This window comes from Lytechinus pictus, unplaced genomic scaffold, assembly GCF_037042905.1.
Source record: "Lytechinus pictus isolate F3 Inbred unplaced genomic scaffold, Lp3.0 scaffold_20, whole genome shotgun sequence".
NCBI lineage: Eukaryota > Metazoa > Echinodermata > Echinoidea > Temnopleuroida > Toxopneustidae > Lytechinus > Lytechinus pictus.
The window spans coordinates 1,776,382-1,848,470 of record NW_026974141.1 but is presented as its reverse complement, the minus strand read 5'-3'; the positions used below and the strand labels follow the sequence as shown (position 1 = coordinate 1,848,470).

The 72,089-nt window shown below is 36.4% G+C and overlaps 4 protein-coding genes across 4 annotated transcripts; 2 read left to right on the top strand and 2 right to left on the bottom strand.

Moving 5' to 3' along the window:
- Positions 1-2,012: 2,012 nt before the first annotated feature.
- LOC129283094 (slit homolog 2 protein-like) lies at positions 2,013-4,685 on the bottom strand. Its single transcript, XM_054918929.2, has one exon. The coding sequence runs from the start codon at positions 4,683-4,685 to the stop codon at positions 2,013-2,015; it is 2,673 nt and encodes an 890-aa protein (XP_054774904.2).
- Positions 4,686-26,656: 21,971 nt separating this feature from the next.
- On the top strand, positions 26,657-33,779 carry LOC135157825 (uncharacterized). Its single transcript, XM_064114787.1, has 5 exons — positions 26,657-26,947; positions 27,224-28,068; positions 29,015-29,240; positions 29,687-29,827; positions 30,425-33,779. The coding sequence occupies exons 1-5, from the start codon at positions 26,686-26,688 to the stop codon at positions 30,682-30,684; spliced, it is 1,734 nt and encodes a 577-aa protein (XP_063970857.1). The 5' UTR covers positions 26,657-26,685; the 3' UTR covers positions 30,685-33,779.
- A 2,722-nt stretch (positions 33,780-36,501) lies between these two features.
- Positions 36,502-38,355, top strand: LOC129274252 (SCAN domain-containing protein 3-like). The gene has a single exon (XM_054911089.2). The coding sequence runs from the start codon at positions 36,502-36,504 to the stop codon at positions 38,353-38,355; it is 1,854 nt and encodes a 617-aa protein (XP_054767064.2).
- An 8,931-nt stretch (positions 38,356-47,286) lies between these two features.
- Positions 47,287-65,535, bottom strand: LOC129283277 (uncharacterized). The gene is made up of 5 exons (XM_054919113.2): positions 65,140-65,535; positions 57,114-57,265; positions 52,641-53,371; positions 51,340-51,579; positions 47,287-51,086 (listed from the first exon to the last, which is right to left on the bottom strand). Exons 1-5 carry the CDS (start codon positions 65,209-65,211, stop codon positions 50,314-50,316), a joined length of 1,968 nt encoding a protein of 655 aa, XP_054775088.2. The 5' UTR covers positions 65,212-65,535; the 3' UTR covers positions 47,287-50,313.
- Positions 65,536-72,089: the final 6,554 nt, after the last annotated feature.

The following is a 72,089-nucleotide window of genomic DNA, read 5'->3' as shown; positions in this document are numbered from 1 at the left end:
GGTCATTTTCAGGTCAACGTTAAAGTCTACATGCAAGATTCTCTTATGACACATAACTCTGCAACCGTAAGTCACTTTTCGACCAAACTTGGGTTGCAGGTGTACCTAGGAGACCTGTATGTTATTGTGTTCAGAGGTCACATGGTATGGTCAAAGTTCATTTTGAGGTCAACATTAAAGTTCATGGGCAAGACTCTTATGACAAGTGTTATTCCATCCCAGTCATTTCACAATGAAGTTTTGATACAATTCTGTTGCGTGCCCTCGCAAATCACAATATTTGTGGTTATTTTCATAAGTGGGCGAGACACAAATTCGCTTATGCCTTGTTTAAAGATAATTGTAACCTAATTCTCTATTCCTTGAAACTTGGATAATTCATATATTTAACTTCAACTCCATTTATTTGTGTATTTCAATCAACTTTCAGTAAAAAAAAAGATACATACAAAGTAAAGTAATAAAAAGATAAAGGAGACAGCAAGAAAATCAAAAGTGCTTTATACACCTTGCAACAATCAAAAGGCTGTATAATGAATAGAATGAATGAGATGTCAATCCAGAACAGTATAATTACAATGTTATAATAGCAGTATGTTCACAGTATTAATAACAATTATGTCATATGATCTGGGGGGGGTGTTTCACAAAGATTTAAGTATGACTTAGAGTCGCACTTAAATACCGAGTTGCGTACGGTATGAAAGGCTTGACCGCATTGGTCAGATCGTGTCATGAGGACGCGCATGCACTAATGCGCGTCTATCAATAAGATCGCGCGTTGCATATCATGTACGCGTCGGCATTTAAGTGCGACTTCAGTCATACTTTAATCTTTGTGAAACACACCCCAGGTATAGTTTAATCCTATCAGTCTTTGGGGTACAATCTGTAATATGAAAAGCTAATTCTGTGACGTTTTATGACTTTTTAAAGGCCACCGCACACCTTACGACTGGTCTGCGACCCGATTTCAGAATAAAATGTAATAGAATTTGATGCTAATATTGAGACTTGGAATATCTTACTGTGTAATGTTCGAAATCATCGTACGAATACCTATGATCAAATTTGTGACTATGCTATCATCCTTCTTAGAATAAAAAAGAATTAAAAAAGAATTAATTCCTTGAATGCTTGAGCGCCTAGGCAGCCCAGCTAAAGCCGGGGTAATAATAGCAGGGCCCGCTGGGAGAACAGTTTTCGGAACTGAAGCGGCTACCCTGGGTAAATATACCGCTATTATTATTATTATTATTATTATTATCATCTAGTCGTAATGACGTCATAGCAGTCTTACGATTGGCTACGATTTGAAACTAATTTGGACTTTACTCCAAAATAAGGGCTTGAAATCATTCAAAATTGTTATAATATTATTATTTCAATTAATTTTAACCTCAAATAAAATGATATGTTCCATTCACATCTGCAGAAAATGAGCAAAATGCGATTTGTTCCAAAATCGGGTCGCAGACCAGTCGTAAGGTGTGCGGTCGCCTTAAGTCTTTCGCTAATTTTGAGACCTTATTCACCACATATATGTATAGCAAGCATCACAACAAGCATTTCAGGATACAATACAGTGCCAAACATGGCTCACTTTGTATGGGGTCAAATTAAAATTAGATTCATAATATGAAGATCAAGTTTATTCTAATGGGACTGACTAAGGTATTTAGGGTAAAGTTTTGTTCTTGAATCGTTTGTAATGATTTTCATTGAAAAGCAATACAAAGAAAAAAAAATTGACATATTTAGAATAAGATATATACAGAGATAAATGTTGATGTCGACTAAGCTCTGTAGGGGGGACTGGGTCATGATGGCCCCCTCCCCATATCCTCTATACTTTGAAAATAGCCGTATAGAGTTAAGAAAAGCAGGTCTTCAGCATCAGCAAGCAACATTTAAGATTCATTTCGAAATAATGGAATGGTGTACATGTTTTAAGATGAATGGGTAAATTATTGCACCTGCTGTTGTTCCTCACCTACAGACTTTCAAATGGATTAAACAGGTATAACACTATTGATAGCCTTGTTGGATCTTATGCTCTTCTCAAATTGAGCCCAGAAAAGTTCCTGACCATCCTCATCATCTGTCCAGAGCATGTAAGGTTTGTTCTTACTAAGGAACAACCTGACTAGGTATGGAAGGTCATCATCCCGGATATCCTCAAGGAAAATTAGAATGACCATATCCAGTTTGGTATCATTGATTTGCTCCAGGGCGATACGCACCTTGGTCAAGAACCAAGCATCATTTATACAATTATAACTAATCAAAAAGACTGTCTTGAAGCTGTTATCAACAACATAGTGAAGTGCGTTGAGGTAGAACATACTAATGTTAAGGTCATTGTCACCGAAGGCCACTTTCTGAAGATGTGGAAACCTTTCCTGCAGAACTGGCTTCATGATGCGGTCAACCCATTCCTGGTCTTCTTCGTTATACATAATGTTTAGCTGGTATTCATATTCCTGTTCATCAAATTCATGGTTGATTTCCTCGTAGCCAAAGATAGCCAGCTTTAAGAGGAATAACTTGTAGTTTAGCCACCATCGTTGCTTGTAAGCCACCCAGCCAATCACCAATACCAGAAGACCAGAAAGAGTTACACTTGTGATCATCACAATGTCAATTCCACAATATTTGTCTGGGTTAAACATTAGTAATGGGGAATTAACCTCTGCTTCCAGGGATGTCAGTGAGCAGAGAGTTTGCTTTGGACGCCAGAGTTCAGCATTGTCTGAATGTAGCCATTTTACAAACCAACTCAGGCGGCATGTACAGGAGAATGGGTTCCCGGCAGCATGTATTCTTAGTGTCGTATTCGTTGGAAACGACGTCATTGGCTCTATTATGGCAATTCTGTTTTGTTGAATGAACAGACTGTGCAAAGATGTGGTTTCCTTGAACAGTATTCTTGGAATAGACTCAAGTTTATTATTACCTAAGAACAGAACAGCAAGATGGTGTTGCCTTTGAAGCAGGGACTCAGGTACCTTCATGATAGCATTGTCACGGAGGTCCAATGTTCTAAGGGCAGTGAGGTTATCAAAGATACCACAGCTCAGAACCGTTATAGTACACTGTGACAGGTAAAGAATCTTGAGATTTGTCAAAGGGTTGAATGTACCTGGTGCTAACATATCAAGCTTATTTTTTCTTAGATCCAGGGTCTCCAATGAGGATAGTCCCCAAAAGAGTGTTCTGTTTGTTTCAGCATGGTATATATCTGCACTTCTAAGGCTGTTGTCACGCATGGTCAACCTTTTGAGCGATGAAGTATTTGTAAATTGACTCAGGTTAAACAACCTTAATGGAGCAGATGATAAGTCTAAAACTAGTAGATGCGCCAGGTAGCGGAAAGCGTAATTGATATCTTGGTGATTCTCATTGGTAAGATAGAGTTCTTGGAGGTGTCTCAAGTTGAAAAAGGAATATGGCGAGTACTGGTGAGTGAAGCCATTGTTAGACATGTTCAGAATCTTAAGATTTGTGAAACTCCACATTAAGAACCTCCTTATCCCTGTGAATTTGTTAGAAGACAGGTCTATATATTCTACTGAAGGAATTGTCACATTGCTCCTTTCAATATCTTTTATACTATTATGTGCCAAATTGAGGTGAGACAGTGAGGATAGGCCTGATACCAAATCGATGGATACACTTGTGATCTGATTATTATTGAGCTTAAGTTTTGATAACATTTCCATGCAAGAGAATGTATTCCAGCTTAGAGTTGTCAGGTGATTGTAAGACAAATCCAGATCAATTAACTTATCTAATCCGCAGAATGATTTATTTGATAATTTAGTAACTTGGCTATAGTGGAGCAAAACAGTCTCTGTCTGATTAAAACCCCAAAATGCAAAGTCTGGTATGTGTCTTATTTTGTTTTGATTTAAAATAAGTTCAGATATTTTACCATAATTTTCCAGAGAGACATTTGATTTATTCCATGGAATTATATGCTCTATCTTGCAATTACTTACATCTAGAGTTGTGATATTAGTTCTCCCTAACACCATGGAGGGGGTAAAGTTTTTAAAATTGTTTGCTGACAGCGGCAACCACCTCACTGAATGCAAATAGGAGAAAATGTTGAATTGAAGACTATGTAAGGCATTACCCCTTAGATTTAGGATGTCCAGTGAGCAGTTCTGTAGTGGTTCAAAGTAACCTGAATCAATCAAAGAGATTTTATTCCCATCTAACAAAAGTTTTGTTATGCTTTTAGACTCAGGCAGTGCATTATGAGGAAAATAAATCAATCTGTTTCTGCTAAGAATGAGTCTAGAGAGGAAATGATTTGCTTTGAACAACCCTGATGGAAGAGAAACCAGTCTGTTGCCTGTTAGACTTAAGTTCCTGAGGTGGCTCAGGGGCTCAAAGGCACCATGCTCTATCTTTGAGAGAACATTGCGTTCAAGTCCCAAGGAAGCAATGCTAGGAAGATATAAAAAAGAACTGTTGAATAAGGTTGATATCATATTGAAGGAGAGATCGAATATTACTGTGTTGCTTGGAAGTTTCTGAGGAACAGATTTGAGATGTAGGTGAGTGCAGATTGCTTTTGTTCCAAGGCTTGTGTTCTTGAGGATGCATCCTCTGGTTGACTCAATGCTGGCACTTCCTGATGCATTCTTGACAGGCCACACAGCCAGAAGCATGTACATGGCGAAGAGCAGTATCCACAGACAGGCGGAAACCCTTTTGGTAATATCAACAGCCCTCATTATTGTGATCTTAAAGATGTCACAACTAAACAAAACTGCCTGTTTTCAAAGGATGACAAAATCTGTTGGATAAGGAATAGTGGCCTTCAGATAGTTGAGTAGGAAGGTTGTAAAATGTCAGGATTTCCTATTTGTTTCAGAATGGCCAAATCTATTTCTGCAATGACCACCTGCAGTTAGTTTGTTGAGAATTTTCTTTCAAAATTGTGTAATTACTGCACAAGCAAAAAGTTTTTGTTCTTTTTTATATTGAGGGTTATTTGTAAGAACAAGGGTTCACCTCATCGCTTTCCAATGGTTAAAGATGAATCCAATGACATGTCAGTACTGTAGTTTTAACGAAATTTATGCCAGTACTTAACTGCAGAAGCAATGTGCCCTTTTCATTCTAAAATGGCTGCAAGATTACCATAAATCTTGTCTCATCCATCAGCTTTCTCAGGTTGAAGGTTGTCAAAATTGATGTTTTGTTGAACACTGAATAATCCGAATCATCATCATTGTCAGAAAATGCAGCTACAGAAGTAATACATTGTGATTTTGTGTAGGTCCAACTTAAAATCTTTATTTCAAGCAGCGTCCTATGCATCCAAGCATATTAGCAGTAAAGTGGCCAAAGTCATACGTGTACATGTATTATTCTGCAAATGAAGTTATTGATTTCAATATAATGATAGCAGACTAAATGAAAAAGTCCAGACTAATGAAAAAAGTCAAAGTTTGTGGAGCTTTTATGCATGCAAATTTACTATGGCATGTTTAGATACCAGAGTGTCCAAAATAAGAATAGTGCCTGAAGTAAGGATTAATTGCTCTCATATACAGTATATTCAAAGATGTAACCTTATCATGCCATATATAAACATCAAAGAATTTTCAATGACTCTTTAAAACTTTTCTTCTTTCGAATTAAGATACTTTTGATTAGTCATTAAAGAACTGGAGGTCGAGTGATTCTAAACCCATAATGATTTGCTGGTGTTAAGAAAAACAGTGTTTTTCCTTCTTTTCAGTCAACATTCTAGCCTGATCATAAACTTGTAATTGTCAGGCTCTTTGTTTCACTTCCTTAATACAGCAATATCTTGTGTAAATGACTCAGTAAAGGTTGAATGGACTTTTATTTCTTTAGGGTTTTCCTACTTTCCCATTTGTATCAATAAAAACTCAACCAGATTTAATTTTCAGATATTTTTAAGATGAGGATATGATGAGCTGATGAAAAGATCAATTATTTTTACCCCCGTTGAACTCTATCAGAAGAAAGGAAATTTTCTAATTATTTCATTGGACTTAAACTCTTGTGTTTGATATATCAAATTCATGTTATAGAAATTAGTAATTGGTCATTGGATTATTACATGATGTATTCAAAGGAAACATTAAGAAACTCAAATTTGATATTTCACTGTCACAAAACAACACCGCTGTTTGAATTGAGTAATACAGGCAAAATTGCCAGGGGTATTCTGATTGTCCATAACACTTCCTTCTTTCTCTCAAATAAAATCTTTTTGATATCTTTGTTGTTTGTTTGATTTTTTTGTTTCTCTTTTATATATATATTTCTTTCATTCTTGCTTTTCTTCTGTTTTTGTCTCATGACAGATACCAGATTCTCCATCAATCAGTCATAAATCAGATGGAAGTATCTCAGGAGAAGAGATGGAAGGAGAGGTAGAAGACCCAGCAAGGTAAGAAATAATCATCAAAATAACCTAGGTTTATCGTTGGTACATACAATTTATAAAAAATAAGATTAAATATGTGCATATGTACAGTGTATATCAACTATTTGAATATGATTAATGTATTCCACAAAATACCCCCAAATTATGAAAGCATGGATTTGAAGGACATCTTTGCTTATTTACTCAGTCATTGTCTGTGTAATAAATTATACATCTTTAATCAATAACAGTGAAATAATGAACTGCATTAATGATGTATAGTTTTATAATAAATTTTGGGCCAAATTCAGGTTACACTACGTAATACCGAAGGTTCGTAATTCCGAAGGTTCTTTATTCCGAAGGTTCGTAATTCCGAAACACGTAAATTGCCTATATCCCGATGTTCGTTAATCCGAAAACGTAAAAGGGTTCGTTAATCCGAACATTTGTGGCGTTGTTCCAAAGGTTCGTTATTCCGAAGGTTTGATAATCCGAAAACGAAATAAGGTTCGATGTTCCGAAGGCTCGTTAGTTCGAAAACGAAATAAGGTTCGTTGTTCCGAAGGTTCGTTAGTCCGAAAACGTATAGCTTTTTTACGTATAGCTTTTTTACGTATTCATATTATGAACGTAAAAATCATTACGTTTTCGGACTAACGAACCTTCGGAGTAACGAACCTTCGGAATAACGAAGCTTCGGAATTACGAATGTATGCGCAAATGGTTATCATTTGTCTCTGCTGCTAAAGTTCTTGTTTGTTAGGAGGGAAGGGCTACTTTCCACTGCTTTTGCTCTCTAAATGTCTTTTAAATAAAAAAAAAAGTTCAATTGTGATTATATCTTTGTTTCCCTCTTGCACAGTGTTGGCAAAGCTTCTGATAATGATGATGATAAGGGAGTTATAAATGTAGCCTTGCAAATTGTTTTATTGAGAATGGTATACATTTTGTTCTATTTCCATTGCATATATTGTTATTGGTTAATATGATTATAACGTTATTTAGTGTTTTCCATAAACATTTTACTTTTCTTGTATAGTCATATTGCTTGCAATGTATATTCATTTGTATTGATTTGTATGGTTATCATTTTATATCTGTGTAATTATTTCTTATGTTGTATTGAGTTGAGAAATGAAATAAACTTGAAACTTGAAATGATCCTTTTGGAGACTGGTAACTATCACCTCTTCCCTTCACCCAATGTGACATCTAGTTAAACATCCTGTAGAGTTGTTTCATGTTTTGTTGTGTATTTTAGAACTTTCTTTTTAATTTACTGGATCCGTACTTGTGTTGAGATAAGCGGTAGCTTGAATCGGTGTGATATATGGATAGCCAAATTTGACACAAATTGCTTAAGACTTTTATGTGTTTGGCCGTGGACCTTAACCATTATGTTTGTTATCTTCCTTCCAAGAAATTCAAGAAATAATTCCCAGAGGCACATATTAATTCATGTTTGCCTACAAAGTATTAAGAAACTGTCTTTAAAAGGCCATTAAGCATGAGAGCAAAGTGAGTCTAATGAATTTAGTCAATACACTTGAGTAGATAGATTTCTTGCATTGAGAAATCCTACACATGAAACAAAGATTGAATCCCTCTTTGTGACTATGGCCCGTATTCTGAAGTCGGGTTTAACTTAAACTCAGGTTTAAAGTTGTGGTTTAAGTATGGATAGCCAATTGTTACATAAATCACTAACAGTAAAAGATATCATATTTCTGCTCATTTGGCTCTCAAATCATTCATAATGGTCTAAAAAGTATAAATAGATGAATGTCTTAACCATTGAAGAATCAGGATAGAGCACAGTAAATATAAGAAACATACAACTTAATGAAATTTTGACACTTATGGCTCCCCATAACTTTAGCACAGAGTTAGACCATGGTCTAAGTTAAACCTGACTTCAGAATACAGGCCTATGGATTTATATTTAAAGTAAAAATCCATCCTTATGTCAGGTTTTAAGAGAAGCAGAAAAATTGTATAAATGAGCTCCAATTACGAAGAGGTATATTAATGGGTATGTTTGTATTTCTTGCCAGTAAAAACATGCTCCTGTTTGTTAGTGATTCTGCCCAGTCCTTTGTGAGAAAAGAAAACAATTTTTTTTTATCTGACTGACATATTCTAAATTGTGATTTTGTGTAATGACAAACTACGTAATAGGTAAATTTCTTCTATGATTGCAATTTTTATGCATTATATTAGTCCTGGTTGGTGTTCATAAAATCGTTTTATAAAGTTACGTACAGATTTACGAATGACAGGGAACATGCCCTTCGGGGCTAAGTCAGCTACAAAGGGATCTTCCAGTCATGTGAAAAGTTGTGCGTAACTTACAAACAGCTTTATGAAACACCCGCCAGGTACACATTGATCACAAACACAAAGTTTTATCGGTTACACTTCGTAATTCCGAAGGTTCGTAATTCCGAAGGTTCTTTACTCCGAAGGTTCGTAATTCCGAAACACGTAAAATGCCTATACCTCGATGTTCGTTAATCCGAAAACGTAAAAGGGTTCGTTAATCCGAACATTTGTGGCGTTATTCCGAAGGTTCGTTATTCCGAAGGTTCGATAATACGAAAACAAAATAAGGTTCGATGTTCCGAAGGTTCGTTAATCCGAAAACAAAATAAGGTTCGTTGTTCCGAAGGTTCGTTAATCCGAAAACGAATTAAGGTTCGTTGTTCCGAAGGTTCGTTAATCCGAAAACGAATTAAGGTTCGTTGTTCCGAAGGTTCGTTAGTCCGAAAACGAAATAAGGTTAGTTATTCCTTTAGTTTTCGGACTATCGAACCTTCGGAATTACGAACCTCATTTCTTTTTCGGATTAACGAACCTTCGGAATTACGAACCTCACTTCGTTTTCGGACTAACGAACCTTCGGAATTACGAACCTCATTTCGTTTTCGGACTAACAAACCTTCGGAATTACGAACCTTCGAAAATACGAACCTTCGGAATAACGAACCTTCGGAATATCCGAACCTTCGGAATAACGAAGCTTCGGAATTACGGTTGTATGCGAGTTTTATCATAGGTACACATTGATCACAGAGTTTTATGCAACAGGCTCTTGATATCAGGGCCCGTCTTACAAATGAGTTGCGATTGATCCAATCAATGGTAACTCTATGGAAATCCATCAGTGTCATAATTTTTTCAACAGGAAATTTGCACAATGTCCTTTGTAAACAAAGAGAAGCACAGTGAATATTCAAGAAAACAATGAATGCATGAATATACATCATAGTTATTAAATATTTTGAACAAACATGCATAATAGACGTTGACGTTGCTGGCCGTCCATAGTTGTGATTGATCGGATCAATCGCAACTCTTTGTAAGACGGGGCCCAGTTTCTATCTTTTGTTCATGTAAATGAACCCTGATCATCTTCAACATAGAGATCCTGTTGAATAAAAATTATACAACCAGTTGTATAATCAATACTATTGTATCTTCTTAACGATATGGTCTTGGTGCAACTTAGCAATTAATTTTCTCTTTATGAAATGACTAAAACAATGTGAGGAAAAATGTGGTGTACGCAAGAAAGACAATTTCAGAACTGGTGCAAAGAATTACCTAGATAAGCAGTCCAGATATCCATCAGTATGCCATTCAATCCCTTTATGATTAAAATAGAGTCAACTAAATCACATAATAGTATTCAATATTTTTACTGGGGGCACCATTTCTTATGCATTCAACATGCTTATACAGGCTATGATTATTTGATTAGAGTGAATATTTTTGTGACGGGATATCTATTGAATTTTGTTTAAAGATTATTACTACAAAATGGAAGAATTGCAATGAAGAGATGAACAATTAAATATTTTCAATCAGCAGAGTAAAATATGCAATTAAACAAAAAGCTAGATTTGGACAATATAAAATAATTATATTAGCAAGCAAACAATTATATAAAAGACTGTGAATGGCTTCTGTGAAGTAGTTATAATCAGTTTATTGCCAGTGGTTGTAGCCAAGCTACCTAAATTAACGTGAGAGTTTCCATTGCAGAAATCATGATACTAGTAACAGTAATAAAAATGATAATGGTGTTTGTATAACTGATATCATTGCCCATTGACGTCTCTATGCGCTGAGGAAAAATATTAGACGAAGAAAGAAGAAGACGAAGACTGTCTCAATGAAAAAAAAAACCTTGAACAAACAAGTTTGTAGGCGACTTTTGAGTGAAGAGCATGTGTTTGATTCTTAAATGGAGATGAGACAAGTTCTTTCATGAAGCGCTCCCCAGGGCGGTTCAAATCAACTTCAACTCAAAACAACAAAAAAGCAAGAAGCCAGTTTATTTTAGTGAACCGAGCAATCAAACTAACGTATAACACTGTCACTTTCATTAAACATTCATTTGTTTTGACATTAGTTAATTTTTTACCGTAATTAGGGCGAGTCACAGTGAGTAAGCCTTTTGGTGATACAGTAGTTTCAGAGTTCAATCTCGCGCCAGACTTTTTAAGATACAGCCCCCTCTATCGAGCAACTGAGACATATTCTTTTTTTTTTCTTCACTGATCTGTCAACATGACGTCCCGCATGACGTACTTGATCGAGATAAATTATAATCTAAATGGGTAAATATTATTGCGTAAACTTTGAAAAAAAAACCGGGAACGGTCAAAATCAATCCGTCCATGTTTATTGAAGTTTATTAACATTATTGGCTGAATATGTCTTTGTGTATATATCACCTTCTGTAGGCCTTTATAACTCTATGAAGATAACACCACAGTTTTTTTTTCGATTGGTTAATTATACCGGCTTGGGATTCAATCACTGGCGGACCCAGATGGGGGGGGGGGGGGGGGGCACTTCCGGCGCGTGCCCCCCCCCCCCATTTGAGAGTCATACTCAAAACTTTAATGTAAATATGCCATTTGTACCCAAGTGTGCCCCCCCCCCTTTGGGACTTTTTCCCTTTTTTTGGGGGGGGGGGGGGGGGGCTTGTCAATTTTTTTGCGAACGGAATGACTTTATATTTTACGTAAAAACCTTTGTTTTTTTTTGCTTGTCAAATTTTTCGTCAGAAAAGGTGTCCCCCCCCCCATACTTGGAAAATCCTGGATTCAATTATTAGGTTTCTTGAAATGAATAACTAGTCTTCGTCACTGAAAGTTCTCTTTTGTTCTCTTATTCATCTATTTTGTTTTGTATATTATTATCATGTATTGTGTAAGGTTTTACTTTGTAATTTATTGTGTACATTTTCAATGTTTTTATCTGTATAGAGGGCGCCTTGGCAGAACAATACTCGATATTGAAAGGGCTACCCTGTATAAAGAAGACCAAATGAAATAAACAGCGCTGAGGGTCTTGCTTGTTCAGCATATTTCTATTAATATTCATAAATAGCACATTTTTTCATAGCGAATAAGGGACTGATTCCAACCATGAGTACACATTCCGGTTAATAGATTTTTTTTCAAATCTAGGTCAAAATTTGCATTATGCATTGGTATGTTTTTGTTTTATTGTGTACAGCAGCAATCAATACATAATTAGTGTTCGACATGAAAAAGGGAGGAGAATATTCATGTGATGCAGAACCGGCAGTGGGGGTGGGGGAGGGGGCGGGGCACGATACCAACAAAATGTGATTGTTTTTTTTTTTTTTTTTTTTTTTTGGGGGGGGGCTTGTTCATCCCCGGCACCACATTTTGAAAATTAAATATTAAGCTTGATCGAGAGAGGCGTTGGAATGACGGAAAAGAAAATTATTGGGTGCGATTATGTCGAGCATGGATGTATAGGCCTACTCATCATCAGGCCACATAGGGTTTGATACTGCGGCGGATGATTATTACCGATGGACGGCGTTGTTCAGTGCCTCAACATGCTAACGACTCCCGATATATAGGCCTACTTATAATGTATATTATCAAGGAGATTAAAGGAGATAAAACTACAGCAAAGTCCAGTGGCGGCCGCACAGCGGCGTTGTTAGGCCAGTCACATCTTTCACGGGCGACCAACGCGGGACCAACGCCTAGCATTAACAGGAGGCCTATCGGTATATCGATAAACTCACAGAAGCTTAGCCGAATTCCCAATAATCTAACAATGTAAGGCCCAGCAGAAGCTAACAGTGGCGCTAATGTTAATACAAATCGCAAACAGTGCCAAGGGCACCAATAGTGACGATGTTAGTGAATAATTTATCCCTTTTAAACTTGTCTCCCTTTCTTATACTAAGTAATTTAAAATAGACCTCGACCGAATTAAAGGGGTTTTCCGGGGCAATCCGGGCCCACACAACAATATTTAAATAAATGGAGTAAAATTAGATGAGCAAATTGCTGAAAATTTCATCAAAATCTGATGAAAATAAATACCAAAATTCTTGAATATTAAAAATTTAACACTGTATTTTGCAATTGATATTACTGAGCAGGAATATGCAATAAATGGAACGATGATGCCATATCCTCTATCTCTTTCCCCATTTTCTGATTTTATTGTCTCAAATGTGTGTGTGTCACCCGAGTAACATGTTATGATGATCTTTGAAGCAATATTTTGGGTGGACAAAATTTAAATAAACCTAATTTTGTATGATACAACAGACCCTCATTGCATATTCCTGAAGACATGAATATGAATTTCACCGAAATGGGGCCTAATGCAAAATTTTAAGATAGCATAATTTGTTGTACGTATTCATTTTCAATTTTTATCAATTTGTCAGTGTTTTGTTTGTCTCACTTTACTCTTCAAACCGTATTATTTTCTTCAGCCTGGAGTACCCCTTTAAGAATGGGTATATAGCGGGGGATGTTGATTAGTGCCAAGATATGATCCTTTTCATCAAAAAATTTTTCTTCCAAGATATATCATTTTTTTAAGTGTTTGAAGACATTTTTAAGAATAGACCCTACATTAGAAAGAAGAACAATAGCTTATGAAATTCATCGCATGATAATCATTGGCAAATACTTTATCATGAGCATGATGAGTGAAGTCTGTGAAGAGCATTTTCAAACAAAAGAAACTGATGAAAAGTGGGATTACATTTTCTTTTGGTACATAATCTCCATCGTAATATCATGATAGGCTAATTTTCTTGATCTTTTTAAAGCTTATTTGATATTTTTTTAAATTAAATTATTAAATATATATTACATCTTGCTGTCATTTCATGTTTAAAATGTAATAATAAGGACATTTTTGTAAGCCTATATAATAATAAATTACATTCCTAGACAAGATTTTAAACTTGTAGGATGTGCAAATAATCATAACTAAATCTTAAGTTAAATCTAGATCACTACGCATAAATTATAGATTTTGCCTAACTCAATTCGCCTTACAACACTCGTGCCTAACGGCGCCGCGCCCTAACAGTGCTTTCTGCGCCTTCTGTGCGATCATTCTACCCATGTTGTTAGAGCAGCTGATTTGTTAAATACAGATTATGATGTCAAGCGTTGATCCCAGATGCATAGAGCTATTACAATAGCTCTATGCCAGATGTAAATAATGCATTACTTTGACATTAGCCATCGCGGCGAGATTGTTTACCGGTTGTAAAAAAGCCCTTTGTTAGCGCAGTGTTAGTGCAATGTTAAAGGACAAGTCCACCCCAACAAAAAGTTGATTTGAATAAAAAGAGAAAAATCCAACAAGCAATACACTGAAAATTTCATCAAAATCGGATGTAAAATAAGAAAGTTATGACATTTTAAAGTTTCGCTTAATTTCACAAAACAGTTATATGCACATCCTGGCTGGTATGCAAATGAGGAGACTATGACGTCATCCACTCACTATTTCTTTTATATTCTATTATATGAAATATGAAATATTCTAATTTTCTCCTCATTGTCAAGTGATACAACGATTAATTCCTCCCTGAACATGTGGAATTAGCATTGTTTAATACTATATGTTTCAGTCAAGTTGGTCCTTATTTTCAAATCTGTAAAAACTGAAATATTGTATAATTCAAACAATAAAAAAACAAAAGAAATAGTGAGTGATGGACATCCTCGACTGACTCAGCGAGTTGTGCATATCACTATTTTGTGAAAAATAAGCGAAACTTTAAAATGTCATAACTTTCTTATTTTACATCCGATTTTGATGAAATTTCAGCACTATGCCAGATTTATTTTTCTTTATTTATTCAAATCAACTTTTAGTTGGAGTGGACTTGTCCTTTAAGCTAACAGCGTTTCTGTGCGGCCGATACAGATCGTTGTTGTCCGTGACATACTCGGCACAGCACACCCTATGCCACGGCTCACTCACACGTATTGCGAGGTTAGTATTAGCATGGACCTATTACAAAATAGGTCCATGGTATTACTAACATCGCACCATGATCGAACCGCGTTTGGCAGTGGATTTCTAACTAGTGGGTCGCGCGTGCTGGGATCTCACTTCTGGTTTCCACAACACACGACTTCAATGGCTTGATTTTTCTGTGCGCGGCGGCATGTAATGAACCCTTGGGTGCCACGGCTAAGCGATTAACTCTCGGCCTGAAAATATTTGGCCATGGATGACAGCTTGCAGCACGTTCATGACGTTTGTCTATTTGGCGACTCTCATATACCTCTGGCTCCTTCATGATAAACGATGACATCGTCACCATCCTACCACAGAGATTCGCCGATGTCGTCATCAACGACGCGCTCGCCATCGCTACGACAACGGGTGAGGCGGCGATGGGGACTGGTGGTGGTCGGAGCGACGTTCGCCCTCTATTTCGTGTTGTATGGGATCCTGTTCAGCTACAATGTTCTCTTCGTCGCCTTTCAGCAAGAATTCAATAGCAGTGCAACTATGACAGGTGGGCCTATATGCAGTTATTTCTATCAACAAATTGATATTGTGCTGAATATATTTATAGTATCATCCATTTTTTTCTATTCTAAAGGCATGCTTGAATGCCTAAGTAGTATACTTACCTCGCAATGCCTAAGTTAGTATACTAGTACTATACTAACCTCGCAATCTGCAATTTATTGTTTACTAGTGGGTCTTTCTTTTTTTTCCTCCATTCCCTTTTCCCCTCTTTCCTTTATGTTTTGCTACACCCCCTCTATTCTCACCTTTTCACATGCTTACTCTTGCCGTTCTTGCTCCCCTTTCTTGCTCCTCACCTGCTTTTATATATATATATATATATGAATTTAATCTGTCTTATTACATGCATCTGCTCATTCTATTTCTTTTTATACTATTATTGCATTTTAAACATATGTATTTTTTTCTTCTTTAATGGTCACTGCATGTTATGTATTTATTTATTTATTTGTTATGTATTTAAAAAAAATGTAAACTCACATTGTTTGTCTTCGGACTTTTTGATGAGTATTGTTTGATAAAACCGAATTGAATTTGAATTTGAATACGTGTGAGTGGCTTGAATGAAGAAACGAGCGAGAGAATAATATGGGTTTTATATATATATTTTTAAGTGATATCTTTCAATCTTTTCAAGGAGCCTTGAGATAATATACCGTGTGAGTTAAAATATCCTGACACCTCATAAATCCCAAATTTCAGGACAAGAATATGTAATGAACACATTATTATTGTAATATTATGTGTTCATTATTATATTTAGCCCCTTTTGGAATCAGGAATCAAGCTCTTCATATTGCCTAATTTAAGAGTAGGCCTATGCGGGGGCCTATATGTTCTGCTAAATAATTTGATACCAATATTTATGTGGTATGTGTTAACGCTTGGATGCTCAAATGGTATTCTTTGCAGAGAGAGACAGGTGGAAAGAGTGGAATAGAATAGGTCAGAGGGCTAGCATCGCTTTTCACCTTAAAAAAAAAACAAAAAAAAAAACATGTCACTCCTGATTCTTCTAACGGGGTGCATAATTATGATTTTTCAAATTTTACGTCTAGTAAATAGGTTTGTCTTTGAAAGATAAATGTCTTTATAATCATGATTTGCCTTCTACATTATTTGTCAACTATTTTGATACCAGACCAATATTATGTGCCTAGATAACGAGTTTTAAAGAATGAAAAATGAATAATGAAGAAAATATGAAGAATATACAGTCCGTCCCACAAAAAACGAAACCGAGATTTATCGATGATTTATCATAACTTAATCACACATATAATAGACAAATGACCTACCATTGTAAAGCTTAGAATCTCTTCTTTCATCTGAAATTACTTAAATTATTCCTCATTCACGCATGAGTGAGCAAAAACAATTTGAAGAAAGGATACCAAAAACTCATTGGGCGGGGGGTATCTGAATTCAAAAAGAAAATCACATTCCTAAAAAGTTCAATATCTGCTCTTTTGATACCTTAATCCAGGGCTCGACACTAGCGCCGGTCCGACGGTCCCAGACCGGTAAAAATCACTGTCGGGCCAGTAGATTTTCAGAAATAGCAAGATTTACTGGTCCGACATGACCAGTAAAAAATATCATTGTCGGGCCAGTAATTTTTCCAAAAATAGCAAGATTTATGGGTCCGACATAAACAGTAATAAAAACTATTGTTGGGCCAGTAACTTTTTCAGAAATGGTCAAATTCGCTAGTCCAACATAAACATGAAAAATATTCCATGACTCAAATTGCGAACCATTTTCCTCCCGTTAAATTATGGCATTCACACACAGAACACACACAGAATGAATCGCATGCAATTTTTAATAGGGTAACATACAGTGTACACATGGCTAGCCAGCCACACAGCCCACATGGTAAATTTCCTACTGGCTGCACGAACGAAGCTTGGCTAACCTCTGGCAGAAATCTCTCACAGAACTGTCAAAATTCACATTTCACACTAATGAAAAGCTCTTATAATGTCCATATTTCCTAAAAATTTGCCAAAATTGGGGTAACTCTGTCATTTGTAAGCAGTAAAAGGAGAAATTTTCACTTCTGTTTTAGTTCAAAGAGATCGGGTTTCGAGTGACATCGTCTGAATACATGATAGCCCCACATATGCATTTGTGTGTGTGTTGATACACTTGGTTTCTTTCGTAGCTAGTACTAGTATATTTTAATTGAGCCAAAAAGAAACTGATAATTTATTTATGATGATAGTTTTAGCTTTCTTCCTTTGTTTTCTTTCAATCTTTCTTTCCTTCTTTCTTTTTAATCTTTCTTTGTTTCTTCCCTCTCTTCTTTTACTGTCTTTCTTTTTTAATTTTCCCTTTTTCTTTGTCTTTCGTTCTGTCATTCTTTCTGTCCTGTTAATATTTTTCTCTATTTCTAATGCTCTTTCTTTTTCTTTCTTTTTTGATTTCCTTCTTTCTTTCATTCTTGAGTCCATCCATCCTATATTTATCTCTTCTTTCTTTCTTCATTTCCTTCCTTCTTTTCCCCTTTCTTTCCTTCATTCTTTGTTACTTTCTTTCTTTCCTCATTCCATCCATCCTTTCTTTACCCTTTCTTGTTTTTATTCCTTCTTTCAGCCCTTTCTCTCTTTCATTCCTTCCTTTCTTCTTTGTCTTTTGTTCTTTCTTTTTCCCCTTTGTTCCATCTATCCTTTTACCTTTTCTTTCTTCCTTTTATTTACTGCTTGCTTCCTTTCCTTTCTTTCTTTGAAGTTTGGTCTTTCTTTTTTGTTCTTCCTTTCATTTATTCTTTTACATTTTCTTTCTTTTTTTTATATTGCTTGCTTGCTTCCTTCCTTCTTTATTCCTTCCCAACATTCTTTTTTCCTTCTATCATTTTCCCTTTTCTTGATTTCTTCCTTCTTTCAATCCTTTCTGTTTTCCTTCTTTCCATCTCTCCTTTTATCCTTTCTTTCTTTTTTTATTCCTTCTTTCCTTCTTTCTTTCATTACTTTGTCTTTTGTTCTTTCTTTCTATATTGCTTGCTTCATTTCTTTCCTTCTTTCTTTCATTCTTTTTTTCTTTTGTTCTTTCTTTCCTTCCTTTCCTTCTTTGGTTTTTTTTTTCCTTCCTTCACATTTTTTCTTTACTTTTTTCTTCCTTCGTTTCTTTTATTCTTTCTTTTTTCCTTCTTTCCATCTCTCCTTTCACCCTTTCTTTCTTGTTTTATTGCTTCTTTCCTTCTTTCTTTTTCTTTTTTCATTACTTTCTGTCTTTTTTCTTTCTTTATTGCTTGCATCATTTCTTTCCTTCTTTTTTTTTCTTTCTTTCTTTCCTTCCTTTTTTTCTTTAGTTCTTTCTTTCTTATTTTTGTTCTTTCTTTCCTTCCTTTCCTTCTTTCTTTCTTTAGTTCTTTCTTTTTTTCCTTCCTTCACATCTATCCTTTCTTTACCTTTGCTTTTTTCTTCCTTCCTTCCTTTCTTTTATTCTTTCTTCCTTTCTTTCTTTTTGTCTTTCATTCATTCATTCCTTCATTTTTTTTTTGGGGGGGGGGGGGTAACAAGAAAGGACAGCAAAATAAACTCACGCCTTTTTTTAATGTTTTCTTTATTTTTTGGGACCAGTAGATTTTAGGTTCGGACCAGTAAAAAATTGAAAAACTGGGTATCTACTGGTCCGACATGAATAGGTTGGACCAGTAGAAAAAAAGGGTTAGTGTGGAGCCCTGCTTAATCACAGAAAATGGTCAAGAAGTAAAAAAGTTCTGTTCCCTCGAAACAATTCTTGTATTTCCATAATTTCTTTAAATAAACGTGTTTTCATCGGTTTCCCACAGAAGCTATCGCACGGTTAACAAAAGACTTAAAGGGGAATCCAGCCTTGGTCATAATATGTTGTGGTTGAAAGGAGACAAATGATTAAAATATAATTGTGAAAGTTTGAAAGAAATCGGACAAGCAATAAGAAAGTTATGGCTGTTTTAAAATTTAGATCCCTAAAGACTATGTAGATTTCAAATTGGCAACTGGGTGAGTAAATTATGACAAGGGGCGAGGACAACTTTCCCATAGGCCATCACGATACTTTATTATCAGTGATTTGTGAGTTTCTCCTATGTATTGGAGTACATGGAAGAGTAGTCCTTGCCTTACATCATGACATCACATTTGTGGCCGATTTGAAGTCTCCATGGGTATAGTGATTAACAATATTCACAACTTAAAAAAAAATCATAACTTTCTTATTGTTTGTCTAGTATTTTTCAAACTCTCACCTATCAACTTGTCCGATTTTCCTTTTTCCTTTAAAAACAAGTTATTATTTGGGTAGGATTCCCCTTTAATGCATGGCTGATCGTCAACAAAACGGAGTGTCGAGTGACTCGGAACGCTAGCCTGTAAAACCTCTTCATTTTATGAAATTATTGATATTCAAGCTTTATTTCAAATAAGCAGAACTTTGTTATTTCTTGACCATTTTCTGTAATTGAGGTATCAAATTAAACCCAGATAGAGCCCGCCAAGTGACTTTTTGGTTTCCCCTCTTCAAATTGTTTTGCTCACTCATGCGTGAATGAGAAATAATCTTAGTAATTTCAGATGAAAGAGGAGATTCTAAGTTTTACAATGGTACGTCACTTGTCTATTGTATTTGTGATTAAGTTATGATAAATCATCGATAAATCTCGGTTTCGTTTTTTCTTGGAGCACTGTATAATATTTTTCTAAAGGACAAGTCCACCGTAACAAAAAGTTTATTTGAATAAAAAGAGAAAAATCCAACAAGCATAACACTGAAAATTTTATCAAAATCGGATGTAAAATAAGAAAGTTATGACATTTCAAAGTTTCGCTTAATTTCACAAACAGTTATATGCACATCCTGGCTTGTATGCAAATGAGGAGACTATGACGTCATCCACTCACTATTTCTTTTGTATTTTATTATATGAAATATGAAATATTCTAATTATCTCCTCATTGTCAAGTGAAAAACGATTAATTCCTCCCTGATCATGTGGAATTAGCATTGTTTAAGACTATATGGTTCAGTCAAGTTGGTACTTATTGTCAAATCTATAAAAAATGAAATATTGTATAATTCAAACAATAAAAAACAAAAGAAATAGTGAGTGATGGACATCATCAACTGACTCACCTAGTTGTGCATATCACTGTTTTGTGAAAAATCAGCGAAACTTTAAAATGTCATAACTTTCTTATTTTACATCCAATTTTGATGAATTTTTCAGCACTATGCTAGTTTGATTTTTCTCTATTTATTCAGGTCAGCATTTTCCTGGGGTGGACTAGACCTTTAAGTATAAGAAAATTGTGTATCCGGGATATACTCATAGTTTTTCAATGAGGTTTTTTGTGTGATAGATCGCTTTCTAAATTCACCCTTGCAGTTTCACTAAATTGATAAGTTTATAATTATAAAAACGTAGTAACCTATAATGAAAATACCTACCTACCAAATTTTTCCCTTGTTTTCCTGCCGATTTTCAACACTGCTTCCTTTTTCAAGAGCTCAAATCATTTCTCTCTAATCGTATTGCAGTGTAATAATGTCGACTTCATATTGTGTTGTATATAATGTGTTCTTTTGAATATATGTATTGTGCAGGGCCCTGGTTGACAACAGTGTCTAAACCACTGAAGAGGCTACCCTGGGTAAAGAAGACAAAGAGATTGAAATAAAATGAACCTGTGAACTACACACATTATAACCCTCAACCGTGGATTATAATTGCATGACCCATTTTCCCCGACCTTTCTCTATTTGATCTGAGCCATGATAACAGGAGACATAAAATATCTACCCCTTCAAAATCGGGATTAGACTAAAAAAAATTATAAAAGAAGCGTTTCACACTTTGGATAAAGAGACTCATATATTTTGCCAGAAGTTCAGTTGAAAAAATAAACAATGTATCCATTTTAAAAGGGAAATATATAGGCCTAATATTCCAATTGTAATTTGCTTAATGATGTTGTTATTTCAGAAATGGGAAAATCATAAAAAGTCATTGTTCTGGGTTAATGTGTTGGAGGTGACCCGGAAGCTATTCGAGTCAAGAACAATATGTCGTAAAAGGTCTTCAAGATATTTCAAGATAAGCGATATTACCCCCCCCCCCTGCTGAAAGAAAGATTAAGGGGTTGCAATTGGGAAAAGACCTAGTAGTATATACACGGGTGGCGCAAGGGATTTTCGATAGATGGAGGGGGGGGGGGGGAGGTGACCTAAATGTGACGTCATTTTCTCAGTTGAGTAATCATGGAAATATGTTCACAGTAGAAACGCTGTTTAAGATTTGTTTCAGCACAAAAAACAATATTTAGAGCCAGAAGTGTGAGACTATAGACATGGAGATAATACATTGCATTTTGACTTTTGCATTACCATGATTACGCTACTATAAAGTTCAGAACCCTTAGGATTTATATATTCCTTTGTTGCATGCGTCTGGCGGCTACTCCCCACACCAAAAATGTCTGGCATTATTTTTTGAATGACCCTGATAATAAGCAAGACAATATTTCATGAGGTTTCTTTTTTCAGCTAGTTAGCCTAATTTTGGGGATCCTCTTCAAGGCCCTCCTGACCACACCCACCACTAACGACCAGTCAGACGCGCATTTCTTTACTAGGGGGCATCCATACTATATTGATATGAAGATGAAAATTGGTAACCTTTTCAGCTAGGCAGATGCAGCTGGTTCCCGGACTAGTAGTTGCAGTGAAGTAGTAGTAGGAGTAGAGGTATTAGTAGTAGTATAATAGTAGTAGTAGTAGTCATAGGCGGATCCAGGGGGGGCCCCCCCCCCCTATTGGCGGAGCAAAAAAAAGGAAAGAAAAAAAAAAAAAAGGAAAAGAGAGGAGAAAAAAGGAGAGGAGGAAGACGAGTGAAAAAATTGAAATGAGGGGAAGACTTGGAAAAAAAAAATTTTTCATGTCACTATATAAAATTTTCGCTCGCGCTTCGCGCTCGCAATGCTTGCTAGGTGATTTACATAAATTGTTCGATATGGAGCTTAAATATCAAGTTTGGAAATCAATATACAAAACATAATTATTTCACCTCGGAAATCGAACTTTCATTATTTTGTGTGATTTACAAATTGAATTTTAAAAAGTGCTCTGTAAAAATGTCAGTTTTATGGTCTGAATGCTAATATTTTCTGCTCGCGCTGCGCGCTCGCAAATTTTGATTTATCAGGTACTTTTTCAAAATATCCCTTTTCAGGTCTGATAGTCTAAAAGGTATCAGCTAGCGCTGCACGCTCGCATTTTAATTTGTGAGTATGTGTCAATATTGATTACACAACAAACTAATTAAAATCCCCTTTTCATGAAAGTTTATCAAAAATTACGGCTCGCGATTTGCACTCGCATTAATTCCGCGCCATCATTATGCATTAATAAATGAGATATAAATTTAATAATTAAATTGCCCTTTTGTTTCATCTCGCGCTTAGCAAGAGGAATCGAAAGATAGTCATCATTTTCATATGATGACATGTCCTAAGGATGTCCCGGTCCTATGTCAAAACTCAAAATAATTATAATGAAAATTAACAGCTCTTTATTAAGTGCGATCCATATTCACCTCACAATTTGCCTACAAAGTGCTTAAAATATAGAGCTGAAATTTACCCTTTTTAGATCGGAATATCAAATATCTTATGAATATTCAAAACATGAATAGAGTGTCCCGTTTGAGGTCTAAATCTCGAATTTTTTCGCTCGCATCAATTGTTTAGTTATATAGCTATCCTATTTACGATTACAAATATTGATCAAAATTTTCCATTCCTTATGTAGAAATGTCAAAAATTTTCAGCTCGTGCTTCGCGCTCGCATTATTTGATTTTTGAAATATTTAACTTCTTCGTGGCTAAGTGCAAGCAGTCCTTAACAGGTAGGGCCTACCTTTTCGATCAGTTCAAAACGTATATAAAAATGTTCTGCTCGCATCATTAATGTTAGGAAGTTTCCAAACACTCATCCTTTTCATTATTTACAAAACATGAATAGAGTGTCTCGTTTTTAGGTCCAAATCTCGAAATTTTCTGCTCGCGCTTCGCGCTCGCATCAATTGATAAGGTATATACCTATTCTGTTTAAGTTACAAAAAGTGCATAGAATTTCCATTCTTTAGGTAAAAGTGTCAAAAATTTTCGCTCGCATTATTTGATTGTTGAAATATGTAACGTCTTCATGGCTTACTGCAAGCAGTAGAAGTAGTAGGTAGGCCTACCTTTTCTATCTGTTCAAAACGTGTATGAAAAATTTCTGCTCGCGCTTCGCGTTCGTAGTATAGTTGCATACACATCTTTTTCAGGATAACAAACATTGCCTAGAATGTCAAAATTTTAGGAAAAATACGTAAAATTTCAAAAAAAAATTGCTCGCGCTTTGGGCTCGCATTATATAATAAGGATTATGATATATATTTATGTTGATTTAAGAATAAAGCTAACTACCCCTTCAAAGAAACAAAAAAATCATGTTCGAGCGGCCGATCGGGGAAAATATGGCTGAAAAAAAAATCCGGCCCCCCTATTGGCGAAGGCTGGATCCGCCCCTGGTAGTAGCAGCAGCAGCAGCAACAACAGTAGTAGTAGTAGTAGCAGTGGCCTACCCAGGAATTTCCAAAAGGGGGGGGGGCAAATTCGTCCGCCCAAAAATTTGACAAGCAAAAAAAAAAAGTCCTAAAAAAAAAAGAAAAATGTCTTCAACCACAAATAAAGGATTTCGTACCAGAAAAAAAATTGACAAGCAAACATCATTTTAAAAATGTCTTCAGGATCTAAAGAGGGGGCCACTTGTGGCTCGTCAGGGATCAGTTTTGACTCGTCAGGGGGGGGCAGGGATACGTCCCTTGCATGTGTTGTGACTCGTCAGGGGGCAGTCTGCCCCCCCCTTAGATACGCTAGTGAGTAGTATAGTAGTAGTAGTACTAGTAGTAGTAGTATAGTAGTAATAGTAGTAGTAGTAGTAGTAATAGTAGTGCAAGTAGTAATAGTAGTAGTAGTAGTAGTAGTGCAAGTAGTAGTAATAGTAGTAGTAGTAGTGCAAGTAGTTACTCTTGCTGATTTTTTTGCTGCTGCTTTTGTTTTATAATTGTTGTAGTTAGGTTAGTTTTGTTTAAATTATACAGAATCGGTGTACTTCATGCATTTGATCTGAGTTCTGTAGATAATAGCTCACTCATCCACTGCAATGGTACGATATTGAGTAACGGGTTCCATGTTCAAGAAACACGCACGGTGTAATTAATCTCCATTCATGAAAAAGAAAGGGTCTAATTAGAATTATCGAATTGTGTGTTGCATTCAACGTGAATCCGAAAGTACACAGTATGATAATGGCTCGACAGATATTCAAATTAGCTACTCTTATTCCTACGAATGGGGACCGTTGGATAATATAGTAAGATAAGCAGGAAAAGAAAATGACGAAACACAATGTTGATGTGGGTTTTCGAATGTATTTTACAACATCAGAGTTCCCTCTGAACGTTATTGTAATAATCAACCTAGTAAAATTCTTTGATTTCTTATCCTATTTGTGGAACATATATATGTGTTCATTGCCTATTGTCATATAATAAATTGAATTTATTCGCGTAATATATATTCCTTTGCTATTTCCTGTATAAATAAATATATACATATATATATATAATCATAAATGGTTTAGTAAATGCTGTAGAAATAAAATCGTAGATTTTAAAAGGAGCATAGCTCTAAAAAATGAAAGGTAATAAAGTCACACTCTTCGTCGTTGCCCATGATGTGACCCAAAAATAAGAGAATTAAAAATCCGTTTCTGAAACATTCGTGAAAAACACGTCTGTTCATAATACATATATATATATATATATATATATATATATATACCTTGTACAATTGTAGGAATATTAATTATGTCTATAACATAAACATGGATATACCAAAATACCAGCGATTATTTTAAAATTTATCCAAATATGAACCATATAAATTGTACCGTATTGTAAATGAATTTTACCCTTCATCTATATATTTCCATCCGATAACACGTCAGTCGGTTAAGTGTCTGCCCGTCGAACCAAAGATCGTGGGTTCGAGTCCACCCCGGGCGGATGACTGAAGCCAGTGCGTTGTGTGTAAACGTCTCTCCCCTGTTTCATCGATGCAGGCAATGTTAAAGTGGAAAACACTCCGTCCCTCGGATAGGACGTTAAATGGAGGCCCCGTATATACGTCATAATAAAGACAACGCTGGATCCGTGCACTCACAATTACGTCACAATGGTAAAGTAAATGAAATGAGCACCAATTGCCGATGCAGAATCGGCTTTCTGTTTACACGTAGTAAAAAAGCCGATTCTGCATCGTTACCATAGGAACAGTGCCTCTCTGCCAATCAAAATCATGGAAAGATGTCAGATCTGACAACTTGTCGGATGAAAATATTGATGAAACGCTCCCCGGGTCACGCTGGTTGCGCATGCTCATTTCCACATACACTATCGATCTGTTATCGATCGTATTAAGGCGACCAGTTTATGCCTACATCGTGAAACGATTGAATAAAATGATTTGTTAGATTAAAATGGTCAAATGAAGTGAATGGTGTGAGATTCAGAGACGGGACTCAGATAGCAATGTTTTGGTGTGTTCCCCAAGGCTGTTTACTCGGGTCAGCCTTATTCTTATGTAATTGAGGTAAATGATTTCATTTACTCAGTTCTAATTAAAAAAGTTTGTAGGCAAATCAAGAATAAAAGCTTGTAGATTCGCGGGCCAGAGCCCAGGAGTCGACCGTGCAAAACGAGGGAGACACTGGGGTAGATTGGGGTGTCAATAGTAATCTTAATAAACTGTGGAAACAGAAATTATGCACTTAGTAAGTACCACGATTATACGGATGAAGGTCTATCGTGACACACAAATCCTGACATCGAGGCACAGACTGGAACCTCAAAAAAACGAAAAATTCTGTCGCGATACCTCTCCTTCTTTCAAAATTCAAAACAAAATGGCCGATCGAGACCGAGGCTATATTTTGTTTTTTGAGGTTCCAGTCTGTGCCTCGATGTCAGGATTTGTGTGTCACGATAGACCTTCATCCATTATAATCGTGGTAAGGCATAATTTCTGTTTCCACATTGTATTAAGATTACTATTGAGACCCCGATCTATCCCAGTCCCGTGTCTCCCTCGTTTTGCACGGTCGACTCCTGGGCTCCCTGGGTTAGTGGATATTGTTGTATAGTTCTCATAAGACATTATTTATTACGGATATCCAATCAAGATAATGCAGTTGTCACGATTGCATTTCAATAGAATCTGTGAGTTTATGAATACGGGACAGACCAAGAAATATAAAATAACCATCCTTGTTGGTTCTCTTTTTCAGGTTGGGTTGGGAGTATTCCTCTGAGTATCTCGCTCATGTTTGCCCCTCTCATCAAGATGGCTTCGGAAAGATTCGGCTATCGCTCGGTATCTGTATTCGGCATCTTGATGGTTTCGGCTGGGATCTTCGTGACATCATTCCTACCGAGTCTCCTTCCCATGTTCGGTACATACGGCTTGATGTCCGGGATAGGTGCTGGTGTTGTAACCGTCTGTGCCTTTGATCTGATCGTGTTATACTTTCCAGAAAAGAATACGATGCGAGCAGTGGCCATCGCTGTTACAGGGTCAACAGCAGGTAAGATATCTTTCATTAACTTAATATCCTTCAATTTGATTTATTAATCTGCTTCAGGAACACACAACAAAAAGCTTATCGTCGCTGATTGTAAGCTGTTCTAGACATAAATCTTCTGAATTGCGGAATAATGGAGCTAGCATTTAAGCGTTTTGTGCCCAAAATGTGGAAATGAATATTATAACCTTAGTTCATGCTTTTGGACCAAGAAGGGTCAGAATGGTTGATAAATCTGAAAATTGTTGATTTTGTCGTATTCTTTCTTCTATGCTCTAGGTATGTTGTCACTAACACAAGTCATGGATCTTACTATAAGAGAATTCGGCTGGAGGATCACGCTAAGAATTATGGGAGCCCTCCTCTTTGCCGTTGGACTTCCATGCGCCCTTACCTACACACTTCCCGTAGATCAACAAGAACACAATAGGAAAAGTAAATACTGCAAAGTGATATTTAAACCTGACGATACGACTGTCGATAAAGTATCCGAAGCGGTAGCTGATCTAGAAAAGTGCCCCTTGAATTTTCCATATCATTCTAAGATGGAAGTAGAATCAAACAAGATGTTTATATCTGGTAGTCCGCCAGCTTACAGAGTTGTAGACGGATTGGGTGAAGATACCACGAGTTGGCCCCTTGGAGAACAGCATGTACACGCCATTACTGAAAAGTCGGTTGGAGATCGTAATGTAGACGCTTATTCCGATGGTGAACCGGAAGTCAAAGAGCCAGAGAGTGCAGAGAATCGCTATCATCAATTGATGACGAACTGTAATGTGTCATCTCAAACACCCTGGAGTGGAAGCGAGAGCGGTGATGATGAGAACGATACGGTTGACGCAATCAGGGTAATCAACACGTTGAACGGCATCTGGCAAAGCGATGAAGACTCCCCAGCGACCATTGCAAGACGTTATCCGATCAGTAACCATCAAGGACCAACACTTTCGGTTGTTGGCCATGCTGGTAGTGCCTTCCAACCAGAAAAGCCTCTTGAGGATTTGCCAAAGCGTGGGATGCTTCGGAAGATCTGTACAACACTAACCTTCCCTGAGATCTGGATGATTTCTATTGCTACAATACTCAATGGAATCGGCGACTGTTTCTATTATGTAAACGCGGTGAGAAAGCAAATAGAATTTATCAATTTAATTTTTTGAATTTCAAAGGTACGACGAATGAATTTTGGCTGACATGCGTCGTTTTTACTTATCCGTTGCTGCAATAGAATTGGGACAGAGGGATGTTCTATCCGATCGAGCACTTATACATCTTGTATGATGTGTAACCCCATATTCCCTACATCGAATTATTTTTTATATGATATGATATTTATGATATAAACAGAGGGTCGAGAGTTCGAATCCTAGCCATGGCGTGTTTTCCTTCAGCAAGAGATTTATCCACACTGTGCTGCACTCGACCCAGGTGAGATAAAATTCCTCAAAAAGCTGTGCGCACCAGAATCGGTAGACTAGCTTAGCCGGGGTAATATAGGAGCGCCTTGAGCACCTAGCAAGATGGCTACGTGCGCTATACAAATCCTATATTATTATTATTTTATGTCAGTGTACTACTGATTTTTTACTCACGAACTTTTATTTCAAACTATTTCTATGTTCTTTTTCATCCTGTAAGTCCACTGCAGGGGCCGCGGAAGCGGGGGGGGGGGGGGATCTTCAGCCCCCTACTTTTTTCCAAAACCGTGTAAGAAAACCTAAAAATGACCATTTGATTGTGATTTTTTGCATGGTCAGCCCCCACCCCCCACTTTGAAAACCGTTCCGCGGCCCCTCAGACCGTGGATGTGTCTTCAATTCATAAACACGCCATTAACAATTTTTTAATAACCCATCCAAATAAAAATAGTAGTTAACATGAATTTTTTTGTGTAAGAATATTAATCCAATGCTGATTTCATTTTTGGCCGATATAATTTCGATCGACTGAGATTAAAATCAAAATGATAATGCTGTACAATAAAATGTTGAGCTATACGTTCATTCTATCGTAACTTTGTGATCTGTACGTTCACGTAACACGCCCTCAACGTTTGTTCCTTTGCAGATAAGCTATCTTGTGTCCGTTGGCTTTGAGGAGCAGAATGGTGTCCAATTTGTGTCTTTCACTGCGGTGTCAATTTTCGTTTTTAAAGTGGTCTTAGTTTTTATTGGAGAGCATCTTCCATTTCCGAGAATATTCATTCAAGTGATATCCAACGTTATCAGTATTATTGTATGGATCCTGCTAATGGTTGTTAGAAGCGTTATACCCGTCTACTGCACGGCTGTTGGTAAGTTGATTGTTGAATATAGTGCCGGATCTGGGGGGGGGGGGGGGGTTAGGGGTTTAAACCACCACCTCGGGCTCCCTAAATGATTTAAAAAGGAGTGTGGGACCAAACTACAACACCCATCACTACGGGGTAGGGGGTAGGAAGCATGTACGTCGCAGCTCATCGTTATTGGGTCAAACTAACTTGCCAAACCCCTCTCTCAAATTGCAAAAACAGGGGAAATCAATCATGGTATACCATCTGTCAGAAGAGAACTTTTCCACGCATGCCGCCCAAACAGAACAAGTATAATAGTAGTGGGATAGATGATAGTCAGTACTCGTAATAATCAGATAATAGTCGTTAAAAAAGAGTAGCAGCAGCAACAGTTCCCATTATTGTAGTCAAGTGTCCAAATGAATATTTTTCAAAGTGATAATTCGACATTCCGAATCCTTTTACAGTTGCTGGTCTTACCGTTGCCATAACCAATGTCGTCACGTTTAGTCTTGCTCCTGATTTCTTTGGCCAAGAGCGGGCGATGGAGACGTCATCCGTCATCTTCTTCTGCTATGGGACTGGGTATCTTCTTGGCTCTCTCGTGGGTAAGCAGTCTCCTTGTGCTCATCCGGTATGTTTATGCTTATGCGCTGTACAAGGCCACCAGACAAAAGCCAGGGTAATAGTATCCGAGTCCTTAATTGGGATTATGTTGGGTCAAATTGGTTAAACTCCGATAAAGTCAAGCTATTCTGGTCCTTTGTACGGGGGTGGCAATTACCTTTGATATAATTGTAGTTACAATAGGTCAAGGAATAAGGATACATCTATTGCAACTTAATCTTGCCCCATTTGACCACCTGAAACTGTGAGCACCTTTTACTTATGATCAGTGAGGTCCTACCTACCAGTCGACTGAATTCATGATTTTCTCAATCTTTATAGTTTTGTGCCCTTCGGGGAAGACCTTTACAGCAAATCAATTATGTGACCTTGAACTCGGCATCGGATGGCTAGCCCTTGGCCTTCGCCTCGGAGGCCTGAAGTCCTATGTCTCGGGAAGTCAGTCCTTGACCTTGTATTGGTCTCTGACACTCTAGCTTTAAGCATGTCCAGGGTATGGTTTTCTGGCTTTCCGCTCAACGTTTAATCCTATGACCAGTATAACCAGTATACAAACGTATTCTCCTTCCAACTACTAGGTCAAAGTATTGACAACACAGGCTCTTACAAGGGCGCCCTTTGCGCTTTCATCGGTATGTACGTCACATCCGGGATCTTACTGCTCTTGGCGCCTCTGTATCAACGCATCTTTGCACCCGAACGGTTCGTGACCTTTTACATACACCGGAGGAGACGGGATGAGAGGAGGGAGAGGAACCGGCTGAGAAAGAAGGACATACATCGCTGTAAGGTTTCAAATGGAGATATCATCGTGTGTGAACAAGTGTCAACTGTTTAACAATTCTTCTCATTAACCCTCAGATCATTGTGGTGATGATCGTTATTCCCTGGCCAAAAAAAACTAAGACAGAATTTACAAGACCTGATTTTAAATTGAATCCCAGATCTACGATGCAAAAATCAATGCGAATATCACAAGCATGACAAGGACGTACACCGAAAGCCCACATTACCGAATTTTCATGTGTGAAACAAAAAAAATGATAATGGCCAGTAATGTATCCTTGAGGAACGCCATAGTATTACACCTGGGGAGCATTTTATAAAACGTTTTGTCTGTGATTTTCACCGAATAATTTCCTCTCAGCCTCTCAGCCAATCAGAAGCAAGGATTTTCAGTAGCTTGTACCATTACCATCTGTCGGTGAAAGACACTCACAAAACTCTATACGCTATCAGAGCTGCTTTCGTGGGATCACCTACAGTCCAAGACGTTTTCAGGGTGGCACCTAAATGTGACCTTATTGAAAAGCAACTTAACAAAATAAATTGTTTTCTTGATGAAGGTTTTATATTATTTTCATTTTCCCTTCATTTTAATGAACTAGAGTTGGTTCGGTTCAGTTCACGGTGGAGCTCAAGAGTGTTATCTGCTGAATATGCTATCATCAAGCCCACTATTGTAAATCATAATAAGGAAGCTTCATGGTCTAGTGGTTTTGACTGGCGTTTCTTAATCAGGGGGTTGTGGGATTATATATACAGTGCGTATCAAAAAAAAGTTTACACTTTAAAAAAGCCCTGGGAATTAAAGAATATACAACATGTGGGTAATATTTTCACATATAATCTTGGGTTTGGGTCTCATCTATCCAATGAAAGTTAAAGAAATCTGTTTGCGCAGTAATGATCGTTTTCACGCTGTGTCAAGGGGAAAGGGCGAAATCAAACTTACCATGCGAACCATTTTTCATACATTTCCCTTGCACTTTTAGTCAATTGAAATAAAACGGATACATTCAAGCATTTTGTAACAATTTTGCCACCCAAATTGAAATTTCAACACTTAGTAAGCACAACCTTTACCCTTTTTGTGCCAGCTGGATCTGAGGAAATAGATAAATCTGAACAAAAGTTTATATCAGACATCTCCAGCATTTTTTCACTAAGGTTTTATCATTTAAAGTGGGTTTACATTTCATTTATCATTTAATATTTGATTCTCTACACTTTTTCCAAGCTTGACAATGATTAAAAAATGAAAATCAAGCCTAAGGCATTTCATGTAAATCACAGCTCAGTGTAAAGCAAATATCGTCACGATGGCCTTGGTGTGTGGGGGAGTGGGGTGGGGCGCAATGCACTCTTCGAAGTGTTTTGGGCAAGGGAACAAGTTAAGAAAGGTAAAAGATATCTTCAAATCAATTTTACTAGCTAAATTCCACGTGTTGTTCATGATTAAGGTCTACTTTTATTCGCATAACTATTTCAAAGTTCTGCGCAAATAATTTTTCACTAACTTTTCAAAAGTAAATGGTGCTCACTCAAGCGGAAATATTTTTCGACAGTTATATCGTCATTTGCTTAAATGGATCTGTACCAATGTTAAAATGTGGAAAAATCTTCAGGATATTACAAATGTATAATTTTACAGGATTGTTTCTAAGTGTAAACTTTTTTTTGATACGCACTGTATATATAACATGTATAATTATTACCCTATCAGACGTCTGAGCTAGTCATTTACAAAACCGCATTGCCCTACATTTTTCTGAATATCGGGAACATCAAATATATTGCCCTTGAAAGAACTATATTGCCCTCGTCTAAAGACTTGGGCCAATATGATGCAGTTGCGGGCAATATATTTGATGTTCCCCTTAAGGCCAGTCAATATTATATAATTACATATATATATATATTATACATGCTGCATTATGGTAAACACATCATACTTCAGGTGAATATAAACCTTTTAATACATTAAATAATATTAAATTTTAATTAATATATTAAAACTTAGTTTAACCCATTTTCAAAATTGGCTTAGAGCAATCTTTTTTTTAAACAGAATAATTTATTTTATCTTTCAAAGAAAAAATTGAAATTTTCATGAATTTATCTATATTGAATAATTGATAAGTATCTATATTTTGCATGAATTGGTGTATGTACCCTGCAATCTCAATGTTTATACTTGTATATTGAAAGAGATGAGATAAAAATAAAATCGAAAATGCTGTATTTATCATAATGACATTTAAGATACCGGAAGAGTTGATTGCTATTATGTGAAAGTAAATATTTACAGCCGTTGATAATTAATCTTTGAACCTTTCTCTAAAAAATCAATCATTTTGTCCTTGAAGTACTCTTAATCGCCTGGGTGCTAACATCTACAAACATCTTTTGCTTATGTTTTTCTTATGTCATGGCCGTACACAGCGGCGGGGGGGGGGGGGGGGAGTGTCCCCTCCAAAAAAAAAAAAGCGCTTGTTTCTTTTTACTAAAATCACAAAAATGTGTGCACAAAATCATTCAATTTCACTTTGGATTTAGCCAAAGCACCCCATGACAAGCTCAGTCGCTTCGGTCCCTCGCCTTTGTGTTTCTTCGAAGATAATTTTGCCCCCACCCGGAAAAAAACTTTGTGTACGACCATGTTATAATCTGCTCATATAACACATTTATGTCAATACGAATGTTATTTCAAAATGGTGAAAAATGGAACAAACAATCAAGACAAACATTAGAGGAAAATTTCGCTAAATGTGGCCTTTGTGTAAACTTATAAGGTTACGGTTTAATGATTACATTACTGTCGATAAAAATGTTACAAAGAATATAAACTATGTATTTTGAAAATATTCATTTATCTAAGAATTTGTGCAAGTTTATTCAAAAGATTTTATACACATAAAATAACAAAGTTATATCATCTACAGTGTATGTAGTTTCAAAAATCGTTTATATTATGATTAATGCAATTTATTCCAAAGATTTTGTATACATACATGAATACTGAGATGAATAGGTATTAGTCTACTGATTTAATTGATTAGTAATTGATCATTTATATTGTCTGCAGGATCTATGCAAGGTTTTTGTGTATTATATATAGTCATGATAATAATATAATGGCTGAATTTATCATAACTGTATCCGATGTTATAAGTTTTTGTGTTTGTTGTCGTCTTCACTCACGTCGATAAAGGATAAGTTCATCGCCCCTAAAAATAATCGTAATGAAAAAATATATATATATTTCTATTTATTGGTTTTTCGGTCATAACATTACAAAGGCAAATATATCACAAAGCATATCAATCACAATTCATAATATCATTGAGGGATAAATTCGAATGAGCTAGTAGATAGAACTGACTTTGTTAAAAGTAACCAGGTCATCGGATTTTTCATTTGCATTTGAACGCGCACATTCACATAACTGTTTTATTAAATCACGCGAAACCTTGAAATATTACTTATTTTACGTCCGATTTTGGTGAAATTGTGAGTATCAATATTATTTGTTTTTTTCTTCTTATGTAAACTTGTAGTTAGGGTGAACTTTACCTTTAAGAAAGTGTTGAAAGCAGAGCGGAAACGAAAGATGACAAAAAGTGGAGATAAGAATCTTTTTGCGCATGCTCAGTTCTCGGGAAATGCGAACTGAATTACCTTGCGCAGATGAATTTTATCTTCATCCTGTGTTCTTTATAACTGCTCTTTAACCTCCACTGTGTTTCAGAAAACTACCCAGGGGCGTAGCTACTGGGGGCACATGCCCCCCTGATAAAAAAAAATGAGCAAAAAAAAAGAGAGAGAGAGAGAGAGAAAGAAAAAAGGGGAAAGATAAGAGGGGAAAAATGGAGGAAAATAAGAAGAGGAAGACGAGTAAATAAAATAAGGTGAGAGGAAGACTTGCCAAAAAAAAACTCAAACTTTCATGTCACTATATAACATTTTCGCTCGCGCTTGTATTGTCTGTTCGATGAGATTCATATCTTGCTCAATAGGCTGATATGGAGCTTAAACTATCAAGTTTTGAAGTCAATATACAAAACATATTTCAGCTCGGACATCGAGCTTTCATTCCTTTTTTTATTTACAAATTGATTTTTTAAGTGCTCTGTAAAATGTCAGTTTTATGGTCTAGATATCAACATTTTCAGCTCATGCTGCGCGGTGGCATTATTTGATTTGCCAAGTTCCCTTTTTTCTTTGTGTATTCCATATAGTTATCAAAATATCCCTTTTCAGATGTGATTGTCAAAACGTAGGCCTATCGGCTAGCGCTGCGAGCTCGCAAGTTGATTGGTATGTATACCTCTAACAAGCTACTTAAACTCCCCTTTCATTACAGTTTATAAAAATATCGGCTCGCGATTTGCGTTCGCTCTATTGTTAAAATGTATTAACCCATGCGTCCTTTTCATAATTACAAAATTTTTAAAATGTCCAGTTTTCAGGCCGTAATATTAACAAATTTCACGCTCTCATTAAACATATGAGATTATTAAATAAGAAAATAACTTTTTCATAAATTCTTAATAACTAATAAATTCCTAAAATACATAAAATAATAAAACCCGATGAAATATCGACAAGTTTCATCTCGCGCTTAGGAATAACAGGAGAAGATAGTAATCACTTTCATATGATGACAAAATATCCTTAGAACAGGGATTCTCAAATGGTGGCGCGCGCGCCACTTGTGGCGCACCGAGCCTTGCGGAGTGGCGCGTGGGAGCCAGTAAAAATAAGAAAAAAAAATTAAACATGGGGAAAAAGTTTGATGATCTATTAATCTGTAATTGAGGTTTGATGATCGTTTTATTAGTAAGGGAAAACAAGAAAAGGAAAACAAAAACTTGGCTATATTTTAAAACTTAATTTTTTATTGATTTCCTCTGATTTTGTATGATTTTGCATTCGATAACCCCAATTATGGGGGATCGATCGTGTTCTTCTTTTTACTTATTCTCTGCTTGGTGTATTCATGTACGACTGGTACAAAGACTATATGCATCACAAGTGGTATGAAAGTCTCGCTCTTCGAAAGTTTCAACTATACGGCGTGTAATTTTCTCACTGCAAGAGTGTACATTTTTGGTAAGTTCTAATAGTCGAATAATTTGACAGTCAAAGAACACCCTGTTCATAGAAATAATAAATTTTGTTACCGAAGCTGATTTAAATCCAAAGTTGTAAAAGTAAAATGAGGTGATGTATTGTTTGCCGCGATTTTTTTAATGCACCTGTCACCTGTGCTTAACTGAATGAATGATGCCCGACGTGCACGTGGGTCGAGTGAGGGAGAGAGAGGCTGCAGTTTGGGGCGTCAGTGCAGTCTCGCACCGGGCCAAACCCCGACAAAATACACCTGACAATTAGTCACATTCAATTATCCTTCTCATCAGCTGGATAGGGCGGTAGGCGCACAAGTTTATTTCCTGATGTCTGACAAGGTATGACACTGCACTTGCGCCAAATTAAAATCAAATTTATTTGACATACAGTGTTGTCCCGATTTCTTTTTTACGTAATAGGTTCACATCTTTAGTTGATAACAAAAACTGTGTGTTTTTCATGAAAACTTACTTGAAAGGGGCGGTTTTTAGGGTGATATGCATATTTTGATGAGAAATTTTTTTGGAGATTGAATTATACTGCACAAGTAATAAATAAATTTGATAAATCAGTGAGTTTCATTTTCTATCTTCATTTCATCTTCCATACTGAATTGATTGTGATGTAATTATTTATATCAAATTTTTGGTGCTGAAGTTATAATCTTATCGAGTAAGTTCTTTTTGTTGGTTCTTTTGTTTTGAAACCTCAGTTGGATATCCATCTGGATTTCTGAATGAAAATGGCTGCTCCCCCTCCAAAGAAATTGAAAACGGACACTCGCAGGTTTCATGACGAATGGAAAATTGATTTTTTCTTCATACTTCCAGATGGACAAAATATGAAACCAACATGTTTGATATGTGGAGGAACCATAGCTGTGATTAAAAGGTATGACATTCAGCGGCATTACAATACAAAACACAAGGACACATTCGAGAAGAAATATCCACCAGGAAGTGAGGAACGCAAGAAGAGGATGGAACATTTAGCTAAGTCTCACGCAAAATCAGTAGCAGTGTTTTCTAGAGGTGGAACTGCACAGGAGAAAGCAGCAGAAGTCTCCCTCCGAGTCTCATGGATTCTTAACAAGAACAAACTTCCATTCACAGCATCCGAAGTAGTGAAGGAATGCATGGTTGAAACGGCAAAGGTCCTTTGCCCAGAAAAAGTGGAGACTTTCAAAAAGATTCCTCTTTCTAATGACACTAATACAAGACGCTCTGAGGTCTTAGCTAACAACCTTAAAGATGAACTGCTGGAAAAATTGAAGGTTGCAGATGCCATCTCCCTTGCCATAGATGAGTCAACTGACATCACAGATGTGGCACAGCTGGCTTTGTTTGTCAGATTTCTGGATGAGTCTTCAGGGACATTCCGTGAAGAGCTTCTCGAATTGCTACCCCTGACTGGATCAACAACAAGTAGTGATATTTTCAGCACAATTTCATCATTCTTTGATGCACACGGAATTTCCATCGCCAAAGTGAAATCCCTCCTAACTGATGGAGCTCCTGCAATGGTCGGGAAGAAAACAGGCGTGGCAGCAAGGATGAAGGAGGTTTCACCTGGGCTTCTGTCATTCCATTGCCTTATACACAACTCAGTTCTTTGTGCAAAGATCAACAACGACTTTGCTGAGCCCCTGAACAAACTTATTGAAATTGTGAATTTCTTGAGAGCCAAATCATCCAAGCAACATCGAGACTTGCGAACCTTTCTACAAGACGAAGAGGCAGAGTACTTTGATATTCCTTTGCACACAGCTGTACGATGGCTTAGCAAAGGGGAGGTGTTGAAGAGAATGTGGACCCTGCGAGCACACATCGTAAGTTACTTGGGTCAGTCAACTGATGTGCGTGCCAAAAAGCATCTTGGCTTTATGACTGATGACGGAATGATGACAAAGATAGCCTTCCTTGTGGACATCTTCACCCATCTGAATGGACTGAACCTGAAACTTCAAGGACGTGGAAAATCCCTGGCAGCATGTAGGAAAACTGTAAAGACATTTCAAGGGATGTTACCGGTTTATCTGAAAGATTTGACCAAAGACAAGAAGTACTTTCCCACTCTGAAGGAATATGGACCTAATGCAATTGTAGGTGCAGAATTTGTGCAGAAACTCATGGACGAGTTTCACACCCGCTTTGCGGACTTCAAGAATTTGGACAGTATCCTGTTAGTTGTGACACAACCATTTTTGGTAGACCCAACAGATGAAAGATGGTTGGAGCAAGCAGGAGCAATTTCTCCAGACATGTCCCAGCAAGACCTTCAAGAACAACTCATCGAGCTACAGGCTGATGATGAACTGAAACTGCAGTTCAATGGTCAAGAGTTGGAAAAGTTTTGGATTGAACTTACTGGTTTCCCTGTTCTTAGGAGCATGTCAACCAAGATTCTCACCATTTTTGGATCAACATATATTTGTGAACAGTGTTTTTCAAACATGAACTTCATTAAGAACAAATACAGGAACAGAATAACAAACACTCATTTGTGCAACGTTCTCCGAGTTGCCATCACATCAGTCAAGCCTAATTTTTCAGCACTGGCAAAATCTGGGAGAAGTCATTTCAGTCACCAGATCTGAGGCAGAAAGATCTGAACTAGCGCCTACTGGTATGTTTTGAAAAGTAATTTTGATTTTGAAAATTGTTGAAGTTTGTTGCCATTGGTACTATTTTCTGTTGATATTAATGAGAGACCCTAATTGCCAAGTCGTCAGGGGACTCTTTCCCAGTGACCCCCCCCCCCCCCCGTAGTACTTTACCCGGTCGCATGATGGAAAGTGGCGCAGTTGAGATTCTCAACAAGAAATGTGGAGCTTCAACAAAAGTAATTGAGAATGGCTGCCTTAGAATGTCCCGGTCATAGGCAAAATAATAATAAAAATATCAGCTTGCGCTGATCAGCTTGCGCATCATTTATTAAGTGTGATCCACATCCACTTTGAAATTTTCCTACACAGTGCTTGAAATAGAGCTTAAATTTACTTTTTTTCAGATCGGAATATTGAATATTTTCAGCTCGCGCTTTGAGCTCGCATTATTGTTCTTCATGATTAAGTTTGTAAATTTTTTTTTATAAAAAACAGTTTAAAAAAACCGGCTCGCAATTTGCGCTCGCATTAAAAAAAATGTAAACCCATGCGTCCTATTCATGATTACAAAATGCTTAAAATGTCCAGTTTTTAGGCCTTAATATCAACAAACTCATGCTTTACTTCACGCTCTCATTAAACATAATTATTAGATTAATAAATAAGAGAAAGAAAAAAAATCCTAATAACTAATAAATTGGCCCTTTTTTCAGAACTGGAATATCGACAAGTTTCATCTCGCGCTTAAAATATAACAGGAAGGTAGTCATCATTTTCATAAGTGACAAAATGTCCTTAGAATGCCCCGGTCAAAGGTCGAAATAATAATATTAATATGAGCTTGCGCTTCGCGCTCGCATCATTTGTTAGGTGTGATCCACATCCACTTTAATATTTTCCAACAGAGTTCTTAAAATAGTGGTTAAATTGACTCTTTGACATACCGATCCCTTTCACGATTACAAAAAGTGCTTAGAATTACCTCTTTTTTTTAGGTCGGAATGTCGAAAAGTTTCAGCTCGCGCTTCGCGCTCGCATTATTCAATTGTTGAAATAGATATCATCTTCATGGGTAAATGCAAGCAGTTCTTATCAGGCCAGAACGTTTATTTTCAGGACAAAATACATGAAAGTTAAAAAAATTAGCTCGCACTTCACGCTTGCAATTTGTATATATAGGGCTTATGAGATTATTTCCTATTTATGTCGTTTTATAAGAATACAGCTAAGAAGTGACTGTGAGGGGTTCGCATCCCCGACTTTGCATCCCCAAAAGACCAAAGTCATGGTTTTTGGTCATAAGAAAAAATTGAAAAATTATGCTTCAATGATAAAATATAGAAATGACCCCATAGAAAATGTAAATATGATCAAATACTTGGGTGTAACAATTGACTCTAGCATGACATGGGGAGAACATTTATCTAGTATTATTGTTAAAATATCTCGTACGATAGGTTGTATAAAGAGAATCAAACAATTTCTTCCGCCTAGGATTCTTAGGGAATTTATATTTTGCCATGATTTTACCTTACATTGATTATTGTTGTACATCTTGGGGAATCTGTGCAAAAACCAACAAAAATAAGATACAAAAACTGCAGAATAAGTATGCCCAAATAATGTTAAACAAGGACTATCTTACTCCCCAACATGAATTGTTGGCTACACTCAAACATGGCAAATGGCAAACAGTGGAGGAACGTATCAAATATCAATTTTGTGTTGCTTTCAAAATACAAAACGATTTAGCCCCAGCCTATTTGGGACCACTTATCTGCAAACTTATAAAACACGATATACTGAACAATGTCCCCTTGAAATACCCTGCCCAAGGACGAATTATAAAAGAAAATCTTCCCTCCATGCATTCAAACAACATTGTAAATCATTAAAATTCTGACTGTCATACATGTAATTACACTAAATTACTTGATGTAGATGTAATGATTCCATAATAATTGTTGATTTCACTCTATATGTATATATATAATGTATTTTGTTTTTACTTTATCGTTTTGTTACATACATTGAATTGCTATTCATGATGTAGAGTTGTTTTAAAAACTACAGGGCGCCTTTGGAAAGCAGTTTTGCATAATTGAACAGGCCAACCCTGCAGTATAGAATAAAGAAAACCAATAAATAAATAAAGCAGATATCAACGATAAAGATTAGTGATAATAGCCCAGGTGGAGTGATAGATAGAGAGATCGGGGGAGAGGAGAAAAACGGGGATAGGGGGAGGAAAGAGGGGGGGGGGGGGGCGTGAGTGAGACGGTATGGAAGGACATTTGAAGCGGGAATAAATCAATTATGTTAAACAGAGGTTCCCAATCAATCTCAACCAATAATTTGACTAGGACAGATCAGATCGTTGTTGCAAACGAATCAATATTTGCAACCTGAATCATTTCGCTGAGTGGCCTATTATAGGGGACCTTGTTTCGTTATTGGTGAAAAAATGTGACTTGATATCCGTCGTTTTATGGTTCATTGTTTGTAAATATGACTATGAATAGGATATATGTACGTGGTCCCTGAAAGTAACGTGAAATATTTTTTTTTTCTCATAGCTTGTTCCTATATACGAGTTTAACTCGATCCCTCGACTTGTCATTCTATCAATTTTTTTTTTCATTTTAAATTGCTTTAAATTAAATTCAAGGATCAGGGAGACCCGGCAGGGAAAGTGGTTAAGACAAGGATTAAATTATGAATTTAACAAAAATGAAAAAAGGAATCTCTATCCTTTCGTGCACATCATTCGTAAGGAATGTCGCTCGTTCTTTAATGAAGTGTCGTTTTTTTTAAATCTATTCCAATATAGGGCCTGGATCTAATCAGAATAGCGCCCTCTTCGGCCGAGTATCGATATCTTCACTTTCTTGTAACTCCATTTATCCACTTATGTTTGTATTCATTCACTAAATCAATGCAGCTCTTTTTGTCTCACACTCTCTTTATTAATTCATTAAAAAAGTCTAGTTACCTCTAGCCTTTATGTTTCTTATTGATGCAATTATTATAAAAATAATAAAATGATGATAAATATTCAGTTCTTAAATGTTTGATACTAAGAATTATAGAAGGTAGGACCATTTCGCCTTTCTAAAACAGAATATCAATTAAGTATCATTATTAGTAATGATAACTATAATCTCTATTCATGTTCTTATCTGTAGTTAAAAGTTACCAATTCATCTAATATTATTCATATTAAAAAAAAAACAGGTGGCAGGGGCCTGAGGTAATCTAATATTTCACCTGTTGGGGGGGGGGGGAAAGAAAATTCCACAAAATAAATAACCATACAAGCAAATACTGATGTGATATTTTGTTTTTAATATTTCCTTATATTAATATACATAATGTATCCTTCACACATCAAAATAGAAGATAATTAATTGGCATGTACAATGAAGGGCACTGCACAAATCATATAACTTAAAAGTGCAAAGAATATATATGGCACCCTTGTGCGATACAATATAGCAATACTGTGATTGAGACAGTGTGTCCACTTTGGGGTGACATAAATATAATAAAGAGATTACAAAATGAACAACAAATACATGTAGAATATAACATGAACAAAAAAATGTGATGAATGTCTAAATATATGAATATTTTCATGAATTTTGTATTTTTATCTACTTGTTAAATCTTCTCGATTGATTAAAACTTAACTTATTCTGGGTAAACTTTCTACCTCGCCTTTCAAATTGTGATAAAATTGCCATTCTTAAAATACTGTTTTCTTGCAAACTATCAAAGTACGCCTTATGTTTTAGAATATTATTATCAATCTTGACAAAGAAGAATCCACATTTATTATAATTGCTTACATTTACGAAATTTATAAAGGACCTTTATAATCTACAATTTTTTTTACATCCGATTCACAGTGCTATTCATTTCATAAAATTATGAGAAGCCAAAAAATCCATATAACTGTTAATATCATACATTTCTTATGTTGTTTCTTATTTTGCTTCCCCTTGCCTCCATGATGACGAAAAATACTTCAGTTATCATTCCCAGACAGTTATAAATTATTTGAATGTCAAATGAGATGATAAATAGAACATTTACTAATATCATAAATGATATTATCAATAAGATTTGTGCCACAATTGGTTTTTAGTTAAACCACAACTTTCAGAATATGGGCCTAATATTCTAACCTGAATCAATTACTTCAAACAATGGTATTCATGCATATAAACTAGAATACTGCCCACTAGTTGATATTTACACTTCATATCTTTGCATCAAAATTCATCAATATCATTTATAAATACCACACAAAATGAATGGATTATCAATTACAATAAATAACAAAACTACATGTATAAGCTGTTCTGTAATATTCACAAAAATGTCCTTCATGTGAACTATTTTTATCATTTAAAAAAATCACAAGAAGATGATTTGTAAAAATATGTAAAATTGCAAATCAATTACTATCTTTGATTGAACAGAAAGTGTAGTGAACATGGAAAGGAAAAAATAAATAAATTAAGGTAAACCTAAACGCAAATCTCTCGTATTTTTATCAAAGTGGAAGCCTATTAATGGAAAGTCTTCGATATAAATTCTAAATGTTAAAAAATATGCATGAATTTGCATACATTATAGCTACAATGCATACAGGTTCAGAGTTGCATTTTGATAGTCTGCAAACACAGACTCAAATTTGGCCATGTCTAGAGTGGATACTTTCCATGAGAGAAACTAGTCTCATTACTTCAGACTCTGCATTATACACTATGCCAAACCAAAGGTCTGTGCCTGCAGACTAGTACACTGTATCTTACTTAATACAATAAAAGATGAGAATGAAATTGTCACAAAGGAACAGCTGATGAATAATTTTTTTTCATGATTAAAGTGATTGGTTAACATTGGTTTGACTTTTAAAAAATCTGAGCTAGAAGGTCACACTTGTCACCTGTGTCTGTGATATGTTACAAAAATGAAGCCCAGAAAAAATTGCGTTCGAAAATAATTATTTAGTGCTTCAAAAATTGAAATATAAAGTGACTGAAAACACCATCTTAATTTCATCCCATACACTTATGTGTACTATTTAGGCGTCTATAAGACGCCTATTTACAAAATCGGGGTTTGCCTTGTAGTTTTAGCTTTTCATTCTCAATAATGGTTGTTTTCAGGGTTTATTAGTTCTAATACATGCACTTGTACACATGTTTCATCTTGGTTTGAGAATTTTTTTAATCGGCTGCTCACAAAGTTAAACAATACCTTTAAGTAAAAACAACACTCTAAAATGGTAGGTAAATACATGATTGTAAGAATCATTACACTTTTAGAGCATTATTTAAAGGGGAAGTTCATCCCTGCGAAAAGTTTGTTGTAAAAATGGCAGAAAAATAATTTAGAAATATTGGTGAAAGTTTGAGGAAAATCCGTTAAATATTAAGAGTTATTAGAACTTTATAAATTTTTGATTTGTGACATCATTAACGAGCAGCTGCCAAATATGTTATGTAGTATAAATGCAATAAAATTTCATTTTTTAATGTTTCATGATGACCTATTTTTTATTTTATTTTTAGGAGCATATGAGAAGTGATTTATATATGCAGAAGGTACAATAAACAACATTTTCATTTTCTGAGAAAAAGGCATTTCATTGATTTTTTTAACCATACAATATGTCGTAAAGCTGCTCACATATGACGTCACAAATCAAATAATTAAAATTCCAATTACTTTTTCACTCTTTGATGGATTTTCCTCGAACCTTCGCCAATATTTTTAATCATTTTTTCTGCTATTTTTTGACAAAAATTTTTTTGTCAGGGTGAACTTTCCCTTTAAATCACTTTTCAAATTTCATGTGATAGGCAGGAACATGATACAATATGAAAGCTTTATATTTACAGACATATTTGTATGGTATACACATCACACACATTCATAGATTTTATATTCTATGAGTCAGATTATATCATCAGAAAAAAAACATGCTTTTAAAAGTTGATACAAAAACTTGATTTTGAAAAATATATGCATACACACATTGTCTACATGTAAATTTGGATAAATAAATGAAAGAAAATAGTGCCATAGGGAAATGGTAAAAACTATCGATCAAGGGCATAAGAAAGATTCACAGTGCATTAAATGAGTAAATTATTACCCGAGGGAAATGGTATAAGATATTGACCAAGGGAATATGAATATGAAAGGTGACCTATTTATAGTAACTAACCCCCAAATGGAACTGGTAAAATATATTTACTGGGGAATATGAAATATGGATGTGAAAAAAAGGAGTTGAATTTGAAGAGCACTGTTACATGTACATGATAAAGTACCTTTGTACAAAGTTAATAATTTTTTTAACGATCAGACATCAAAAAGATAATATACCATGATTAAAGTTACACTGTACTTTGATACATCAAAATATTTTACTATGTAGAGAGTTTACAGTTTGCGTTTTGATTATTTAGAACATCAAATTTCAATATCCTACTGTGCTTAGATGCAGCTTGAGCTTTTAAAGAAATTGTCCATTGTATACTTCAATCATTCAATATTTAACAACAAATATAAAAAGATATTTTATGTTTATTTAGAGTTACAATTTATGCTTTAACAGAATAACAAGTAAATTAACATATTATTTAGAACAACCAGTTCAATAGAAAGAAAATGTCCATTGTATAAATCAATTATTCAATAGAATTACAACTAAATGAACATATTTCTTATTTAGAATAACATCAAACATCAAAATGCATTTTAGAATATGACAGCTTGTGAAAAATATTATTAATGGATATTGTCAATTGTATAGCTTATTTAGAATAATATCAAATATCAAAATTCTTTTTTAGAGTTTAGAATTACAGTTTGTGCTTTTAGAGTTACACATTTCAATCTAGGAATATATTTCCTGGTATCGCATTGCAATTTGCCCTTCCTTTTTGAAAGACTGCTCTGCATAAAGTCTTTTGTATAGCATATTTTTTAACCATAGGACTGTACATTACTTAGTTGAGAGCTTTTCTCTTATGACCAAAAGAGCTATTCAAATTTGTAAGGCAAAATTATTCCATGTCAATTATTCAATAGCACAACAAATATCAAATTATATTACGAGTAGGGTTACAGTTTGTGCTTTTATAGAAATTGTCCAATTGAATAAAACCATTATTTAGAATTAGATCAGCATAAAAATGTGTATCCATAATTAAAATTTATGCTTTTATCATTAATGGATACTGTCTATTGTACAGATTACTTAGAATAATATCAAACATAAAAATCCTTTGACTTTATACAGTTTGTGCTTACATAGAAATTGTCCAATGAACAGGCACATTTATTAAGAATAATATACTAGTAATAAGTTGGCTGTGTTTGGTTCTACATTTTGTTACTGTCCAATGTACAGGTAAAATTATCACCATTTAATGTTTCATTAAACCCAATTCTATACAAACATTTAAAGAGCAAAGATATAAGTTCTCAATGCCTAGCACACTCCTAATACTTTTGACTAAATGAACCATAGACAACTTTGAACAGTTAAGTACATTATTATCTGCCATGAATATTTCAAAGAATGTCCATTATTGGCTTTACTAACTCATAAACAAGATCAAATTAAAAGAAATATATATTACAGGGCATATAAAACAAATTAGAAGAGTTATAAACCAGAAAGAGGAACGATAAATTAGTTGATATCAATAAAAATTATCAAAATAAAAACTAAAAAGAAATTAGTTAATTGTGATTCCTTTATACCCCAAACAGTAATAACATAATGATTGCACTAATTTTGGAGAATAATACTGTAAAGTGTCCATATATCTGGCATTGTTTTCATCTTTCCCTATTACACATTTCATGATTGTAAATTTCTGCTACAAAAGTGTAATTGAAAACAAAACTGCTAATCATTAAAAAAAAATAAAAAAAACTCAGAAAACTCCATAAGATCATCATTATCCCGGAATCATAATTCCGATTGCACTGTTTAAAGGATTAATATTTGGCCACGCTCAAAGTAGCCGATTGACATCTACTTATCGCCATTTTGTAAATTTTAGGAAAACTTTTTTCAACAGTTCCATTTTCAAAGGTAACTATTGAAAATGCATGTTGCTGTATAATCGATAAAATACTTCGAACTTGCATAGAACGACCTTCCATAAAAAGTCAAATTATCGCCTATTAAAAGTCAAATAATTATTTTAAACCGGGGGGGGGGGGGGGGGGTTACAAAGTGTAAATCTGAAGTTATGAGATGGCAAATATTGATAGTTTTTGTACAGAGATGAATATTACTGAGGATGTCTAAAGAACACCATAACAAATATTCAGCAATCTATTTGAACATGATTTGCAATATGTACATTTAACCATTTTGGTAAAAAGCTATAATAGATATTCAAAAGAGGTACGACATGACAGGAAGAGGGGGGGGGGGGCGATCTTGGGCACAATTTTAAGATGATCTCCTCACCAAAACCATGCATTAGACACAATATAAACCATTAATAATAGGGTTTTTGTTGAGATTGATAACACCGATAACATGCAATTAATCGTACAAATCAATTGTAAGATATACGTTAGATTTTGTGTCTCAGGACACAATAACTATAATGCAGCTCTCCACCATGACTAACAGGATACTATAAACACAAAGCTTTAAAGGTCAAGTCCACCCCAGAAAAATGTTGGTTTGAATAAATGGAGAAAAATCAAACTAGCATAACGCTGACAATTTCATTAAAATCGGATGTAAAATAAGAAAGTTATGACATTTTAAAGTTTCGCTAATTTTTCACAAACCAATGATATGCACAATTCAGTGACATGCAAATGAGCCAGTCGATGATGTCCTTCACTCACAATTTTTGTTTTTTATTGTTTGAATTATACAATATTTCATTTTTTTACATATATACATGTAACAATAAGGACCAACTTGACTGAACCATATAGTATTAAACAATGCTAATTCCACATGTTTAGGGAGGAGTTAATCATTGTTTCACCTGACAGTGAGGAGAAAATTAGAATTCATATTTCATATAATAAAATACAAGAGAAATAGTGAGTGGAAGACATCATCAGTCTCCTCATTTGCATACCGACCAGGTTGTGCAGATAACTGTTTTGTGAAATTATTAAGCAAAACTTTAAATGTCATAACTTTCTTATTTTACAACCGATTTTGATGAAATTTTCAGTGTTATGCTTGTTGGATTTTTCTCTTTTTATTCAAATCAACTGTTTGTTGGGGTGGACTTTTAATAGCTCATTTTACAATTGATTTTAACATATTGTGATCAATGCAATCGATCATAAAAAATATTCTACAATCCAGAGACCACCCAGTCAAATATGCTTTTTACACTGGATTTTCTTAATCCTGTACTATCACTGATCCCATACTATCCTTAACCCCGTTGTATTTTTTTTCCCTTTTCACGCATGCCAAATTTTCTGCCTAACCCCGGCTAAGAATAAATGCTTGCTTATCTCAAACATAATCCAGTAATCCCTGACATGTGGGAGCCATTCATGAGTGCTCATCTATGATTGGATAACAGTGCTGGCTACGTTGCCCCTAAGGCATAAATCGAGCACTGTCCTTGGCTTTAGGCAGGTTTCTTTTTACACTAGCGATCTTAACCCAGACTATTACTCTTGGCACTACAAATGCTCGGCTAAACCTGCTATTTTGCAGGGCCAAATAATCTCGTACTGGAGGTGGGGTTAGCCCATATTGCAATAAGGCCGTGTAAACAGGAAGTGGGCTAAGCTTAACCCTGTACTACAGGTGGGACTAAATGGCAAATTAGCACCACCTATAGTACAGTGTTAAGGAATTTTCGCCAGTTTAAAAAGCATTATCAGAAAAAACGGGTATTAAAACTGCTGATTACTGAATTCTGTAATTCCCATAGGCTTTGAACAGGGATCACCCGCTTCCAGTAAGCAATGGGTTAACCCGTTGAATACTGAATTCTGTAATTCCAATAGGCTTTGTACAGGGATTAACCGCTTCCAGTAGGCAATGGGGTAACGTGCTGACTACTGAATTCTATAATTCCAATAGGCTTTGTACAGGGATCACCCGCTTCTACATGTAGTAGGCAACCTTAGGTTATGTGCATGGAACACCTGCTACCAGTAAGCAACAGTTTTAAGTCAGGAAGATCATTGATATTACAAAGCTTTGAGAGCTGGATTAGGTCAATGCACATTCATCAGTTTTTGGTGTACAAGTCACCCAAGAAGGATGCAGGTGAAAGGCAATTCAAGAACATAAATAAAGCACACTATACATGTACGTACATATCCCAAATATAACCAGGGCCTCGTAACATAAAGCTTAGCAATCGATCGTTAGCCTGAGCTTTACGACTGATCATACACAATAATCCAATGCAATGAATCATAGAAAGCAGCCCCATGATCAATGCTACAGGTTCTGTCAGTAGCGTACGCAGAATTTTAAAAATGGGGGGGGGGGGGTTTCAAGCTGAACGAAATGTTGACAACCAACAAAAAAAAAAGGTCTTCACCACAAATTTTAGGTCGTTTCCTACCCCCCCAAAAAAAATTGACAAGCCAAAGAAGAAGGTCTTCACCACAAATTTTATGTTGTTTCGTAACTCAAAAACGTTTGAAAAAAGGTCTTCAAAAAATTTAAAGGGGGGGTTTGGGTATCAACAAAATTAAATGGGGGGTTTGAACCCCTGTAACCTCCCCCCTGCGTACGCCACTGGGTCTTGTATCATAAAAGATACAATCAATTGTAAATATCAAGAGTGTATGTCACACCCTCCTGATCCCCGTCTTACAAAGAATTGCGATATATTCAACTCAATTGCGATTGATCTAAATTTCGTCAGCAGCCATCCGAACTGTCGTATCACCCATACTACAGTGCAAATCCATTTCTGAGAAAATCAACTTCAAAGTTTACTATAATTTCGACACTTTGTTCCCTAGTCTTACAAACATTTTTACTGCTAGAAAAATACATGGTTGGAAAGACAAAGACGATTGCTTGACACTGGCATCTTCAATTTTTACACAAAACCAAGAGTCAGAGAAAGTATTGCGAAAGAGCTACAGGCTTGTAATTTCGGTTTGAGCGGCTTAGATTTTCCTTGTACAAAAACGCCATGGGGGATACAACAGACCTTACAGCCATTTCAATGCGCGCGATCAAGCAAAATGTTGTTTTACTCTTTAAAGTGCAAGTCAAAGCATTGCTGATGAGACAGTTTGGCTGACCGCGCATTTGCATATAAAGTGTGCACAGTTTTTGTATGTTTTACTACAGTACACTTTTGCAATGGGATTTGAGAATTTTTTTCAATAATTTGTATAGCAACACAGTAAGAATCTCCACATATCTCAGAAACTGAATTAAATTGCTTTTCAAAAAATTTAATTATGTATGTAATAGGACTTGTACTTTCATTTTCTGTAAAAATCTCGAAACATTTTTTTAACCAAAATTGACTGATACAATGGTTCAGATGGACACCAACGATTTGTGAAATTAAGAGATAGCAATTTTAAATCAATCAAACTAGACTTGATTTGAATCAATCGCAATTATTCGTAAGACATGGCACACGGATAAATCAATGGGAAATGGACAACATTTTTCTTTTTATTTTACAAGTTGTAACAGAGCAGTTGCAGTTGATAACTTTCATTTATCTACAAGAATTACAAGATCTTGCAGAGCACAGTGCAGAACACTTTATAACGCCATCAAAGTGCAGAACATTTAATGCAAACACTGAGTACTGTATAAATATCACAGGAGAAAATGGCGCACAGGACTAAGTAGCAAAACTAGAGACGGTTCATCTATTGATACTGTACAAGAGGCAATAAAATCTATGTGGACAGAATGGATGTCAGTGAATACTACCTCAGCGCTCTATGGCTATTCAGGGACACTTGCTTCTGCCTTAGGATTCCAATGTATGTGAGTTCAGGTCTTGTCATCTGTTCGCACAGCTGGTCCCCCTGAGCATTTCTATTGAGAACAAAGCTATTAACATTTACACCGGGTGGATAGTAGACGCGACTATCACCCGCCTGCTTGGTAGAACCGATGCAGCGTTGCGAGAGTTCTTCGATCTTCCTGTCCAACTCGGCGACTTCACGTGCCATGCGATCATACCCAAAGGCCTCGATCTTCTGCCAGAGGGTTCTATTGAAGTACTGATAGAGGGCGCTGTCTCCCCAATTCCAAGCTCTGATGCGCGCCTTCATGGAGTCAGTCGGCGGTCGCACGGAGGTCTTACTCCTCGCGTTTTGGTTGAAGAAGACAATATCATCCATACTCCAGCAAAGGATGTCTTTGAGTAGTATCAGAGATTCCTTGAAGTATTCCGCGATGAGAACGATGTTGAACCTCTGGTCGAGCTGCTGGATGTAACTGGTAACCCTTGGATCCTCCCGCTCCATATAACGAGAATCAAGTCCAATGTCAAAGAGCATTGGGTTGCGACCGACGTGTTTGGTGACCCTTGGCTCACTCTCGAAGTAAAGCTGAGGCCTCTTGAGGAACTGATCCAGTCTAACTCGGTACCTCCCGTCGAAGCGGTAGTAGTTGTACATGCTTTCGTATTGCGTGTCTGGGTTTCGAAGGAGTGCTATGTAGACCGTGTCGGAAGGCATCAGTTCTTCTGTGGCTGTGTACATGAAAAGTTACAAATCAAAAAGGAGCATGGGTTTAATCTTCATAAAGGAATTTTCTTCTTCAATCCATTACAGTTGCAATTAAAAGTCTTTAAACAGCAGGGCCATTCCTCAAAAAGTTCAATTCACTTCAATTCAATCAATCAATGACTTTCCTAATAAGAGAGTGACCCTTGGGAATGGTTTCACAAAACACATTGCCAATGAAGTAGCAAAAGCAGGTGTATCAATTGTCAATATACATACCTTTTTGGTTATAGACCATGTGGTTGGCGATGATATTGTACTGGCCGTTGTTGGATTCCATGACGTATATCTTGCTGAAAGGGCTCGGACTGCCAAGGTACACACCGGTCCTGGGCAACGCGAAGGATAGGTTGTGGTTCTCACCCCAACGGAAGAGGATGTTCTGCATAGTGGAACTGGAGCACTTGTGAGTCTTCACCATCACGATGTTGTTCTTGGGAGGACAATCTTTCTTTCGCCCTGTGGATATAGTAAAACGTTTTGGTACTATGAACTTGGACCACTATGAATTGTTCGCAAGAAAGAAATCATTTTCTGTGGTCTGGGCCAAATGAATGATGACACAGTGCCCTAAAAATGTAATCAAAATATATCAGAATGTTTTTATAAATCTATTGAATTCTGTCCCCTCAATTACATTAAAGCTACATGTATATGATGGAAAATAATTTTTAGAATTCTTGAATTTAAAAACCTAAAAATCACAGCTTTTCTCAATGCAAATTGCCAAATATCCACTTTGCACATATATTTATAAAAGTACATAACGTCAGACACATTAATTCTAAGAGGAATATGCATTAATGACAGAATTTCATTAGTGTCTCCAATCTTAGTAAGACAAGGTGATCATATTAGGCTTTAAAAACACAGTATCAACCACTTATGGCTTTGAAAATATGTCATGCATAACATGAAACAATGCTCCTCTAAGGTATATGAAAACTAATGTTATTGAAGGATATCCACACTGACAAGTACTTCTTACTTCCAGATCTATTTGCATCTTGGTCTTTATATTAACCTTACAGAGAGTGACACAATTGTCTGTTTGATGAAATAATTTTGTTCTTTTTAGTATTACTTTACTTTTAAGCTGAATAATGATAACAATAATAATAATCCGCTTTTATATAGCACTTAATACATTGGGACGACGTGTCTAAGCGCTTTCCAGATATATTATTACCCCGGTCATCGGATTCAATCAGTCATTCCCGCACACAATGTATGCACATCCTCAACTCTATGAGGAGTATTCCAGTCAGTTCCCGGTGAGGCGCACACAGTACTGGAAAATCTACAATGGCTTTCACATCGTACCCATTTAGCACCTGGGTCTCGAGTGGCAAAGTGTGGATTAACGCCTTGCCAAAGGACGCCAGACCGCGGTGGGATTCGAACACACGACCCTCTGTTTGCAAGGTAAGTGTCAGAACCACCAAACCATGGCTCCTCCACTATAGAAATGAATATACGACTGTCCAACAGCACACTCGGTAGAACCATTATGTACATACCTATGCTAGTATGCTGTTCTGGATGTCGTAAAAGATCCTGCACACCGCCATCATATTTCTTGAATTTACTTGCACTGCCAGAGATTCTCATGTTCACCATATTGTTCCCACCTCCGCCTTTCTTGCTGGCGTCCATCGGCTCTAGTTCTCCAGGCTGGATGAACTCAACGTTTCCACCTGCACCAATCTTGTCAGCAGCCATGATGTGCATAGCACTCTGATTCAGCCTTACCTCACCGTCCCTGGGGAAATCATCATGAGGTAAAGGAATATCACCCCGAGCTATGGGGATATCACCCCGAGCTATGGGGATATCACCCCGAGCTACAGGGATATCACCCCGTGCCACAGGAATATCCCCCCTAAGAACACCAGTATCAACGATCCCACCGCTGCCACCGTATCTCAGGTTGTCTCCAACAGTACGGATATTACCAGTTCTAGACTTGTCCTGTGTTTCAGACTTCTGCAAGGCAGCATCCGCTTCACCTACCAACCTCATGGAAGCTTGTTTCTCAGTTTTCTCCTGGAGTCGTCTTTCCTGATCTAGCCAAGCATCTTCATCAACTGAACTAGAACTAGAACTCGAGCTGCTCTCACTCCATTCATCCTGATCGTCGGCATCATCATCGCCATCGTCACTGTAATCTTCCATCTGGTTGAGCTGTTTGTCTATGACATCCCCCGTCATTTTGTTGATATTCGCACCCTTGATTCTTCTTAGCGAGTTCCTGCATGGAAAAGAGAGAATAATATGTAGTACAATTTGAAGACTATCAAAAGTGAGTACAGTTGATAGAGAATAGCAGACCTGGGGGCCGTTTCATAAAGCTGTTCGTAAGTTAAGAGCGACTTTAAGAATGACTGGTGAACCCTTCTTACGCGCTAAACCATCGCCAATGAATATACCATTTATCACAAGAAAGGATCACCAGTCATTCTTTAAGTCGCTCTTAACTTACGAACAGCTTTATGAAACACCCACCTGGAGTGCAATTGGTAATAAATATCACATGAGGTGAAAGATTGATCTATTCAACAAGAAAAATGTACCGGTATCTCTTTCACCAAATGAGAAATTGGATAATTACATTGTATGTTGTAGGACACATGTAAATGTAATACATGTATTAATGAACATGCGTAATCTACAAATGCTGCACAAATCAGCTGCAGAAATAGCAAGGAAAATACCAGAATGACTGCTTATGTTGGTCATTGAACAATATCTGTGGAATACCGGTAAATGAAATGACCATACCAACATACCTTGAAGTACCACACTTCCATCTTAACGTATATAGATATTAGTGTGGCAGGGTTTGGGGGGATTTGTAGCCCATTAATAACCCAAGGAAAATAAAAGATCTTTAATATTCCAACCCAAATCATTTGGGGACTTTTAAAGACATACATGTAAATGTAAAGGTCAAAAAAAAAATCACACTAGTCATTTTATTGAATTATAAAATAGGTTTTGTGATCACAGCTGGTGTTAAGTATATTAATGTTCTACTTGTTACCTACATGTATGTCAATATTGTAATAATCTGACTTGTGCAATATTGGCCCTAACCTCATGGATGATCTGCTATCCTATTCTGAGCAATCATTTTTTGTGGTGTGAATTGGGTTCCACAAGTAATATTGGTGAATGAGAGAGTCTACCCCAACACATACATATTTCTTATCCTGAACCATCCAATATATAATGTAATACTGGATAGTGTATTAAGGTTATAATACGGGGTAGTGTGAATATGGTACTGATAAAGCGTAGTGTAAATGAGGTTCTAACATTTTGTGATTGGGTAGTGTGAATGAAGTTACAATATTGGGTTGTGTGAATGAGGTTATAACATTTAGTAATGTGAATGAGGTTACAATATTGGATTGTGTGAATGGGGTACTAATATGGTTAGTGTGAATAAGGTTCTAATATTAGAAAGTGTGTGAGATGAGGTTCTAATGTAAGGTAGTGTGAATGGGTTCTAATATTGGGTAGTGTGAATGAGACTCTAATAATGGGTAGTGTGAATGGGGTTCTAATAATGGGAAATGTGAATGGGGTTCAAATATTGGATGGTGTGAACGAGGTTCTAATATTGGGTGGTGTCACTAGTGTGAATGAGGCTCTGATAATTGTGAATGAAGTTCTGATATTGGGTAGTGTGAAGGGGGTTCTAATAATGGGAAATATGAATGGGGTTCAAATACTGCGTAGTGTGTACAAGGTTCTGCATGTAATATTGGGTAGTAACACTGTGAATGGAGTTCTAATATTGAGCAGTGTGAATAAGGTTATAATATTGGGTAGTGTGAATGCAGTTCTAATATTGGGTAGTGTGAATGCAGTTCTAATATTGGGTAGTGTGAATGCAGTTCTAATATTGGGTAGTGTGAATGATGTTCTTACATGTACATTGGGTAATGGGAATGTGGTTCTAATAATTAGGGATTGTGAATAAGGTTTTATTACTTAGTGCAAATGGGGTTCCAATACTGAGCATGAGAGACTCTACCCTAACACATGGTACATAATTTATGAAACCTGCCTGTATCAATGTAGGCTCTAGACCATAAATGTCAGAGGATTCCCTATAGAGAATCTCAACCCCTGCCACAGAGTCTATTGAATCAAACTTCATGTCTTGTCTATTTCTTAAAAGGGAAATCCAACCTTGACAATAAACTTGAAAATTACATTTCAGTCTGTTTTTACCCTGGTATATATATCTATTTGACCCTGGTAATAAAAAATAGTTTTCAGATTTTGCTTCGTAGTAGATATAGGAAAACTCGAAAGGAAAAAACTAAAAATCATGTGCACATACATGAAATAAAAGTGGATAATTGAGAACATGAGATCCTGTGCTACAAGGAAAAAAATACATGGGGATGGGGCGATTTAGCCCCCGAAATGCTCAAAACAGCCCAGGAAAATTTGAAAGGTGAAAACTTAAAATCATGTGCACATACATGAAATAAAAGTGGATAATTGAGAGCTTGAGATAATGTGCTACAAGGGGAAAAAAATACAAGGGGATGGGGCAATTTAGCCCCCGAAATGCTCAAAACAGCCCAGGAAAATTCAAAAGGTGAAAACTTTAATCATGTGCACATAAATGAAATAAAAGTGGACATTTAAAATCATGTGTTAAAGGAGAAAAATACATGGGGATGGGGCAATTTAGACCCTGAAATGCTCAAAGTAGCCCAGGGGCCCGTTGCAGAAAGAGTTGCAATCAAACGCAACTCTAAAATCATGCGCAACTTGATTTTCAACCAATCAACAGCGCGCATTTTTGACTTGCGATTGATTTTTTGACTTGCGGTTAAACGCAACTCTTTCTGCAACAGGCCCCTGGAAACTAAAAAAAAGGGCGCCCTGGAAAATCCTGAATTTGTTGCAATTTTAAAGCTTGCAGCAGATTCAGGTAGTATTAGTTGTTGAAAGTTTATTAATTTAAAAAATTATTTTTTTGCATGATGTATATAAAGCCAGTTCGTAGTTCCACTCTGCTCATGATCAGAAGATTCTGCGCATGATCAGAGGAAGGTCATTTGTACTAAAGTGACATGGTGGTTTAAAAATTAATGAGATAAGGCATAAGCACCATCTTTGATGTCTTGATCATTCACATATTCTTTTGAATTGTGCTTTTCATTTACATCCACAACAATGCGTCCACGAACAACTGGTATTTCACAGTTTGCCAAGTACATTATGCATTCAAAGTAGAAATGCAACAAATACCTTCATAGAGCGTTCAATGGTGTGCTATTCTAGTTACCTAGTCTTTTCAATTTCTTCATCCTGCTATGCAAGGCATCCTTACATAATGTCTTGCTTTGAAATCTGCCTATCTCAATGAAAGAAATGAAAGGTCATTTGACCAAAATTGTCCATGAACTACATACTAGTCTATTAATCTACTAGTATTGTGTGTAATATCATCCCCATACATTTACATAGATGATGATAAATTCAAATCCTAAATTTTGCGAGTTCAGCGGTGACAATGTTGATGGTGCAGACCGTGCAGATATTTACATGTAGGTGCCATGTCAAAGTCTGTGCCATGTCTATAAAATAGAAGCTTTCCCACAAACCCCATTGTTTTGTCTATAATGAAATGTGAGTAATGGCAATGAAAGGACGCTTGTAAGATTCCCACGCAAAAGATGCGGCTCTGATTTTCTACAAGGTACCTATTAATCCAACTAATGGTATTAAAATGGTGGTTATTTTTTACCTGATTGCTAAGAAAGCATGAATGCTTGTAAGCAAGCAACCAGAGGACCGACAGCTTAAGGTCTTCTCCAAGGACCTGGTAATGAGGATTAATGCCTAGTGCACCAAGTGGGAATTGAACCCGGGTCACCTTAGTCCGAAACCCCCGCTCTATCGACTGAGCTATTGAATGAAAACAAGGTTTGAATAAACATATTTTTTTAAAACTATGTACTCACGGTGGAGCATCATCGGATGAAGAATCGACCTTGACAACGTCTTTGACATCGGCGCTATCATCCCGATACATGATCATCAGGATGCAGACAGTCACAAGCAGACCTGCTATGCATAGCATCATGTATGTTCTTACCATAGAAGACATGTTTCTCTGTATAGGAGGGGGAGGGGGAGAGAGATAAACAAGAATGAAAGTGTGAAAAATGTAAATTAAAGCTAAATGACTGTAGTTGCAGTAAAATACTGATTTCGTGAGAAAGTCTGTAAAACCAAGGTTAAGTATTACTATATCATCGTGGATCTAGATCTGGTACAGTTACATAAACTGAACTTTGTGAAATCATAATATCTAAGCTAAAAACGATCACACTGAAGATCGCCAACACAGATAGGCACACGTGGGACAGTGTATTATTATTGCTGGAATAAAGACCCGACGGAAGTGACAGAATCCGCGCTTATTTTGCTTATTTCTCAGCAATTACACAATTTCTTCCAGAATCCTTTGGCACATATTTTGAGATTGTCCCCACAACTGGAATTTATCTTTAATGTGTGAAGAAGATACTGTACAGTTCTAAAACTAGCTTAGTGGAAACCAGTTTTAGTGGAGATGTGTAATGGGAACAATCATTGACTAAAATTTCAGGAACGGGCATTATACATACATGAACTATTAGACCCCGTTCTCATCAAAGTTCTAAAACCAGCTTAGTGGAGGTGTGTAATGGAAACAATCATTGACTAAAAATTTCAGGAATGGGCATATCATGATACAGTACATGAACTATTAGACCCCGTTCTCATCAAAGTTCTAAAACTAGCTTAGTGAAAACCAGCTTAGTGGAGGTGTGTAATGGGAACAATCATTGACTAAAATTTCAGGAACGGGCGTTATACATACATGAACTATTAGACCCCGTTCTCATCAAAGTTCTAAAACCAGCTTAGTGGAGGTGTGTAATGGAAACAATCATTGACTAAAAATTTCAGGAATGGGCATATCATGATACAGTACATGAACTATTAGACCCCGTTCTCATCAAAGTTCTAAAACCAGCTTAGTGGAGGTGTGTAATGGAAACAATCATTGACTAAAAATTTCAGGAATGGGCATATCATGATACAGTACATGAACTATTAGACCCCGTTCTCATCAAAGTTCTAAAACTAGCTTAGTGGAAACCAGCTTAGTGGAGGTGTGTAATGGGAACAATCATTGACTAAAAATTTTAGGAATGGGCATATCATGATACAGTACATGAACTATTAGACCCCGTTCTCATCAAAGTTCTAAAACCAGCTGAGTGGAGGTGTGTAATGGAAACAATCATTGACTAAAAATTTTAGGAATGGGCATATCATGATACAGTACATGAACTATTAGACCCCGTTCTCATCAAAGTTCTAAAACTAGCTTAGTGGAAACCAGCTTAGTGGATATGTGTAATGGAAACAATCATTGACTAAAAATTTCAGGAATGGGCATATCATGATACAGTACATGAACTATTAGACCCCGTTCTCATCAAAGTTCTAAAACTAGCTTAGTGGAAACCAGCTTAGTGGAGGTGTGTAATGGAAACAATCATTGACTAAAAATTTCAGGAATTGGCATATCATGATACAGTACATGAACTATTAGACCCCGTTCTCATCAAAGTTCTAAAACTAGCTTAGTGGAAACCAGCTTAGTGGAGGTGTGTAATGGGAACAATCATTGACTAAAAATTTTAGGAATGGGCATATCATGATACAGTACATGAACTATTAGACCCCGTTCTCATCAAAGTTCTAAAACCAGCTTAGTGGAGGTGTGTAATGGAAACAATCATTGACTAAAAATTTTAGGAATGGGCATATCATGATACAGTACATGAACTATTAGACCCCGTTCTCATCAAAGTTCTAAAACTAGCTTAGTGGAAACCAGCTTAGTGGAGGTGTGTAATGGAAACAATCATTGACTAAAAATTTTAGGAACGGGCGTTATACATGTATGATACATGAACTATTAGACCCCGTTCCCATCAAAGTTCTAAAACTAGCTTAGTGGAAACCAGCTTAATGGAGGTGTGTAATGGGAACAATCATTGACTAAAAATTTTAGGAATGGGCATATCATGATACAGTACATGAACTATTAGACCCCGTTCTCATCAAAGTTCTAAAACCAGCTTAGTGGAGGTGTGTAATGGAAACAATCATTGACTAAAAATTTTAGGAATGGGCGTTATACATGTATGATACATGAACTACTACACCCCGTTCTCATCAAAGTTCTAAAACTAGCTCAGTGGAAACCAGCTTAATAGTGGAAACCAGTTTAGTGGAGATGTGTAATGGGAAGAATCACTGACTAAAATTTCAGGAACGGGTGTTATATGATTTGTCTGACATTGATAAACTGGTGGTACATTACATGTAAAAACCATTTCATTTCTTTGAGAAAATGACATTTTTTTGACTTTTTACTAGAACACATACATATATGAGGAAACTGCTCACATATGACGTCGTAGATAAAATACTCCCCAGGGAGTGGAGGATGTGCACACATTGTGTACGGGAATGACCAATTGAATCCGATGACCGGGGTAATAATATATCTGTAAAGCGCTTAGACATGTCGTTCCGAATACTTCCGATGTACTAAGCACTATATAAAAGTGATTATTATTATTAGATGGAATTTTCCTCAAACCTTCACCAATCTATTTTTTTCCTGCTTTTTTACAATATAATTTTTGTGAACTTCCCCTTTGAATAAGAGTGGGGTTAAACAGAGTATGATAGTGAACTATCACAAGCTGTTGTGCAAAGTACTTTACAAAATGTCAACCAGTACCAAATTATACGCTGATACTATAATTCCATTCTGCTTTTAAAAAAAAACTGTTGATTGACAATCCAATTATCATGTAGTACCTGCCTCATCCAGTAAACAGGATACAAAACCAAACACTAGATTGCAATCAATACTGAGCCAACCCTGCTGTCCAATAACAAAAGGAAGCAACTCCGTGGAATGAGTTTTTGTCAATAGTAAATGGGGAAAGTGTGTTATTGTTTTATGCGGAAATATTAGAGTTTATAATTGCTTCTGAAACGTCTCCATTTCAGAAATTGAAGGCTATGCAACTCCAGTTCCTTTATTACAGCATCATACATGTACATGTATATGCACATGTTGTAGAGCATACAGAAAATATCCAAAACATAGAGAGAAGTCAATTTTGAGAGAGAAAAAAAGAGAATTGCTACCATTTGTCACTGTATGGCAGAATAGCTTCATTTATCAGGGCCCATGCCTCATGAAAGATTCATTTTATTAAAAGTACATTCACACCTTCCACAAACATGACTTCTGCATAAAAATTACAGTTGTGTCCCACTCAAAGCACTCGCATGCAGGCCTACATGTACAATGTAAAGTCCTCAACTTCAAGTACATGTACATTAGAGTTCTTGGAACAGTCTACCAGAAGAGTGTCTCAGCACTTTCAGCGAATTCTTTTTAAAAATTGAGTCGATCAAAAAAAAAATTGTTTACCCATTTCTGTTTTGATTTTGGTTATTAAATCAACATGAATTTCAAAAGCAACAGACATTCGCATTTCTTGAAAACTATGCATCAACCAGTGTGTTGGCTCAGTTGGTAGAGCGTCCGTCTTACAACCTAGCGCGATAATTGCGTCTCCATTACAAATAATCTCGGGATTGTTCAGATCGGGATAATTTGCCGGATCAGAAATAGCGCGCTAATTTGAAAACTCGGGCTGGTGCAGATGGCCCTATTGATCTGTTAGGGTCCATTAATAGTACATGTACATGACAAATGAAAATATTTTGCTCGCAGCAGGGGGTATAAATGATGTGTCTGATGAAAAATCACTCGTGAATTTTTGAGAAAATGGCATATTTTTTAAATGATATCACATAGGAGGAGCTACTCTTCTATGAAGTCACAAGACTCTACAATCAACCAGGGCAGGGGGAGGGGAGAGGGGGGAGGGGGTGGTCACTGCCATTGAAGAGTTAGCATCCATGAGAATCATCCTGTAAAAAAATACCCTAAACAAGGATTAAAGGGCAGGCCGCTTGGACACTCTTAATGCTGATTTGTGCAGATGTCTCGGGATCACTACTCGATTCAAGTTTATAGGCAATCAAAATTTAATAGGCTTTTTCCTCATTTTTGGCGTTTTTGACACTCTATTCATGTTCCGCCTACCCGTGAAAACACCCATTTTTCTAATTTTTTTTCTTGCAGATGCTGTCCGCTTTTCAATGACAAAATACAATAGATGAGAAAATTGTTTACCCATTTCTGTTTTGATTTTGGTTATTAAATCAACATGAATTTCCAAAGCAACAGACATTCACATTTCTTGAAAACTATGCATCAACCGGTGTGTTGGTTCAGTTGGTAGAACGTCCGTCTTACAACCGGGAGGTCGAAGGTTCAAACCCCGGCCAATTCAAGCTATTATTTGAAGCAATGTCTGTTTGCCTGTTTCCGAAATCAGGATATTTGTTAACTTGATGAAGTATCACATGTAATCCTGGCAATGTAACAGTGACGTAAAGTACTGTATACAGTACACCACAGGCTAGCATCATGCAGATGGCGCGCACATACACTTTACGTCCACATGCGTGTACACCAGACTTGCGCCTGGGTTTGATGAAATGAGAATACAGATATCATGGACCAATAATGTTCTATGTAGGCACAATAGGAAAATGGCAAATTTCCGGAGGAGGCGTGTATGAATCCCGGGGAGGCCACTTCCATTGACGAGTGGATACCATGCGCGACCATGGGGTCTCGAAAAGCACCCTAAACACGTATTTTCCATATTCTGAAAATGCACCCCTTATAAACAAGTATTGGCGTGTGAAACCCTACCCTTAACAAGTATTGGAAACAAACCGATACTCAAAGATTGCCAAGTATTCCCTGAATTGACCCCCTAAACAAGTACAGCACTGATATTTTGGTTGTTATGTCATGGACGTCGGTCGTCGGTTTTACCTTTACCTACATCGTTGGGTTTATTACAGCCCCACCTCCCACATCTCGTGCAAATTGTACTCTAAACACATAGTGTTGACTCTTGGGGCAAAAGGTACATCCTTTGGCTTTATAAAAATTAAAACTTTTTTTTTATACCCTCGCAAATTTGACCCTAAACACGTAGCTTTCCTAGCGAAAATAGATACCCCTTTTTTCATTATTTTAGTGTTTTTGACACCCTTATTACGTTAAGTACGTAACGTGCCCTATCTTGAAAAAGACATCCTTCTTACGTGTTTTTTTTGGTCGCGCATGGTATCCACTCGTCAATGTAAGTGGCCCCCCCGGGGTATGAATATCATGGTCCCTAGTCAAAGCTGAACCATGGCTGATGTATTTTCTGTTGAGTTAATCAATCAGACGGGCAAAATATATGTTTATATCTTTTCTCCAAAATGCCTCATTCAGGGTAATATAATTCCTGGTGTACATTACATGTAGGTGTAACAGCCCTTTATTGTGATGCAAAACACAAACGTACACACTACAAGTACATGTATGTGTGCTTAAGTTTAGTATTACAATGTACATATGGATAGGTTGATTTGTTTGAAGAATTTCTTATCTGATCCCAACACCAGATGATAAACTTCTCATACCAAACTGAACCAAATGGCCCTCGAACTGCCCGAGACCGCCCTTCCTGTTTCACACTGATCCGCCCTTACGTTTTATTTGCGCTATAGTATCTCTTGTATATGATTTACCGTGCTAATATTGCGTGTGCATACTGTATAGGTTGGCTGCTATTTATAGATCTGCATAGAAAAGTGTATGCTCCTATTGAGTATAATAGAGAAAAACCGATTGACACGCATCGGTGTGTAGCAAGTTCCAGACTGTTGCGCAGTCGATCTCAGCAAAGATGGCTGCGTCCACGTCTCGGAAAACCAGAAGCTCGGGCGTTGCTATACGATGAAGAGTTCATCAAAACGTTGGATATCACACAGAGTGACATCGAAGTCGATATGAATGATTCAGATTTGAGTTGGAATTAATTTTTGACATACATGTATTTTATCCCAGATTTGGCAAAAACTTTAGTTTTATTTTCATTCTGTCAGTAATACTTTACATTTTGTTGAAGGCGTGGGACTGGGGCGGCTGAAACCTGAACTTTTGCTTTTATTTCTCAAAGCAAAGGTCAATATTCGTACATCTGATTGAACTTTGCCATGTACCATTCTATTGAACAGGTCCTATCCTACAAAATAAATATAACTTGTAAATAAAATTATAAAAAACTGTTTCAATTTGATGGGAACAATGCCTACTAATGACCAGTTCTATTATTTCCTCTAGTGAGAGATTGCCATTATGCATTATAATCTGTAGGTGCTATAGGGTTAAGAAGAGTCATAAAGGGCAGGTCCACCAATAAACAAAGGTTGTTTACAATACAAGTGTGCTTTTCAGTCTACAGTTTAACCCAGATTATCGTTGCACTCATCTTTTTTTATTGCTCATAAGACCATCTTTCTTAGCCCCATGGTAATTACTAAGCCGGGATTGAGAATTCTAACAAGATTTGCACAGCTTTAAATATGAATATTGATGATTTTGCACAATGCAGCATGCACTTTATCGTGAACTTCAACTTTCCTTCATTTTGCTTGTGATAACATTTGGCTACAAGTTCAACTCATGGTGACCAGATTTGGACAGTCGAAATACGAGACACTTTGAGATCAGATCAGTTGTGCAATATTAATAAGCCAAACATTTTCATAAGGCTTAACATGCTAGAGGGTACATTTATTGAGAAAAAAATCTTTGAGCGAGCGAAGCGAAAGAATGAATTTGTGACATATTTTGACATACTATTATAAACACAATACCAATTTTTCCCATTTTGCTAGTACTGTGCATAAAACTCTAATGCTTGAATATTCTCACATAAATGTGTTTAAAATCGTGAAATACTGGATAGAACGGTGTCCCAGACTGCAGGGACACCATTGGCGATCAGCTGTCCCGGTTCACCAATTTTAGACAAAGAGCTCTCAGCTGTTCATTGTGATTTGATGGGCATTTTCGATAGATTTACCCTGTTGTAGAATCCCTCCCCGTCGGTTTGCGGAAACTCGCTATCAATACCGAGGCAAAACATGCATTGTGTAAAAAAAAAAAAAAATAAATAAATAAATCAAAAACAAGGGTCGTTGCTGTGCATGTTCGTAGCGGTTCTAAAATGATGAATGAATGGGAGCGGCTAAATTGCAAGAAACTATTAACATCTGAAATTTTTGAATAATGAAATTCTGGAGTAGACAATTTGTTTGTCGCCCGTCTGCAATATTGCCCCTGCCAACTTTTTTCCCCGACGACAAAATATGGTTCATTTAGTCAAAGTTGATACACATCATGAATATTCATCAGTGTGAATCGAAACATTATTGACAATGGCCCGTGTAACTGGATAATCCTTGCGCATACATGTACAATCATGGGAAGGTTGTGTGTTCGAATATGAACAAATAATATGAAAATTTTATCCTTATTTTATAAAAACTGAGGCGAGACTTTGAACAAAATAACAGTAGCTTTGGTTACAATTGTGCTTACAAAAGTGAATAGAATGTCCCGTATTTAGATCTACATTGTAAATCTCAAAAAGTTTGATCAGACGGCCTGGCCCGGCATTTACCATTCTCCTGCCAGACGGTCGCTTCGCTCCCTCAAGTCTATTGATTTTTCAATCAACAGTGTTGGCAAGTATGTAGTCAAATTTCCGAAGTAAAATTATTCCCTGCGTACATGTAGAGCTTACGTGTAACAGCTGTTCTGTAGCTTCTGCTCTAGCCAGGAATAATACAATTAATGTTCGTTAAATACAGACCTCCAAAAATAAGTAATACATGTACAGTGTAGTTATATAAAGGCCAAAAAAAAAATAAACAGATAAACATAGCAAGTGTAGGTAACATTTTACTTGGTGTACATACCGGTAGGCAAACAATCCTAGTAACTTTCACTGATGCAAACTGAAGCAATCGATGACAGTGAATGTAGCCCATGTTGCTGACAATCAGCTACAATAGTAGACTGTAGTGATGTCCCAATGTGATTATATTACCAGCAAGAGCAGTGGCATTTTTTACAACCGAACCTTGGCACCATAAATATGATGGCACTAGCAAAAGCATCAAATAAACGGATGTTTCATGACGGATGAACGCCTAGTTGTGATATTTTCCTTCCCTGTTGGATTTATAATTTCATGGAGTATTTATAACACCCCTCCTTTTTATCTCTCTGTGTTTACCGTTGTATTTTTGTAGGCTTTGCATTACATGTATATACAGGCCTACAAGTACATACTGTATACATCTGTCCACCATAATATCTGATGAACATACATCAGTATCTGGCATCACCATAGTCTTCACAACTCAGACCCTACCAATGTAGAAAAATAATTTATTCTATTTCGTTTTATTTATTTACACATTCCAATAATAAACAAAGTATATACATGTATCATATCTCAACATAAAGCAAATAACATAATGATTAATAAACATAACATTATTCTAATCAAATTATAGGCCTACTTGAATATGTTCTTGTTTACTCTTTATCAATTTTATCATTCAAAGTTTATTGATCTACTGTACATGTAATATAAGGCCTACATGTACTTGACCTTGGAGTACAACTGCAGGCAGTAGGTCCTACATGTACATGTATATAGTGAGTGATTGTATTAAAGAGAAATTCCAGTAGTTGCAGTAAACACTGATTTCATGAGAAAGTCTGTAAAACCAGGCTTAATTGTCATTATATCATCGAGGATCTAGATCTGGTACAGTTACATAAAGTGAACTTTGTGAAATCTTGAAATCTACGCTGAATAATGTTCAGACTGAACTTCCCCAACACAGATAAGCGCACGTGGGACAGTGTATAATTATTGCTTTGAGCGTCGGGCCCGACGCTCTACCCAAATCCTGTGCTTATTTGCTGATTTCTCAGCAATTACACAATTTCTTCCAGAATCCTTTGGCACATGCGTTTTATTTATTTATTATTATACACTTTGGTGGTCATTTCATTGGATTCTGTACGAACTCATTTTGATATCGTTACCAATACTAGCATTTACTTTTACCTTTAAGTACTGACCGGCCTTGTTTTACCGAACGCGCGCATCATATGCGTATTAAAAAGAAAATAATTTCATACGCTCAAAACATTGCAACATCCTTCCAAAGGGGAACAATAGAGCGATGATGAAAAATTGTCAAAAAGACATTTTCAAAGTCTTTATATTCTCAAAATAATAAAATATGGTCAAAATAGCTCATCAGTGATTTTTGTTTTCTCACCTTTTCCCATAGAAACACACATACACAATACCTTTTTCAAGTGACCAAAATATTTCACATGCGAAGAGGGGGCCGATTGGAAGCTGATATCGTAAAAAAGAAAAATCATTTCCACAAAAGTTTTACATAGTTTGTGGGTATTTGTGTATTTATGGTGAATTTTATGAGAATAATGTGTTTGATTTGATTGAATTCATGAAAAGTGTTCGGTAACACAATCCACATGTGCTCCAACAAGTGGCTGAGTTGTAGACTACAAAGCATTAGTCCAGGAAACTCTTTGACCTAAACATCTGCTTCTTCCATCCTTCAATTATTAAAGGACAAGTCCACCCCAACAAAAAGTTGATTTGAATAAAAAGAGAAAAATCCAACAAGCATAACACTGAAAATCTCATCAAAATCGGATGTAAAATAAGAAAGGTATGACATTTTAAAGTTTCGCTTAATTTCATACAAGTGGAATGCCTCTGGCCGTCTCACCTGCATCACGCGATTCAATATAGCAGCAGTGCTGATTTTGAAAACTACTATAACTCGCACAAGATGTTCAGTGATACTTGGTTACTCTTATTTCCACGTTTTATGAACTAGACCAATACACTTATAGAGATATGATGGCAATTCAACAAATACCCCCAACGTGGCCAAAGTTCTTTGACCTTACATGACCTTTGACCTTGATCATGTGACCTGAAACTCGCACAGGATGTTCAGTGATACTTGATTACTATTATGTCCAAGTTTTATGAACTAGACCAACACACTTTCAAATTTATGGCTATAATTCAACAAATACCCCAATTTGGCCAAAGTTCATTGACCCTAAATGACCTTTGACCTTGATCATGTGACCTGAAACTTGCACAGGATGTTCAGTAATACTTGATTACTATTATGTCCAAGTTTCATGAATCAGATCCATAAACTTTCAAAGTTATGATGGTAATTCAACAGATACCCCCAATTCGGCCAAAGTTCATTGACCCTAAATGACCTTTGACCTTGGTCATGTGACGTGAAACTCATGCAGGATGTTCAGTGATACTTGATTAACCTTATGTATAAGTTTCATGAACTAGGTCCATATATTTTCTAAGTTATGATGACATTTCAAAAACTTAACCTTAGGTTAAGATTTTGATGTTGATTCCCCCAACATGGTCTAAGTTCATTTACCCTAAATGACCTTTGACCTTGATCATGTGACCTGAAACTTGCACAGGATGTTCAGTAATACTTGATTACTATTATGTCCAAGTTTCATGAATCAGATCCATAAACTTTCAAAGTTATGATGGTAATTCAACAGATACCCCCAATTCGGCCAAAGTTCATTGACCCTAAATGACCTTTGACCTTGGTCATGTGACGTGAAACTCATGCAGGATGTTCAGTGATACTTGATTAACCTTATGTATAAGTTTCATGAACTAGGTCCATATATTTTCTAAGTTATGATGACATTTCAAAAACTTAACCTTAGGTTAAGATTTTGATGTTGATTCCCCCAACATGGTCTAAGTTCATTGACCCTAAATGACCTTTGACCTTGATCATGTGACCTGAAACTTGCACAGGATGTTCAGTAATACTTGATTACTATTATGTCCAAGTTTCATGAATCAGATCCATAAACTTTCAAAGTTATGATGGTAATTCAACAGATACCCCCAATTCGGCCAAAGTTCATTGACCCTAAATGACCTTTGACCTTGGTCATGTGACGTGAAACTCATGCAGGATGTTCAGTGATACTTGATTAACCTTATGTATAAGTTTCATGAACTAGGTCCATATATTTTCTAAGTTATGATGACATTTCAAAAACTTAACCTTAGGTTAAGATTTTGATGTTGATTCCCCCAACATGGTCTAAGTTCATTGACCCTAAATGACCTTTGACCTTGGTCATGTGACATGAAACTCAGGCAGGATGTTCAGTAATACTTGATTAACCTTATGGCCAAGTTTCATGAACTAGGTCCATATACTTTCTAAGTTATGCTGTCATTTCAAAAACTTAACCTCAGGTTAAGATTTGGTGTTGACGCCGCCGCCGCCGCCGCCGCCGCCGCCGCCGCCGCCGCCGTCGCCGTCGGAAAAGCGGCGCCTATAGTCTCACTCTGCTATGCAGGTGAGACAAAAACAGTAATATGCACATCCTGGTCGGTATGCAAATGAGGAGACTGATGACGTCATCCACTCAATATTTCTTTTGCATTTTGTTATATGAAATATTCTGATTTTACCCTCATTGTCAAGTGAAACAACGATTAATTCCTCCCTAAACATGTGGAATTAGCATTGATTAATACTATATGGTTCAGTCAAGTTGGTCATTATTGTCAAATCTGTAAAAAATTAAATATTGTATAATTCAAACAATAAAAAACAATAGAAATAGTGAGTGAAGGACATCATCGACTGTCTCATTTGCATGTCACTGAATTCTCGCTACCCCAAATAGGAACAAAAATCTCATAATGCGCGAGACGAGATAATTTTCACTCCGTCGGGTCGTCATCACCACTTCCGGTTCAGAGTCATGCTCGCACGAGGTTCGCGATACTGAGTTTTCCACCACGCTGAAACAATTCATGTTTTTATTAGGTTATAAAAAAATCATACAAAAATGAATATCTTAAAATTTTGCATTTAGCGACCGGCCTGACATCAAGATCGTATTCGACTAGACGTTAAATATATACAGCATTCATTCCGTTCAATTTTTCGTCGACCACAAAATGGATAAAAAAATCAGTTTCGGAACTTACAAAAATCTTAACTGACAGAGGAATACCCTGCAATGGAAAGCGTCAGGCAGAATTAGTGACTTTAGCAGAAAAGGCCGTTAAACTGTATCGTGAAAGAGAGGGTTGTGATCACGAACTTTCCGAGCGAGAGCGACGTTGTGTTGTTGTGCATGACGGCACTGTTGATCTGAATGGCAAAACAGTGCATTGGACTTCCGAACAGGAAGTTGTAATACCGAAAAGCTATCCCATAATGCAATGCGCGTTACAGGGATTTTCCCGGATCTCGGCGAAATCGCTATTTGGGGTAGCGAGAATTTTGCTATCACTGTCTTGTGAAAAATAAGCGAAACTGTAAAATGTCATAACTTTCCTATTTCACATCCGATTTTGATGAAAATTTCAGCGTTATGCTAGTTTTATTTTTCTGTATTTTTCCAAATCAAAATTTTTCTGGGGTGGACTTGACCTTTAAAGGAGAATTACACCCTGATGAAAGTTGGTTTTACTCAGCAGAAAATGAGAGAATGAAAGGTCGATGAATATCCATCAAAGAATTTTACAAGAGAGTTACATATTTTAACAGTGCTTAAAGGGCAAGTTCACCCTGACAAATTAAATACCATTATCAATTTTTTTTTTTAGAAAATGAAATTTCATTCATTTTTTTCAAATTCACGCTACAAGGAAAGCTGCTCACATACATACAGTATATGACGCCATAAATAAAACAAAAAATTCTCACAAACTTTTTAAACCTTTGATGGATTTTCCTCAAAACCTTCACCAATTTTGTCAAACTATTTTTCTGCTATTTTTGAAATACACTTTTTTGTCAGGGTGAACTTCCCCTTTAAACTGTGATAACAGTGATGTTATGCAACTTGCAAGCAGCTCTGTTGGGATGATGTATTATGCATGTAAATTCCATGTATATTCTGGACAATAGGTGGTTTCAGACCGCCTCGAAGTTCGTCAGTTCCAGGTATTCTCTGATCGGGAAATTTACCCCGATCAGAAAATACCAGGTATTTTGGTAATGTGAAAGCAAACTACGCGTAATTTCCCCGAAAGAAAATACCCGCTAAATAGTAGGTACTTGGCGAAATTACGAGAACTTTCGAGGGGATTTTTCCTAGGTCGTAGGTATTTTGGCAATGTGAAAGCAATTTACGGGAACTTTTAGCCCAGCGTGTCGTTGGGCGCGGGCGCCGTGGGTGGCTGCTGGGCTAGTGATTTTAAATCTCGCGCCTTGCCTTCTTATACAGACCATACTGCGCATGCTCGTAACTTCAGGAACTTATCCCGAAGGGTATGTTTCGGGGCGGTGTGAATGCAGGAATAATTAATGGGTATTTTTTAGCCTAAAAAAGTTCTCGTAAATTAACAGGGATTCTTATGATCGAGGCGGTTTGAAACCACCTAATGATCTGTTAGGGTCCATTAACAGTACATGAAAAATGAAAATATTTTACGCAGAGCAAGGGGTATGAAATGATACATGTATGTCTGATGAAAAGTCACTTGTGAATTTTTGAAAAAATGGCATATTGGGATTTTTTTTGATAATATCACAGGGTTTTAACTGGTAGGTCAAAAATATCAACACATCTCACCAATTCTCCAAAAGTTTAATACATTGGTTGCCAATCCGAAAGCGTATAGAATTTAAAATACTTCTTCTCACTTGGAAAGTATTCTAATGGTATGGGACCAAAATATCTACTACAAGACCTTGTCATGCCTTATACACCAGCTCGTAGCCTATTAAAGACCATCACACCAGCAACTTCTTAGGACTCCCAAGACACGTGTAGCTTATGGTGAGCAAGCTTTCTCTGCCTCAGCACCTTCTCTTTGAATAATTTGCTGTTGAATTTAAGAAAATATACCATCACTGGAGACCTTCAAATCTAAATTGAAGTCTTATCTTTTCTAACAGTATTAGTTATTGGCACTTTGACACTCATCCAAACTTTCTCATTCTTTCTTTTCGTGTGCGCCTCGGAATAGAATATTTCTGATAGATGGCGCTATATTAATGTCTATTATTATTAATGATCCCCCCCCCCTCCTGGGACTATCATATTCATATCCAGAAGGCTCCTTTTTAAATTTTGTTTATAAATAGAGGCTTGCTTTTCAAATATTTCCAGCTTTCGTATGTCTTTTTTCCTGCTTGCACATATCCAGACCATTTCAAAAACGAAGTACACTTTCTACCATTGCCTTTTCCTGACAATGTCTTCTCCTCTCCTTTTATAATGAACTTCCTCTTTTAATACAGAGAAAATCTGTTTTTGCGACAGATGCATGCAAGATAAGAAAAATTCAAAAAAGTATTCTGGTACAACTTATCAGTTTTGGAAAAACTCTCCTGTAAACTTTTTGTCTCAATGTACTTCCCCTTTAAAAAGACATTTTGATTTTGCTACAGATACATGTAAGATAAAAAAATCAAAAATATTATTTTGGTATCAGTTTTGGAAGAACTCTCGTTTATTTTTTTGTCACAATGAACTTCCCCTTTAAGGAGAGAATCTGATTTTGCGACAGATAAATTATTCTGGTATCAGTTTTGGAAAAAGAATGTGCATCCATTGCTGCATCCACTCAAATTCTTGTGCATGTACAAAGGGTACAAAGGGTATGAAAATTACGCTGGGCAGGAATTAGACTTCCAATTTCTTTCAGTCTTTGAGAGGCAAGTCCTTTGGAACTTCCAAAGTTGAGGGCGCTGTGATAAATTAATGATCAATCATGATCAATTTAGGTTGTATTATGAGCATATTTCATGGAATTATTAAATTG

Bases quoted from the DNA above. Each gene is read 5' to 3' on its own strand.
- LOC129274252 (XM_054911089.2), top strand. From the start codon at position 36,502: ATGGCTGCTCCCCCTCCAAAGAAATTGAAAACGGACACTCGCAGGTTT.
- LOC135157825 (XM_064114787.1), top strand. From the start codon at position 26,686: ATGTTTGCCCCTCTCATCAAGATGGCTTCGGAAAGATTCGGCTATCGC. The intron at 26,948-27,223 runs GTAAGATATCTT...TCTATGCTCTAG, and splicing joins TGTTACAGGGTCAACAGCAG to GTATGTTGTCACTAACACAA. The intron at 28,069-29,014 runs GTGAGAAAGCAA...GTTCCTTTGCAG, and splicing joins GTTTCTATTATGTAAACGCG to ATAAGCTATCTTGTGTCCGT.
- LOC129283094 (XM_054918929.2), bottom strand. From the start codon at position 4,685: ATGTACATGCTTCTGGCTGTGTGGCCTGTCAAGAATGCATCAGGAAGT.
- LOC129283277 (XM_054919113.2), bottom strand. From the start codon at position 65,211: ATGGGCTACATTCACTGTCATCGATTGCTTCAGTTTGCATCAGTGAAA. The intron at 53,372-57,113 runs GTGAGTACATAG...TTTTCCATGCAG, and splicing joins TCATCCGATGATGCTCCACC to GAACTCGCTAAGAAGAATCA. The intron at 51,580-52,640 runs GTATGTACATAA...CTATATCCACAG, and splicing joins AGAACAGCATACTAGCATAG to GGCGAAAGAAAGATTGTCCT.